This window comes from Cervus elaphus, chromosome 30 (assembly GCF_910594005.1).
Source record: "Cervus elaphus chromosome 30, mCerEla1.1, whole genome shotgun sequence".
NCBI lineage: Eukaryota > Metazoa > Chordata > Mammalia > Artiodactyla > Cervidae > Cervus > Cervus elaphus.
This window is the reverse complement of record NC_057844.1, coordinates 51180193-51238870: the sequence shown is the minus strand read 5'-3', so window position 1 is coordinate 51238870 and position 58678 is coordinate 51180193. Positions and strand designations below refer to the sequence as shown.

General features: G+C 41.7%; 3 protein-coding genes across 5 annotated transcripts; 2 read left to right on the top strand and 1 right to left on the bottom strand.

The window, feature by feature from the left end:
- The first annotated feature begins 3476 nt into the window (after nt 1-3476).
- FBXL3 (F-box and leucine rich repeat protein 3) lies at nt 3477-24040 on the top strand. Its single transcript, XM_043891679.1, has 5 exons — nt 3477-4202; nt 8569-8920; nt 11898-12020; nt 15338-15509; nt 21549-24040. The coding sequence occupies exons 2-5, from the start codon at nt 8570-8572 to the stop codon at nt 22190-22192; spliced, it is 1290 nt and encodes a 429-aa protein (XP_043747614.1). The 5' UTR covers nt 3477-4202; nt 8569; the 3' UTR covers nt 22193-24040.
- A 1297-nt stretch (nt 24041-25337) lies between these two features.
- CLN5 (CLN5 intracellular trafficking protein) lies at nt 25338-36320 on the bottom strand. Of its 3 annotated transcripts, none has more exons than XM_043891681.1 (4): nt 35734-36320; nt 31844-32009; nt 30706-30931; nt 25338-26575 (listed from the first exon to the last, which is right to left on the bottom strand). In XM_043891681.1, the coding sequence occupies exons 1-4, from the start codon at nt 35904-35906 to the stop codon at nt 26403-26405; spliced, it is 738 nt and encodes a 245-aa protein (XP_043747616.1). In that variant the 5' UTR covers nt 35907-36320; the 3' UTR covers nt 25338-26402. The 3 variants fall into 3 exon arrangements, with proteins under 3 accessions (XP_043747616.1, XP_043747615.1, XP_043747617.1); XM_043891680.1 differs by having other exon boundaries at nt 26380-28403; nt 35734-36044; XM_043891682.1 differs by lacking the exon at nt 25338-26575 and adding an exon at nt 28410-29641.
- A 156-nt stretch (nt 36321-36476) lies between these two features.
- On the top strand, nt 36477-57063 carry LOC122686491 (glutamine amidotransferase-like class 1 domain-containing protein 3A, mitochondrial). Its single transcript, XM_043891586.1, has 4 exons — nt 36477-37087; nt 45181-45438; nt 52036-52207; nt 55320-57063. The coding sequence occupies exons 2-4, from the start codon at nt 45202-45204 to the stop codon at nt 55391-55393; spliced, it is 483 nt and encodes a 160-aa protein (XP_043747521.1). The 5' UTR covers nt 36477-37087; nt 45181-45201; the 3' UTR covers nt 55394-57063.
- The last annotated feature ends 1615 nt before the right edge of the window (nt 57064-58678 follow it).

Below are 58678 nucleotides of genomic sequence, written 5' to 3'. Positions count from 1 at the left end.
AGAGAGTCCTTGAACTGCGCCCTCATGGTAGATTGAACCACTTTTATAGGGTATTTCTTCCTGGTTTCCTTTGGCCAGTCATTTTGATTTGCCAGGCTCACAGTCCATATTTAGTGTATCTCAGGATCCTCCCACATGTGTGCACGCATCTCTTAGCTAAACTAGATTCTACCAAAGAGGCTGTGGTAGCCTGGCATTAGTTAGCACCACTCCCCTTTGACCTCCAAGGAGTCTTTCTGTGCAAGTGTGGTTGGAGAGGTCTCCTGACTTTGGAAACAAAATGTCTGTGGTCTGAGCAGGGCCCAGCCTCCTCCCTTAATTGCCCTGCTATTCTTGTCTTGGAGTTTCAGTCCATAGAGAATGAATCTCCAATTGCTTTACCCTGGGGAGGCCCATCTGCCTCCTACCTCAGCCCCTGAAGCTTTGTTTTCTTCCAATTTGGTGACTAGTTCTTCTAGCACACTGACCAAAGAGTAAGCATTGACTGGGAGGTATTGATTTTGAAGACAGATTTGAGGCGATTAGAAAGGCTTCAGTACAGAAAAATAAAAATAAAATAGAGGGAAAGTTAGGGAATAAAGGGATATGAGAGGCAAACCTCCATGAAGAAAAATCCCAAATAATTTATGTAGATAGTCTCACCTCAGGAGATGGAGCATAACTTTCCAACCTTTTAGTGTGAAGTGAACTGAGAGACTTCCTCCCAGAAAGGACAGTCTGGAAAGGGAGAAAAAAAATAATAATTTACACTTCTTGACTTAAAAAGAAAAAAAGCACAATGTGAAATTTGCAAGTTAAGCTTCATTTGGGGCAAAATGAGGACTGCAGCCTAGGAGACAGCACCTCAGATAGCTCTAAGAAACTGCTCCAAAGAGGTACAGGAGAAGGTCAGTATGTATGTGATTTTGGTGAAGGGAGAGTACATGCAATCAAGCACATATTTTTTCCAGAAGGTTTCTGCTAGTCTGGTAAAGCTTTCTGCTAGACACAAGGAACAGCCATCACCATGAAAGATTTTAGCACTTTTCTAGAATGAGGGGGCTTCCCAGGTAATGCCAGTGATAAAGAATCTGCCTGCCAATGCAGAAGATATAGGAACTGTAGGTTCGATCCCTAGGTCAGGAAGATCCCCTGGAGAGGGCATGGCATCCCACTCCAGTATTCTTGCCTGGAGAATCCCATGGACAGAGGAGCCTGGCAGGCTACTATCCATAGGGTATCAAAGAGTCAGACAAGACTGAAGTGACTTCACACGCATGCACACTAGATATAAGGAGGTATAAGAATGGGGTTCATAAAATCAGTTCCTGAAAATATCTGAAGACCTGTTATGCCAGTTTTCCCCCAGAGCACAGACTGCCTCATTTCTGCTCTCCACCCTGAGCTCATTTCAGAGGGTCTTGAAAAGCAGCAGCTGCAGCAGCACATGATTTAATCCTTGTAGAGACAGATGGCAAGTGCTCATGGCAAGTGCCAGTTTGTAGTTGATACATCAGAGCATCTTGACCTCAAACTCTGACTCATGTTAGCGTCAACAGAGAGAAATCCTTTGACAGTATGTACCCTTGATATGATAACAGTGATACTTTATACATGTGTGTCCTTCCTCTGAAACACTAATAACCTCAGTCCAACCATGAATGAGAAAACAAGAGACAGACCCCAGTTGAGGAACATTCTACAAAATTCTGGAGCAGTGCTCCTAAAAACTGTGAAGGCCATCAAAACAAAGAATTACAAGATGGTATTGAAGGAACTACTCAACATAACCTAACCCATCCTGATCATCCCAGCAGATGTGATACATTATCTGTGGAGAATTTAAAAACAATAAATCTGACTCAACGTTGGTTTTTTTTTTTTTTTTTAATCACGTGTACCAACAATCCTAAACTGGGTTGGTAACAAAATATTCTTCCTTGCTGGACCAGATTACTCAACAGCCACCCTCTCCCTTCCCCAGACAGTGTCACCGATCTTGAAAAATACAAGCAAGATTTTCACTGATCTGAAAAATTTAAGCATTGACTGATTTTTTATTTATTTATGGCTGTGCTGGGTCTTCATTGTGCACAGGATTTTCTCTAGTAGTGGCAAGTGGGGGCTCCCCTCTAATTGTGGTGTGAGGGCCCCTTATTGTGGTGATTTCTTTTGTCGTGGAGCACAGGCTCTCGGGTGCACCCGGGTTTCAGAGACTAGAGCACAGGCTCAATAGCTGTGGCACCAGGGCTTAGCTGCTCTGCAGCACATGGGATCTTCCCAGAACAGGGCTCATATCTGTGTCTCCTGCACCAGTGGGCAGATTCTTCACCACTGAGCCAACAGGGAAGCCCTTGACCGGTTTTAAAATAAGCACAAGTTGCTTTTATCAAAAAGGGAAAATAAAATCTTTAAATAACAGTAACAAGAAAGGCATTAGATATTGGTAAAGTGTGCCAAGATCCCACGCTTGTCTTTAGGGAGAGAAGAGGCTGTCATGAGGTGTTAAAAGGGGACTATAACTGGAGCGTGAAAATTTTAATGAGATACAGTATTTACTAGTCATGTTGACTGACTAACTTGGTTTAATGTGTTTTGCTGATCGTTTATTCTATTAACATAAGTTTAAATAAATATGTCTATTTGCCTTGTGTTTCTTCTTGTAATTATTATCACTGCCCGTCTTCCTCTTGTCCTTCCTCATCCAGTCAAGGAGGAACCTAAAAAATGTTACAGTGCAGGTCCAGCCACATTATTTGTTGCTAGAGACTTTGTTCCCTTTGATTTTTGATCTGATAGCCAGGCCTTAACAAAAAACAGTGGCATTTTCCCACAATGACTTACTGTACCTTTACCCACGCTTTCCTAGCTCAATTTTGGGGGGAGTAGAAGAGTGCAGGGGTGACTGGGTTTTGCCTGGGTTTCACTGCCTTCCAGTCTCTTACACACCGGGCAGATCTTTGACAAGACATCTATGATGAAAAAGTATTTTTGAGGCGGGTGGGGATGGTGCATGATTCAAGTTAGATTTTGCACCTAAGGATAGTTTAAGAAAACCCAGGATCCCCAAATCCAAACTTTGAAAACAAGCTAACCAGGTAGCAGTTACACACAAGGATGCCTCTACTTACAAAAGCCGTCACCGGAGTTTTCTTTTATCAGTCATCTACTTCCTTACACTGTTCTCATTGTGTTTCAGAAAGCTATTTACAAATCTCAGAGTCTGTCTACGTTATAAAGACGATTTTTAAAATATAACTTGTCATCCCAGCGTTAACAGTGTCACCATTCTGGTTTAATTCCCCGCCGTGTAACAACTTATGTATACAGGATGCACATTATTATAGTATACCGATCACGGTCTATTTGGTGTGTATTGTTAAGAAGCTGTGTTTTACCCCCTCCCGTGACGCGGGAGGGCGTGGCCATCGGAGGCCCCGCCTCCCACGCGGAGGTGTGTCCGCTGCCGCAGCTACTGTTTATCTGTCAGCCCGAACCAGCTGCAGCCCGCTCCAGAGACTCTCCCTTCTTTCTTGGCTGCTCCGCCTCCCTAAACTTTCCACTTTCCACCGCAGAGTCTCTTAGGCATCTAACTGACTCCAGGCCTCCCACGTTCGGCTTCAAGACGAAAAGAAAACCCCTAAAAGCCGCAGTCACGTTTCGGGGAGGAAGGCTGCCGATACTCCCCGGGGAACCAGGAGACCGAGGCCCCCAGCCGCGCGGGACGGAGCGCGCTCCTGCGTGGGTGTGGCCCCTCCGGGTCCCCCGGCTCATCCTCCTGGAACTCGCCGCGGCGGACACGCGCCCGCCCCCCTAGGCGGGGACGCGCCGCCGGGGTAAGCGCGCGGCCGCGAGCCCGGGCGCCATTTTGGTTTCTGTCTCTGGGCCGCGGCGCAGAGAACCTACGCGGTGGCTGCAGCTCCCTGAAGCCGTCCCTTTCCCGGCGACGAAGGGACCCAGGAGAAGGACACGGACGGCGCGAGACTGAGGAGGGCGGGTTCTCTTCGGGCAGCCAGAACCGCAAAGGTGGAGCCGCGTTGGCGCCCCCCAGGCGACCAGCGCCTCGGATGCGGGCGGAGCGCGGGGGGCCGCGGCGGCGGGAGCCCGAGGCGCGGGGCCCGCGGGGCCTCATGTGAGAGCCGCGGGGCCTCATGTGAGAGCCGCGGGATCAACCGCCCCCGGAGTCCGGGGTGGAGCTTGGGGGAAGCCGCCCTCAGCAGCAGGTAACGGTGGAGGGTCGGGGCCGGAGCCTCGCGGCGGCGGCGGAACTGGGTAGGGTCGCGGAGGTGGGCGGGCCCCGGGCGGGGGGAGGGGGACACGGGGACCGAGAGTGCGCGGGCCACCCCTCGAGAGGGCGGGGCGCGACGAGGCGCCCGGGGCCGGTTTGGGGGCGTTGCCCCGCGAACCTGCTTCAAAACATGTCAACAAGGCGTGGTGCGTGCGCGGCGCCCGGCGGCAGCCTCCCCCGACGCCGCCGCAGCGCCAGAGGCTCGCAGCGCCAGAGGCTCGCCGCGCCTGTCGCCCGCATTTGTGACCCTGGGCGGGGGCTGGTGACCGACGCCCTAGCGCTCGCGCTCGGCCTGGCTTTGAGAAATGAGGGACATTAAGATGTCAAAACAGACTGCCCAGGATAGGGCGCCTGAGACGAGTCAGGGAAAGCCAATTCGAGGAGGTGGCGCGGGAGGACGGGAAACCTCGGCTGCGCGTAGCCAAGTGGAAAAGTTGATCAACTTGCGATGAGCAGCTTTGCCTCTGCTTTGAGCGAGAGTAGCTCTTTTAGGTGGAGTTGCAGACAGGGATCAGGAAAAGCCTATTAAGTGATTGGCCTGCATCGCCGTGCTTAGAGATAAGCAGTTATTTCGTTGCTGAACATGTCCAATATAATCTCTCAGATCTTTCAGAATCTTTTTTTCCCCCTTCTCCTGAAATCTGTATAAAAATGCCATCAACTCCCAGTATCTACAAATGATCGGTGAACCAGTTTTCGCCACCCCACTCTCTAATACCATCTAGTTCTGAGAGTCTGCTCGGACCGTTTTAGTCTTGTATTCCAGCCAAAGAATGCATGTCAATTTTGGTATTAGTCAAAGCAGAGCATAAATGGAAAGGAAATGTGATGCCAAAATAGGCTTTTTAGAGCTAAATACAATCGAGCTTTTAAAATTACTATGATCGCAGTGTGCTAAAAAAACAATGAAGGGCACATAGCCAAGTGTTCTCTTAGGCTCTTCATCTGAACAAAATGAGTGCTCCTTTCAGAGCATATGGAAATGTGAAGAGTTAATACCATAATTTTCTGTGATGCTTGATCAGGATGGAGTCTTTCGTCATTCGTTTGTTTTTTGATGCTCCATAGGAGTATCAGTCTCACCGAATGCTTTTAGTGGCCCAAGTTGCATCAGTTTTGGGGGGCCTGGAAAAGTCGCATTTTGAAGTAAACTGCCAGAGTCATGAAGCAGCCTAGTTTGGGTGCGCTGTGAAATCTAAGAGAGGTTGATCATCCATCCTCTCTGCAGTCAAGTTCTAGTGTGAAAGGGGGTTTTCACTTTGACTAAAAGTGAGAAGTCGTCCATTGACATAAATTCTTTGCAGACTGGTAGATGCTCTTAAGTTTAACTTTCTTTATAGCAGAGCTTCATGTGTAAATAGATTTAATAAAATACATTTGAAGGCAGTGTAAATTTTTGCATGAATTGTCTTGGGAAAGATTTGACATTAAAATGTTTTCACAGGTACCCAGTATGATCTGATGTTTTTACATGTAAATGAGGGTAATACAGAGACATTTGTAGTGGCATTTGATCTTAATTTTTTTGTTGTTGCTTAATATACTGTTATTCTGACATTTTACAGTAGTCAAATATGACAGTTTAAAGTCTTCAGTTCAGCTAGTTAGAGACTATTGTTATTTAGTCGCTAAGTCATGTCCTGCTGTTTGTGACCCATTGAACTGTAGTCTCTGTCATGGGATTTCCCAGGCAAGAATACTGGAGTGGGTTGCCATCTCCTCTACCAGGGTATCTTCCTGACCAGGGATTGAACCTACATCTTCTGCAGTGGTAGGTGGATTTTTTTTTACCTCTGAGACACCAGAGAAGCCCTCTTTTTAATATGTCAGCTTTTTTCTCTAATTCATTTGGAAAGATATTGAAATATACTTCTATTTAAAATAAGGCTGCAATAGACAAAAGGTATTTGTTGTTAGAATCAGCAATGTGTTAGCAAAGATAATTGTGTAAATAAGGTTGTTTTATTTTTGTTTATATATCCATATGAATCATTCCATCTTTAGATTAAATAATTCTGGTTTTAGAAGACTTTTCTCCAGAAATAGAAGATCAGCATTCTATAGTGAAAGGTAGAAATTATAAAGATAACTTCATTCTTTTTTGAATCTCAGTATCTCAAAATGCTGAGTAGTTTTAGGTAGTCAGAAGAGAAATTATAAACCCTGGGTAGCAAACTCTTTGTTCTTTGACCCAAATTTTGTATGCTAAAATTAAAGTAAGCCTTCAAGATAAGTTAAAGCAGAAAAATGGGTCATAATGACAGTGTTATCTCAACCTTTAGTAAGACATTATTCCTAGGAGAGTTTTTTTAAATACTAAAGGTGACATTATAGATTATACTGTCTTTTCTCTAAACATATTTGAAAAATGTATTCTTAGTTTCACATGTAAGTTTTAGTCTTCCATAAAACTAGCCTTTTGCTATCACCTCTCATTCTTTGTTTTCCCTTTCTTTCCCTCTGCACAGTAGGATATACATCATTTACTTCACTTAATGTATAGTTGGGAGTAGGAGTAATGAGGAATAGGCAGTTTATTGCACATGTCCTAAGACCTCCTGGACTGATCTTAATGGCATGAGAGCCAGGGTCCTCTGCGCCCTGTCCTCCTTCAGAGTTTTAGCTAGCTACTGGAAAGAAAGAGTCTGCAGAGATGTATTTGGTTGAGAGCCATGCACATGTATGTCCTACACAAGAATCAGAATTCTGACGTGGTGATGTGCCAGGAGAAGGGAGTTGGAGCTACAGGCCATCCTGTGTGAAAAAGCTGTGTCTCCAAATCCAAACTATACCTGCCAGAAACTGCTCTCTAGAGACAAAAGAATCGCAGGCTCTGAACTAAATAGAGGTACCAGTGAGTGGACTGCAGTTGCCCTCATTTAGTTAGAGCCTTCAGTACTTAAATATAAAACAAGATGTTTTATCTGATTGCAGTGTAATTCATTGATATTAACAGGCATGTGTAAAGTTTAACAAAGCGTATTGGCAAAAAAAATTCATTATGTAATCCCACCACAGTTGTTATCCCACAATTATGAATATAATATTATACAGTCTCACTATTACAGTTACTATGTTAATGTGGTAATCTATTTCCAATGTGTTTTTCTCATACATGAGCTTGTGTTCTCACACATTCTCATATACACTTCATGTTAAAATAAATTTAGGATCATTGTTTGCCTTCTGGCTGGAACCTCAGTTTCTACGTTAATGTTTTTAATACAAGACTACTTTCCTATACCTGAGTTCAGCAGTCATCGACGTCTCCTTTCAAAAGTCCTAGTACTGTTTAATTCCTCACAGGATCCCAGTGTGTTTCTGTTATCCCCCTTTTACAAACTGAAGCTCAGGAAGGTCAGGTAATTTGTTAATGGCCACATAAGCAGTGAGAGAGAGAGCCAGGGAGCTCAACTCCAGAACCCAGTCTCCTTACCCATACTACTAGTTTACGCCATTCCCTGGTGGCTAAGATGGTAAAAAATCTGTCTGCAATGCGGAAGACCTCGGTTTGATCCCTGGGTTGGGAAGATCCCCTGGAGAAGGAAATGGCAACCCACTCCAGTATTCTTGCCTGGAAATTCCATTCCTATTTTACAACAACACCAGAAACCAAGTAGAAGGCAGTACTAATACATAGAATAAACACTCACCTGTCATTCGGAAATACAACTTGAATAAAACATTGCAACAGCTAGTGAAGTGTTGGAAGAAGCAGCCGAGTTCCAGAGCAAACTATGCACAGAACAGGTGAGTTTGCTCATTTTAGGCAAAGATTGGGTCTGGCAGTAACACACATGACAGGCTACTCACTGTGGGAAGATCTGTCAGCAACTTCATTCAGATCCTCTCTGAATGTTCCTGTGGCTTTGTATTGCCATGAATTCAGAAACTCAGATATAGTAGGTATCCTTAGATGACTTTTAAGAAATCTTGAGGAAATGTCCCTGTAGGTTCTCTTTTGTATTTCTTAATAGTTGACTAAAACTTTGGAAATGTAAATGCTTGGTTTGGTTTCAAAGCTATAATAAACTTCTCCCCTACATAGTACAGTGCAAATACACATGCTTAAAAGCACCTGCCAAAGATACAAGGTTGTGAAATGACAGTTGGTCTTTACTGCCGTTTTTTTATTATATTTTGCTTTGACGTTCTTCTCCTTGAATGTCTGGTCCAGTTCTCCTGCATGTTTATGTTTGTATTTATAGGCATGTGTATACATCTCGTGACAGAAGAATGAATTTTGGATTAGTGTCTGTTGAAAAGTACAAAAAAAGAATGATGCATTTTTCTCTGAATAGGATGAAACGAGGAGGAGGAAGAGATAGTGGCCATGATTCATCAGAAGAAGGTACTGCCGAGAAATCCAAGAGACTGCGGACTACAAGTGAGCATTCTCAGACTTGTGATTGGGGTAATCTCCTTCAGGACATTGTTCTCCAAGTATTTAAGTATTTGCCTCTTCTTGACCGGGCTCATGCTTCACAAGTTTGCCGCAACTGGAACCAGGTATTTCACATGCCTGACTTGTGGAGATGTTTTGAATTTGAACTGAATCAGCCAGCTACATCTTATTTGAAAGCTACACATCCAGAGCTGATCAAACAGATTATTAAAAGACATTCAAATCATCTACAGTACGTCAGCTTCAAGGTAATACTTTAAATCATTCTTTTTAAAAATAAAGTGTATTTAGTGGCCTTTGTGGGGGCTTCCCAAGGTGGCACTAGTGGTAAAGAACCCACCTGGCAATGAAGGAGATAGACGCAGGTTCAGTCCCTGGGTTGGGAAGATCCCCTGGAGGAAGGCATGGCAACCCACGCCAGTATTCTTGCCTGGAGAATCCCCATGGACAGAGGAGCCTGGTGGGCTCTGGTCCACGGGGTATCAAAGAGTCAGACATGACTGAAGCGACTTAGTATGTACGCACTGCAGTGGCTTTTGTGTCCTAAACCGACACATTTTCCCATGTCTTTAAACTATTGCTTTTCTAGGGAAAGTGCTTAAAGATTTAGAATAATTGTGTACCTTAGAAGCTGTCACAAATAACTGTATTGAGCTAAATTATTCCATTTTATTGTAAATCTTAATAAATTATTTTCATAATTTCTTGAAAGCAGAAGCAGCCATTAAATAAACATAAATCATACAGTGAAACCGTCACATTGAGTTACTATGAACAGATTTGAGCCAAAAGAAATACATATTAAATGTAGAGGTTTTTATTAAAACTTCATTTTAATAAAATGAAGTCTGAGTTTTGTTTATTGATGGCTTTGTGATATGGAGTTCATTAAAGAGAAAGGAGATAGAGACACTTTGTGTAAAAAGTTTAGATGAATATATTTTAGAGAGAAATAGAAGAAGGTACATGAAAGATGCCAAAGAGAACTCTTTCTTTTCTTTGCCAGCAGGGACATACTGGAAGTTAGGGAGTAATGAGATAAATGAAGTGAGGTCTCTTTTTGAGAGGTTCAGAGTGGTTTAAAGAATCACAGTTGGTGTGTGTGAGCACAGAGGCTTGTCATGTTTTGTTCTGGGGATGAATAATGAAATGTGGATATGTTCACTAAATCCTTAACACATCCTATAATTACTGTTGAAGTAACACATGAATACCTGATTTGCCATATGCAGCTGATGTTAAACAGGTCAAGTTAAACCCAGATATTGCAGTAATTCTTAACCCAGAGATCCTTGCCAAAACTAAAGTCTGGTCTGCTCCCAAGACTGTCATTCTGTTTTAGATGGAGATTGTCTGTTTATTCTCTCATATGTGTCACAGGAGGAGAGACCTGGTGTTGGGAGTGGTTGGGTGTCTTATGGCTGTCTTTCCAGAAAACTGCACAGACACTTAGACCACCGAGTGAAGGATTGCTAGGTTTAGCAAATAAAAATGAGGGATGCCTAGTTAAGTTTGAATTTCAGATAATCTGTGGCTAATTGTTAGTGTAAATGTTCCTTGCATTATTTGTAAGTAAGTAAAGTCGCTTAGTCGGGTCCGACTCTTTGTGACCCCATGTACGGTAGCCTACCAGGCTCCTCTGTCCATGGGATTTTCCAGGTAAGAATATTGGAGTGGGTTGCCATTTCCTTCTTCTTGCATTATTTGGGACATATCTAATACTTAACTGGATGACTTAGATGTTATGTCTCAACCCTAGCTGAGGGTGAGGCTGGGGGAATGGTGGGAGGAAGAACAAACAAAAACCCAGGAACTCCTCATGTGTTGTCCCTCTTGACTGCCCATGAGGCAAACTGAGAGCCTTCTCCTCGGTGTCAGTCATCTTTGAGCTGTCTAAAAGTGTTCCTATGGTAACTCCTATAACAAGATGAGTATAATACATTAATCTCCTAGGTCTAAAGACCAATTCCATCCAGTGGGTTGGCTGTTTCAGTGTTAACCTGTGGCACAGCTCAGCTGTATCCAACTTGTATAACCAATCACAAAACCATTTCTCCTATAAGTGTTAAGCGTTTTTTTTTTAAGGGATTGTTTATTTTTCTGAGGAAATTTCTGTTTTGCAAAAGCACACCCCAAGATCCTTCTGAGCTCTCCTGATAATATTTGTGTTTAATTCATCACTGACTGTAGGCCAAAGAGTCTTGTAGTCAGAGTTATTAATGTGGAATCGTGGTTCTCACACATTATGTGCATCAGAAATGCCTGGAGTGCTGCTTAAGACAAAGGATTGCTGGGTTCCTCCCGAGTTCCCATCCCCGTTTCTAATTCAGGTAGTCTGGATTAGGCATGAGAGTGTGCATTTCTAACAGGTTCCCAGATGATGTTGTTGCTATTGGTTCAGGAACACAGCAGTTCTCAAAAGAACCACTGGTATAGAGAAACTTATAATAGCTCTGAAACTGTAATGTAAATCGGTGCATCAGTTTTACAGCAGAATCTTCAGAACATTTTTGGGTTAAGATAGCATACATCAATCTGGAAATTAAAGAAATAATGTTACTTTTAACTACTCTGTTTAAGACGCTTTATATCCTGGGGGACAACTTCCTTTTTGAAAGAAGAGCTCCTTGTTACATCACTAAGGAGTTTTTTGGTCATGTTTCCCTTCCCCCCAGGAAAGGTCTATGCAGAAGAGTGTATGGGTGCAGTGTATGTGCTCTTCTGGTTTGGTTCAGATTTTCATGCTTGACTAGTTGGAGGCCCTCATTTTATTTCACATCATGTTTCAGTTAATAACATTAATGGTGAATCCCAGGTTGTGATTTACCTGAATCTCTTGAGTAAATACTCATTCAGTTTGTTTTAAAGCATTTGTACCATTGGCACTGTATTTACATGTATGATATGATCCACTACCAACTATATAATTATTTTTCAAAGATTATAAATTTATGTTTATACTAGGTTTTATAGTGCATTTGGAATAAATCAACTTAATAGCTAAGTCCTTTTAACATTAACTAAGTATCTTATCACGGTCAAAGTTAAGTCTTGACAGTTGCCCTTATTGACATTGTATGTGAGGGTAGATGATTGAAAGGATAAATATTCATTCTGTAGGTTATAGTGCACTAAGCAATAATTGTATCTCTTGCTTTTGTGAAGTTGAAATGCATGCAGAGGAGTGTGACCATATTCACGTGTGAAGGACATTTCTTTCCCCAGGTGGACAGCAGCAAAGAGTCGGCTGAGGCAGCTTGTGACATATTATCACAGCTTGTGAACTGCTCTTTAAAAACACTCGGACTTATTTCAACTGCTCGGCCAAGCTTTATGGATTTACCAAAGGTATCTGCTGGTTTATTATTATTATTATTAGTTTTTACTGAGAAATCCAGGGAGACTTTACCCATTTTTTCCACTTATAATGGGAATATAAGAAAAGTGGTGTCTGTATATATTGAAAACCCAGTTACTATTTAGAATGTTAAGTCTTGTGAAGTAAGCCAGAAAGATAAAGAACATTACAGCATACTAACACATATATATGGAATTTAGAAAGATGGTAACGACAACCCTATATGCAAAACAGAAAAAGAGACACAGAAGTACAGAACAGACTTTTGAACTATGTGGGAGAAGGTGAGGGTGGGATGTTTTGAAAGAACAGCATGTATACTATCTATGGTGAAACAGATCACCAGCCCAGGTGGGATGCATGAGACAAGTGCTCGGGCCTGGTGCACTGGGAAGACCCAGAGGGATCGGGTGGAGAGGGAGGGGGGAGGGGGGATCGGGATGGGGAATACGTGTAAATCTATGGCTGATTCATATCAATGTATGACAAAACCCACTGGAAAAAAAATAAATAAAGGGGGAAAAAAAAATGTTCAGTCTTAAACAATTTTTTAGAATTTTTTGAATCACTTTCTGCTTCTTTTTGGGTAATGTTAAAGAGTGAATGAATTTGCAGAGGATTCTATATGAAATACTGAAAGAGACTAAGTAAAACTGAGATATAAGCATGTTAGAAGAAAAGAGACATATATCAATAGATGCCCTTTTTTGGACTTTCAGAGCAGATTGGTGAGATTATAATGAAAGAAAAGTAGTGCCAGTATGAAGCGCAGATAGAGCTCGCTTGGAAAATCTCCTGTTGACTGTGTAACGATCGCTTCTTGAACACAGTCAATGTTAGTACAGTTATTTATTGCAACACTACACAGATAATGTGTTTTTTACAGATTGAAGATTTGTGGCAGCCCTGTGTCAAACAAGTCTATTGATGTCATTTTTCCAACAGCATTTTCTCACTTCATGTTTCTGTCACATTTGGGTAATTCTTGCAGTATTTCAGACTTTTTCATTATTATTATACTTGTTATGGTAATCTATGATCAGTGATCTTTGACATTACTATTGCAAAAAGATTACAACTTGCTGAAGACTTAGGTGATAGTTAGCATATTGTAGCAATAAAGTATTTTTTAATTAACGAATATACATTGTTTTTTAAATGTAATGCTGTTCACACTTAATAGATTATAGCATAGGGTAAACATTACTTTTATATGAAGTAGGAAACTAAAAACTTGTGTGACTTGCTTTATTGTAATAGTTGCTTTGTGCTGGTGATCCAGAACCGATTCCTGCAATATCTGAGTTATGTCTGTCTTACTAGCTTGTTTTTTTTATATATATATATGTACACACACACACACACACACACACACACTGCATATACTTGATATATGTATATATACTATAATATAACTGGGTTATATTATAACCCAGGTTGTTAAATGGAATGTCAGTAACAGATGTATCACAGGTTGATTTCAAAGTCTCAATAAGGTACATTTGAGATAAATTATTTTCCTCATGTAAAATAAGGGAAATGGGCGAGAGTCTGGTTGTGTCAGCATTTTCAGATTCTGAGGACATGAGTTCAGTCATGTGGTTCTCAAACTGAATATGCATAACAGTCATCTTTGAAACTTCTAAACTTTGGATATTCCTAGTCCCAGATTTCTTTTTCTTAAGAGCAGTCCAGGTGGTTCTGATTACAGTGATTCAAGGCCCTCACTCTAGGAGGCCCCAAGTTACATGGTGCAGTAGTGCCTTGTTTCAGCTTCATATGGGAAATGAAGTCATCGGATTGATTTTTCTATTACATACTGTAGTTAGAAACCAAACATACAGTATATATAGGAAATATGGTATAAGGTATGTTGGATATAATTTCCTTTTTTTCTTATTACTCAGGATGATCATTATGCGTATATAGTACTAATACTGTATAAATCATAAGGTTTTATCAGAGTACACCACAAACTAAAATATAGACACCTCTTTAAACACCTAATCGTTTAATTTACTTTCATGTCATTTTGGTTTGGGGAACTAGGGGTGCATCTGGGACTGCTTGCTTCCTTAGTCAGTAAGCATAGGATGCTTATGCTCTTTTTCTTTCTTTTCCTGTTATGGCTTTTATAGAAGATTGAAATAGGCTGTTGATACATCTTGGAAATCCTGAAAGAACTGAAGAGAACATGAAAGAAGCGTATTTGACCAGGGCTAACTCTGAGGGAAGTGGGAAAAAGGAAGGCAGAGATGGAGTCATGCATATACTAATGTAGTGCGATTGTAGAAGATACAATTGAGTTTGATATAGAAATCAAATTAGGAGAAAGATGTTAACATTTAAGTTGTTGAACAGTTACTTAATCAAAATTTAAATAGTTATTTAACCACAATAGGAAAAAGTAAGAAATGTGACAAAGAAGATAATGTTTCTTGTACTTTCTTGACTACTAGCCTGCCCTTATCTCTTTGACTGGTGTAGTGAGTCCATTGGTTATGGCTTATTAGCTCTGATTCAGAGTCCCATACTTTGTGCTTTAATTCTGGTTTCCCTACAATGGTTCCTTCAGGTCAGATTTTGTGTCCAACAGGATATTATAATTATTACATAGAATATTATATAATAAAGGGTAGATTATTAATTGGTACATATGTGTTAAAAATACCTTAAAATACCTTTGAAAATAGTATAATTTAACATATTTAAAGGAGTTTTAAATTTGAAATTTTACTTAGTTATGATTTTTATTTTAGAATCAAATTTTATATGAGCTTCCATTTTATTCCATGGAATTCTAGCTTCCATTCATTCTGTTCCATTCTAAATAAGTCTTAGATAGCTTCTAAGTTCACTGGCTTTAATTTTTGATGGTTATGCTAATAGCTATTACTATTTTAGTGGTCGTTACTGTCACCAAGAAAGAATGCAGTTTGGTGTCATCATGCATGGGAGCAGGGTTCCCAGGGCAGGTGACATGAAGCGTCTGAGAGGCGCTCATGCAGGGCTCCACAGCTCCTCTGTTAACTGACCAGTGACTGTTGTGATTCAGAGACACCTGTCGTGAGGCTGGAAATTTTTTTTCCCCCAGATAAAAAGGCCCTTCACAAAGATGACAGGAGGTCACCTCTCTTTACCATATTCCTACCATATTCCCTCAACAGAGTGAGGGGCTGCTGCTACCCCAGAACAGTTATAAATGCATCATTAGGGTTCAGATGAACTGTTCATGTATTATGTGAAGACCCTTCAATTCTCTGTTTGTAAAAACTGAAGCAGCGTCTTAATTGTTTCTGTTTTGCAGTCTCACTTCATCTCTGCACTGACGGTTGTGTTTGTAAACTCCAAATCCTTGTCCTCGTTGAAGATAGATGACACGCCAGTAGATGATCCCTCCCTCAAAGTCCTAGTGGCCAACAACAGCGATACGCTCAAGCTGCTGAAAATGAGCAGCTGTCCTCATGTCTCTCCAGCAGGTGTGCTGTTGTTTTGCCAGATATTTTAGTAAAATGTATTGTTGTGTTTATCAAATTAAGGGGAATTAATGATTATTAACTTTGAAGGTGGGTTCATAGGATTTATTTCCTCTCTATTGCATAATATTTTTAATGTAAACAGTAGTATAAATTCTGTATCATTCCTAACCTAGACATTTACTTTCATCTTTTCTAATCTTATTTGGCAGTTTGTGTCCAACCTGTGCCAGAAAATGTATAAATTAAAAAAATAAAAGGAGGGGACAGTATGAGGTCGGCCTGAGATGGCCATTTTGGTGAAGTAGACTTTTCTTAAATCGTGGTTGAGCTAACAGGGTAGTTTTGAGTCAAAGCAATCTTGCAATTACTTTTTGTTTCATGATATAGAAAGAGAAGAGTTGTGCTGAAGTCATTACCTCACATTTTGCAAGATAACCTTTTCCAAAGTTGAGTTTTGGAGCTGAAAGCCCATCAAATGGAGGAGTAGCATTATTAAAGCTCTTTCCAGCTTTCCTTGCATAGGCTTAAGCATTATTACATTATTCAGTTTGAGAGCATTTAAATTCCAAATGGTTAGTATTGTAAAATGATTATAAACCTACACTTTGTCTTAGTCTCACGCTTCACTCCTGACTTGCCCTCCCACTGTTGACATCTCTCCCAACCCTTCAGCTGTGTTATTTGGGAAATCTGTTTTGACCTCTTAGCAGAATACTTCCCCCTCTTCTTGCTGTCACTGAAGCCTGGCCTTCCCCTAAGAAAATGATTCCTTGTCGGATGGACATTACTTCCTGTCCTTCCTTGTCTCCCACATGGAGGGTCTGGTGATGGGAATGGTGAGGTCTATCTATTGCGGTGTTTTCCTAGCTTTTTTTTTGCCACTTCTAGATTATCACTGATGGTGATGACCTAAGTTTAGAAGATTGGGCTTTGGGAGTTCCTTCTTATTGTGAACTTAGTCACATTTTACTGTCCATTGTATAGAGTATGGTCCATGCTTCATAGCTTCGTAGTGTACAAAGTTCTTTGTATCCTGACCTACAACTTGCTCTTGAATCTTGTTTGCTTTTTACTCACATGCAGCTTTTATTTGAGTCCTAGATAATGACAGTTCTCTGTACATGTGTTTGGTCAGTATACTGTATCTTGAGGAATACCTTAAAAAAAATCTTTTTTTTCATTCCTTCATCTGGTTAACTCCAGTCCAGCCTTCAAAATTAAGTTCATGTGTTCTGCTTTTTTCCTCCTGTCTGCTTTAGAACCCCCACCTACTGTTTCCAGAGCACTCTGAATGTAACTTGTAGTATTTAACCACACTAATGAGAGCCTTTGGGTCTCAGGTTTCTCTGTGAAACTTGAGTTTATTATTCTCTTTATCCTGGTACATCCCATGTTTGTTTATTTTTATTAAATATATATATATATCAATTCTCATAGTATAAGCTTGCTTGATCTTACCAAGCTTGAATGGCATTTGGATTAGTTGTTTGGGAAAGAGAGAGCACCTGTAATATTCTTTAAGAATATAAGCATAGAGGGTTTTAATTTAAAATTTAACACTTGTGTGTATTCTTTCTGTTCATATTTTGCATATTTAGATAGTTTCTTAAGTTGAAATTAAAGAACTGTTTCCTATGCTTTCTTCACTCAACAGTTTTTCAGTTCAATTTTTATCAAACAGTTTTTTCCATTTCATGTAATCCTTCCAATTGTCTATTGCTGGACCTCTAAGTACAATTTGACACCAGTGACTGTTCTTTTTGCTTATTTTAAAAATTTTAATTGGAGGATAATTGCCCTATAGTGCTGTGTTACTTTCTGCTGTGTAACAGCATGAATCAGGCGTAAGTATACATTCATCTACCCCCATCTGAGCCTCCCCGACCCCTTCCACCCCATCCTTCTGTAGTGACGGTTTGTGATTTTCCTCCTTCCTCTCTGATTGTTCCTACTCTGTTTCCTTTACTAGTTTCTCTTTTCCTTTCTTAAATTTTTGTGTCTCCCTGTGTTTTGTACTGGGCCCTTTATTATTTTACTCTGTAAACTCCAGGCTGTGTCATCTTCATCAGCGGCTTCAGTTATGTTCTATATGTTAACGCCTCCTACCTCAGTGTTTCTGGAACTCCAGAGCTGTGTGTTGAACTGCCAGTGACCCAGTGCCTCTAGACTGTCTCCGAGGTATGTCATACTAATGATCGTCTTTTCCCCTTTTTGAAATCTCTTACTTCTCCCTTTTTACCACCTCAGTGAATGGCGCTGCTTGTTTCGTTATCCGGGACCTAACAGACAGCCTTGAATTCTGGTACCCTTGCTTTTTACACCCCTGAGGTCCCTGCGGTCCGGTGACTCCATCACTGACAATAGGCTTTAAACCTCTGTGCTGTGGACTGAGTTTGTGGTGTTCTCACCTCCTGCCCCCGGTCACATGTTGGCGACCCACTCCCCAGTGGGATGGTGTCTGAAAGTGGGTTGGGAGTTATTTGGAGACATCTCTTTGGGATTAGTGCTTTTCTAAGAAAGAAGAAGAAAGATATATGGTCTGTCTTTCTGCCATGTGAAGACACAGCAAGAACATGGCCATCTGTAAGCCAGAAAGAGTTCTGGCCCTCGCAGAACCCAGCCTTGCTGGCTCCTTGATCTTCTTGATCTGGAAGCTGGACTTCCAGCTTCCAGAAATGGGAGAAATAAATGTTTATTGTTGAGCCACTCGGTCTGTGTATTCTGTTAAGCAGCTGAAATCAACACACTCTGCCTTCCTTCATCTCTCATCTAGCTCAGTGAGTACCCTTGTGAGTACCCTCTTAACTGATTTCCTAACTTGCAGCCTTGCTCTTTTCTAATTTGATTTCCATAGTAGCGCTGAGCGTAATCTTTCTAAAATAGAAATTTGATTTTTTTAAAATTTCCAGTTTCCTTCAAAACTTCTCACTATGCTTTACGTAAGATCCAAACTCCTTACTGAGGCTGACAAGGTGTCCCGTATGATCTGGTCCTTGTCTCTGTATTGGGTTTCAGTCTTTGACATACTCTATTTACATATTGCGTGTTATGTTCCCTTCATTTCATAGAATGCTTGTGTTTTCGTCCATGTCTGAGTGTTTGCACAGGAAATAAACATTAATTTTCCTTGTCTACTTGCCTTTTGCCTTTGCTTGATTCTTCTAATTCTGTAGGTCTGTGATAGTTCTGGAAATTCTTCCCTGATTTCCTTGTTAACATTCCCAGAGCGTTCTTGTTTAATTTTCTGCTGGCTTTGTTAGGATAAGGATGTTTTGTTACTGGTGACTCTCTACCATCCTAGCACCAGTTCTTAACATGTAAGGCACTCAGTAATTACCAGCTGAACTAATGAACATTTAGCTACTTAGTTTTCTTTCTTGTTGATAGGCCAACATTTGCCTCATAGTTCTTTTAAGGTTGAATATTTAACTTGTTTCCACTGTTTGCTTTGATTAAAAAAAATGAACTATTTTGAAAAATCCTTTACTTCTGTTAATTCCTTCCTGTGGTCAAATTAAATAAAGAAGTGGAAGAGCTAGGTCAAAGAGTTTAGATTTTTTTTTTTTTAATGTTTCCTGCTGTGTTTTTTTCCAAAATGAGTTGGATGAATTTATACACCACCACCAATGTAATAGCTTTATTGTGACATAATTCACATATGATACAGTTCACAGTGCATTCATCACTACAGTCAATTTTAGAACACTTTCACTATCCCCAAAAGGTCCTATGTCCCACTTAGCTGTCACCCTCCAAAACATTAGCCCAGCCAGTCCTAGGCAGTCCCTGATCTACTTTCTGTTTCTGTAGATGTGCCTATTATGGGCATTTCATGTAAATGGAATCCCACGTGGTCCTTTATGACTGGCTTTCTTTCACTTAGCCTTAGGTTTTCGAGGTTCATCCATATTGTTGCATGTATAATATTTCATTTCTTTTTATTGCCAAATGATATTCCACTATATGAATAACAACCATATTTTTCTCTTGATCAGTTGATGGATATTTGGGCTGTTTACACCTTTTGATTATTATGAATAATGTTGCTATTCAAATTTATGTAAAGGTTTTTGTATGGGCATACCATTTAGTTTCCCTTGGGTGTATAACAACGATTGGAACTGATCGTAACTCCATGTAGCCATTTGGGAAACTGATGGACTGTTTCCCAAAGCAGCTGTGTCCTTTTACATTTCTACTAGCAGTGTTTGAGGGCTCCAACTTTTTCACCCCTCATCAACATGTATTATTTGTCTTTGGTGATTGCTGTCCTGGTGAATGTAAACTGGTATCTTGCTGTGGTTTTGGTATGTATTTTCTTGAATTCTCAGATGTCTTTTCCTGTGCTTATCGACTATTTGTCCATCTTCCTTGGAGAGATGTCTATCTGGATTCTTTGCTTATGTTGTAATTAGGTTATTTGTATTATTGAATTGTAATAATGTACCAGTTTTATCTTTGTCACTGTTTTCTGTTAAACACTTTTAACTGTGTGTTAGTTTTCTGTTGTTGCATAATTAACAAATAGAAATTTAGCAGTTCTTCATTAGCACCTCAGTTCTCTAGGTAAGAGCTGGAGGCATGGCTTGAGCTTCCCTGTTTAGTCACAGAAGCTCTGAATCCGACTTCCTCTTCTGCAGCCAACCAGAGGAAACTGTTTATAGGGCTCATGTGATTAGGATCGCCTGGCTAATCTTATTTTACTGCTAACTGTGCTATTTATAACACTACATAATCATGGGAGTGCTCACCTTATCACATGAACAGTTTTCAGAGGTTATATGGCATGACATCTTGAGGACAACTTTTAGAATCATGCCTGTTAGAACTGTTTCAGTAGTTATTACGGGATACCTCAAAGTTTCTTTCATTTGCATCTCTGCTTACCATTACCCGTGTGTTTCTTTTTAGATGAGGCTTTATGTGATTGCAGAGAAGAGAGATGTATTCACATGAACTCGGGTGGTCAGGGTTTATTTCAGAGTATATACATATACCTTGTGGAGAACAGAGCTCGGCAGCTGGACAGTAAAGCACAGCGGTCTCTTACTCCCTCTCTGGTGACTCTTGCCCCGTGATGCACTTTATCACTGCACTGATTCCACTGCCTACATTCTCCTCCCACTGCCGTGTAAAAGCTTTGGCTTACTGGTGACCTCTGTCTTGTCACTTTCTAGGCAGTAAGTGAGCACACGCACTTAGGAGTCACCCAGTCTGTTTGAATTCCAGCTTTGCTATCGTTAGCTAGCTGACTCAACTTTAAAACAGAAAAGATACTTATTTTTTAGATTTTTTGGGGGGACTCGTGGGATAACATCTAGTGCCTAACATGTCATACTTGTACAATAAACAGTAGATCATAGGTTGTGTGTTTTGTTTCCTATCCTTGTTTCTAAACACAGGAAAGAAATGGCTTGAGTTTGTCATTTATCAAGTAGTATCAGGGTGTCTCTTTGGGGTAGAGTTCTTACAGTAGGCACTTCAGAGATCAGAAACCAACCTTTGTAAAACCTGCTCCTGCTCAGGGTTTTGGGTAGTTTTGAAGCATAGTGCCTGAAGTATAAGGAACCAGTTAAAGAATGGTTAAGAGATTTCTGAGAATGTTAGCACTTTAAAAATCATAATGTATATTTCCATTAATGTTAACTGAGCAGTTTTCTTTTCATTCATCTAGTGATATCTCAGTATTTTTTTTCATAGAAATTTGACAAGTTTGTATTAGTAGTTAAACTGCTCATTTGATGGAAATCTTTAAAAAAATTTTCTCAGATATTTCATATTGTTAATATAAATCATTATATCTGATTTTATTTTTTTTCATTAAGATTAGATTTTTGAATGTCAAAAAATGTCTTTTAGCCTCTTTTCAGTGATCAAATAAATGTGTGTGTATGACTTTCTGCAGGTTCAATCAGTGCACCTAAACTTTTATAAGTTGTATAGCAAATGTGAAATTTTATTGTAGGACATGTACTTAATTACATTTTTGAACACATGATGACAAAACTTTATAAATAATTGGGTCTTTTTCCTTCCAAGGTATCCTGTGTGTGGCTGATCAATGTCATGGCTTACGTGAACTGGCCCTGAATTACCACTTGTTAAGTGATGAATTACTGCTTGCTTTATCTTCTGAAAAACACGTCCGATTAGAACATTTGCGCATTGATGTAGTCAGTGAGAATCCGGGACAGACTCACTTCCATACCATTCAGAAGAGCAGCTGGGATGCTTTCATCAGACATTCACCCAAAGTGAACTTAGTGATGTATTTTTTTTTATATGAAGAGGAATTTGATCCATTCTTTCGGTATGAAATACCTGCCACCCATCTTTACTTTGGGAGATCAGTAAGCAAAGATGTGCTTGGCCGTGTGGGAATGACATGCCCTAGACTAGTTGAACTAGTAGTGTGTGCTAATGGATTACGGCCACTTGATGAAGAGTTAATTCGCATTGCAGAACGTTGTAAAAATTTGTCAGCTATTGGACTAGGGGAATGTGAAGTCTCATGTAGTGCCTTTGTTGAGTTTGTGAAGATGTGTGGTGGCCGCCTGTCACAATTATCCATTATGGAAGAAGTATTAATTCCTGACCAAAAGTATAGTTTGGAGCAGATTCACTGGGAAGTGTCTAAGCACCTTGGCAGAGTATGGTTTCCAGACATGATGCCCACTTGGTAAAGGCCAGATGACATAGGGCATGATGAACAGCACCTTAATTTTAACATACTGTATTATAATAAAAGTTTATTTACTGTAGGTCTGATACAGTTCTTCTATTTTGTGGCACAGAAATTTGATACCTTCATTGAGTATATAAGGATTGTATTTTGGAAGACCTGTGGACCAGTTTTGGTCAGAAAACTTAAATCTATTTCTCTAATAGCAATCAGATCTCAGATAATTAAAAAGTGATTCGGATCTGAAAGTAATAACCAGTAATAAAGATTAAAAATTTTATTACAGTCTGAAGGAAACAAATCCTATACATTGTAATATCTAATAAGTACTAATAAGTTTTCCAAAATGTTCTCTATGCATTTTTTTTAAAATGTAAACTTGACATTTTAGGGTCTTCAGTTATACATACACCTGTTATAAGGTGTTTAATATAGCTCAGGAAAGTGAGCATTTTGTGAGAAAAATGTAGGATATATTGAATCTCATGAAAAAGACTGGCTGAATGTTCTAAAATGTTGCAGAGTTGTTTAAAGAGGTATATGTAGTTAATTGGAACACTTAAGAAACTGATATCACACAGGGATTATTACAGAAAGATAATAAATAGAGCCAAGATGAAATTAAAGGAAAATAAGTGGACTAGAAGGGAGGCAGTGTTTAACTTTTAGGGTTGCTCTATAATCTGCTAAACTATATCAGTTCTTTTCTGTGATACATTACCATGTATGTGGCACTTGGGGCATCATATGTAAAGTAAGGAATGCTTTACCGGTTCTTCTTGGGTTTATCTTTGTTTAAACTAGTTTTGAAGCATTATACAATAATTGAAATGAGAAGCTTATGTATTTCAAAAAACCAAATTGAAATAAAGGTAGAACTTAAAAATGCTTATAAATTGTTTCCATGAAAGAATATTAGTCTCCAGTGAGTTTTAGTGATGGCTCATTTTTACATGTTCGAATTACATAGTTACGTTAAGTAGAATTTTCAAAAAATTACAAAAGGAGCACCAATGTACAGTTCAGCATAAACAGTAAATTTAAAAGAGCATATATTTAAGTTCATAATCATATTTTTGAGTAAATATTGCTCAGTGAACTGGAAAACTAATAGAAAAATGTCTGTTTTGTGATTGTTAATTTGGTTACACTGGTATTGTACATTATTTAAGTTAGGTAGCATTTTTACTACTTTCATATGAATAAGGTAATCCATACATTGTAGAAACTGTAAAAATACTAAGTTTGGGGCTATATTTAGTTTTTTAGGTATTATATAAACTTTGATTCTGAGCATTAGTGCTAGTAGACATTACCCTCCTGGGGGAATTAGAAGTGATTTACCCCCAGTGCAATAGATTAGTGCTTGAAACTTAGAAAGCACCTTGGTAGATATGGAAGCCAACAGTCTTATGGATCTATTTTCAAATAGATTACCTTCCTAAGAATAAAAGTGATTTTCTACATAATTTGTGCTTTCAAAAGTGATGGTATTCTGACCACATATAAAGGAGAAGAAAAAAGGTTGATCTAGATAGGGAAATTAAAAGCAATTAATATTCCTCCCTCTTACTAAACAGTAAAAAAGCTTGGATTGTACAAGAAATAACCTGTTAGTGGATAAGACTTTTTTCTTTGAACAACTTTGGAAAATGGATTTGACAGTATGTAATCAGTTCTACTAACCAAAGCTTTATTTGGAGATTTACTTTTTGTACAGATTGAATTATATAATGCTTGAAATACTTTTGTCACTTTATAAGCAAAATGCATAGCACTTAATTTGTTTATACTGTAAAGTATATGTTAAATGCTTTTATCAATTTGAGAATAAAGATAGTTACTAATGCTGTTGTTATTAGTTTTTTAAAACTTATTTGATTTTAAAACAAGTTAAACTTACAGATTTATGGTTTTAGTTTCAAATCCATATTTGATGGATATAATGTTAAATATTAAATAATGTATATGATAGGATGTTTTTTTTTAATTGAAGATAACAGGATTAGGCATTTAGAATAAGCATTTATAAAACAGACTGTTCAGAAATAGAATTCTTAGGATCCTTGAAACCAGCTAGCATTTTCAGAAATGTCTTTACATAAATGTGTACAATCAGAATATTTTCTAAACAATGTTATTTTCATCTCATGTCTTAATGACTTTCATAAAATAACTTCAGTTTACCTTGGTAATCTTAAATCTGGGCTACTAACAATATTATCAGGAAAAAATAGGCATGACTGAAGCTAAATCAATTTACTGCATTCAAAGAATTTTTTATATTTATGGAAAAGCTTAGGATAGAAGGGAAGGGTTGGTATGAAGAAGGCTCAGGCCTGGACCTAGGTCCTTTAATAAGCTATAAATAAGCTCTGGGCTTCCCAGGTGGCTTAGAAAGTAAAGAATCTGTCTGTAATGCAGGAGACCCTGGTTTGATCTGTGGGTCAGGAAGATCCCCTGCAGAAGGTAATGGCTACCTGTTGCAGTATTCTTGCTTGGAGAATTCCATGGACAGAGGAGCCTGATGGGCCCCAGTCCATGGGGTCGGAAAGAATCAGTGTGACTGACACTTTTTTCACAGGCTCCACTCTATCTTTCCATAGAGTCCAGCCCAGTTTATCTGTGAAGCCAGTTAAATGTTACCAAGCAGCCAGAAAAATTTTACCCACTTGCTGATACCCAACTTTCCTTTAAAAAAAAAAAAAAAGACATATCATATGATACATGAAAAAGAACACAAAACCTTTTACTCCAAAGTGAATTAAGAGCTTATCCTTAGAATAATTAGTCCAGTAAAAGAATATATGATTAACAGTGTCTTATTTTAAATAGAAAACACAGAAGGATCGAGGACCAGGATGCTACTTGGACAATAAAAGGGTAAATGTGAGGAAGATGCTGGAAACAAACTTTGGCCAACTCATTTGCTGTGAATAGGGAAAAGTATGTGTGAGGTTTGAGAATGCTGCTCTTTCTATAAGTCCCAAATATTTAAAGTGTTGAGTTATTTTCACCTTTTGACTATTCTCCTTTAGCTATAAATGATGACACTTTGTGGGTATTCTGACCTAATATGGAGCCAGAATTAATGAGGGAGGATATACTTATTCTAAAGCTGTAACATAACTCAAACTGCAACTAAATGGTTTTTCATAGACAAAATTTTATACATTTACAACTTGACAGAAAAACAGAAATCACATGTAAGTTACATAGTAGCTCAAATGACAGCAAAATTTAATTGGGAAATTCCTGCCTGGCTTGTGTTTTGGTTTCCCAATGATCATTTATTTTAAAAGCTTGTTCCTGAATCATCTCTACTTCAAAGCCTTCATCTTCTAAGTATGGTTGGCAGGTTTGATAAGTTCTTCAGCAGTACTCACATGAATGTTGTACACTGTTGCAGTCATCTCAGTCTATGTCACTTTCATAGCATTTCTTCACTTGGTATTCTTAGGAACAGAGAAAACTGTGAATGCTTTTTTTGTGTGTGTTGTTCAGTCGTGTCTGACTCTTTGAGACCCCATGGACTGTAATGCAGCCTGCCAGGCTTCCCTGTCCATGGAATTCTCCAGGCAAGAATACTGGAATGGGTTGCTATTTCCTTCTCCAGGGCATCTTCCCCAACCCAGGGGCTGAACCTGGGTCTCCTGCATTGCTGGCAGATCCTTTACCACCTGAGCCACCAGGGAAGCATATGACTGTTAGAATCTTGCATTCAGGTCCCAGGTATGGATGTGCTCATTTGTCTTTGCAGCAAAGTCCTGTGACTTACAGTTACCACAAACCTAGCACAGGAATTCTGCTTGTTACCCCAGTGCAGTTCTGGAGTCCAAAACAGTTTCCCAGAACAGTTGTCCTGAGATTGTAGGAGCTGACACTGCCTGCTTTTAGCCACTAGATGGTGATAGTGCAGAATCCAAGTTTTCTTATACTGTGAAGACATCCAGCAGGTTAGAAGCAAAAGTACTGAGGAACCTTTTACGCTATTCACATGAGTCGGCTGAAGGGAGGCAGTGAGCGCAGTTCTCTGTGTGCACGTGGGTAAGACGCCCTCTCTGCAGCAGGCATCAGCATGATGGTGCTACTTGTGCTAAAGGCCTGGGTTTTTGTTTTCAGACTGTGTTTCAGAGCTAGTTTTGAAGTTGACTTATGAATTTCTAGGCAAGTGAAAGAAAAGCAAAGTACAAGCCCCAGTTTTTTTTTTATTAAGATTCAACAGAAACAAAATTAGTCCAACAAGTTGCTTTCAGAGTACCTCCTCGCAGACCAGTAACATACGGGGCTAGGCACATTTGGTCCAGGCATTGGTCTGAGGACCACACTTTGAGTAGCGCTGAAAAACCTTGCTCGACAGTGCATCCCATCCGGTCAGCAGAACCTGATTCAAAATGAGGCTCCGTTACCACCAGCTGGGTAGCTGTGGAAAGGTCCGTTTCCTCATTTGAATCATGTAAACAGTACCTATGCTTAGGCTTTTTATAAAAACTCAATGTGCTAACCTCTTAGGAAGTACTCAAATGTGGGCAGAAACAGAATAGGATTGGTATATTTAAATATTAAATCCAGACTGTTTCCTCTGATCTCTGCATCATTTTACTGACTAGTATTTTTTCCCATGAATAGAAATAAGGTGTTCAGTTGATCATCAGACACTTGAAGGACCTTGACACCTTGTTTGAGGGCCCTAAGAGAAGCACAGCTACCTGGTGATCCCTGACAAAAACCTGCCCTCTCTCTGGGAAGTGTAACTCCTTCTACTGCTGCAGCTTTAGTGTGTGGCGGAAGGACTGTAAGGCAGTGAAGGAGTTAAGAGGGTGCCTGTTCACCCAGACATAACATGCAGTCAGGTGCTTCCACGACCTGTATGTTTGAAGAAGTGCAGAGCGTTAAGCTGCCAGTTCAAAGTCTGAGTGGTTATTACAAAATCAGGAGAGACTGGCATGTAAACCACATGAGACAAGATCAAGGATGGCAGTTTCTTTTTTGATTAGTCATTACAGTTAACCACTTATTGTGACCTCACTAGGCCAAACTACACATGGCTTCAGTCTTGACAATAGTCCTGACAGATGAATTGCTTTAGAGATGAGGAAACTGACGTTAGGAAATGTTAAGTTGCTTAAATCACAAATTGCTGGTTACTGGCTAGTTCTGAAATGTTAGCTGGAGATCTGTGCTCTTTACCACTGATTTTACTGCATCTGCACACAACCACTCCAGCTATGGTGTCCAAATTACGCTTTAAGGTTAAGTGAATACAACAAAATCAAACTGCAAGACCTGGTTCCTGAAGTTTAAAAGGCTATATAAAGTCCATTAAATGAGAAAGTGCGTAACCATCATACCTTGAAAAGTAGCTCCCACCCTGAGAATGTCACCAAGGGTATTTTAATTTAAGCCTTGGCACACCATATCCACAATGTAACATTGAGTCCAAAGATCCTATTCTCCATATGAATGAAGGCTTGGAGATTGAAATCCAGATCACCTTAGGGGTTCACTTTGGCCAATATGGTAAAAGTTTACAGCTTTCCAAAAAATTTCCTGAGGTACCATTATGCAAGCAATGCTGCCCATGAGTATGTTAGCTTTCTGCCCCAAGGAAGAAAGGCCTAAGAAATCCCACATTTGTAAAACCACTCCCTGAAAAACTGATGTGCTGGTAGAAAGAAAAGCAGTAGATTTAAGGTTTTATAAACCAGAGAGTGTTCTGTTTTTTCTGTTAGGTAAAGGGATTTCTTCATATGTTATTTTAATAAAAGGGGATTTCATAGGTAAAAACCAATATTCAAAATTATAAAACAAATAGAACTCCCTGTGTATAACTACTGCATCAAAAATTTGCAAGAGACTCAACAGAAATTCTTTAGTTGACAAATGTGGTTTGAAAGGGTAATAAAATCTTTTTATGGCTAAAGCAAGAGTCTTGTTTCCTGTTGGCCCAAAAACAGATGTTTCATTTCCCAGATAAGTAGGTTCTCCACTGTAAAGAAATATCCTTGTATAGTTGGTTTCTATCTTCTTGAAGTCTGCTCCAAGTTCAGCCAATTTCTCATAGGTCCTTAACACAAATTTGGAACAATCGTAGGATTCAAACCATTTCTCCGCCCCCTTTTCTGGGCTGGCTTGGACAGTCCATGTCTCATAATAAATCCCTGTTTCATTGTCCTGTTTTACCCACTTTGCCATTTTGTTAAACATGTCTCCTAGTTAAAAACAAACAAAACAAAAATTATGTGAACATAATTAAAGCTGATGATGTTAGTTTTAAGTAAAATGTTCTAACCAGACTTAGGCCATAAATACTTGAATAAACTACAGTTTCTGAATTTCCAAACCTGCATCTTACAACAGAAATCCATGCTCAGCCAATTTTTTTGTTTCATTTTTCAAGGCACAAGATACTTCTGAACTATAAACATTAGACATAACAGGTGTATAAAAAAATACAAATTCTATAACCATTTAAGCTACAGTCAAAAGCTAAATTACATACATGCTGAAGCCCTCGTTTTCTGCTCGGCTCAACAAATCTTGGATTCAGAAGCAAAAGAGTAAAAGGAAGCAAGGGAAAAATTGTGGAAAAGGAATGAGTGAATGGGGCCAAGATAGTGTACGAAGAACTTAGGAGGCTGAAACATGAAGCTTTTTTATGCAAAACAAAGTATGCATAAGATATGAATTTGCTGTCCAAGGAACTGCTCCTTGAGAAGGAAGCCCATACCCCATCCACCTTGAATATCTAGTATCTCCCCTTTCTGCCTGTACATGCGACTACTGGGAGTCTGCTTACAAACTTTCTACCCACCACACAGATTCTTCCAGTGAATCAACTAAACTGGAAATAGTTTTGACCAAATTCAAGGATTATGTAGACTCCAGGATGGCTAACACTCTCTCCTACCACCTTGTACCAGACCAGAGGGATCTCTCCAAATGTTATCAAGATACTAAACTCTGCATGGTTACAACCTCATCTGAGACTAAAACAGCATGACCCCAACATTTTACTTTGTCACTGTTTGTGACTCTTTCTTAGGTTACTCCAGCTTGAGTCCATAAAATCAATACTATTCAAGTCCTATAGGATAAATAGAGTGGCTTTTATCAACTTTATGGAATTAAACTTGTAGAATAATATAAATCCTCTTTTCTTAGAACTGAGGATACCATTCTTAATGTTCTCCAACTCTGAAAAGCCACTGCTTGTGATGAAGAGATAAGAATGCTTCAAAACAGTCTTTGGTAACATGAAAACAGGTCAACGAACAGGATTAATCACAAGGCAGATGGATAACAAAAGATTTAAGTGCTAGCATACTACAGACTCTTTTACAGAATAAACAATGATCACTTGTCCATATGGTCATACTGTGATGTCAGAAGGAAGATTTTGCAGATAATGAGGTAGGTGGATATGGAGAAAGGAGAGATGTGAGCTGGCCTGGAATGAAAGAAGGGGAGTCATTTATCATACTGAGCACTGTTAAAAGAGAGATGGACTTTTATATGATTGGGGTGGTTTGGGGCACATCAATTAGAAAATAGGAAAAAAAGAAAACAGCACAATACATAATTAGAGAGTCCCAGACTACATTTAAAAGACACCAATTCTGCAAACCAGAACCACAATGAGATGTTACCTCTCACCTGTCAGAATCATTAAAAAAGACATCAAACCTCCAACTAAAAAAAAAAAAAAAAAATACATCAAACAACAAGTGTTGGTGAGGATGTGGAGAAAAGGAAAGCCTCATGCACTGTAGATGGGAATCTAAATTGGTGCAGCCTCTATGGAAAACAGTATAGAGGTTCCTCAAAAAATTAAAAACCACCACCCTATGATCCAGTAATTCCACTCCTGGGTACTTACCCAAATGAAGAGAAAACACTAACTTGAAAAGATATAAGCACCCCTAAATTTACTGCAGCATTATTTACAATAATCAACATAAGGAAATAATACAAGTTTCCATCAAGGGATGAATGATTAAGGAAAATGTGGCATATACATACAATGGAATATGATTCAGCCATTAAAAAAAATGAAATCTTGCCATTTGTGACAACATGGATGGACCAAGAGGATACTATGTTTATTGAGACAGAGAAAGGCAAGTTACCATATGACTTCATATGGTATGTAGAATCCAAACAATAAACAAACAAAACAAAACAGAAACAGACCCATAGATTCAGAGAACAAACTAGTGGTCACCTCTGAAACAGATTTAAGTCTATTATTTTTTGTTTAGAAAGTCCAATTTAACTGTACGAAGTTTCTTATCATTTATTTTTATGATGAAAATAGAGAAGATAATCTATAGATATGATAAGGTGAAGATCTGCATGAATAATAGTTTGGGTCAAAGGTTAGTAGTTCAGGAAGTGTATTTTATAAATTGACCTCTAAAGAGCAGAACATTACCGAGAGGCCTCAATGAAAGTCATTTCTGTCACTGGGACACTGATTCAATCATCTAATCCTGCCATATTTTGGAAACTTACCTGATATGGTTGCTACTAGAACTAACGTCCCATTTTCCTTCCAGTGGCTATCATCAATCCCTTCAAAAAAGCAGGCAGCTCCTTGATTACACCAGAAAGGGGCGTTCATTTCAGGTCGGAGATGGGGAAACGTGCAGTTTCCAAGTTGGAAGAGTTCATACCATTCCATTGTGTAGTTCTTCTCCATTAAAGTACTCCTGAATCCAATGGCATCGTGCATAATTTTCTGTGTAAAGGTCATATATGTATAAAAGCATTTGGGAAGTAACCACTGGTTCAGGAGCCAGAGAGGAGAAAATGCAATACCAGAAGTGCATACAGAGTAGAACAACTGTTTCCCTTCCCTATTGCTATTCTCACATCCACTTCATGGCTCCTAAACTCCCAGCCCTTATCCACTCTGGTTTTGGCCACTGTGGCTCATCTCAGGAAGGCTGCATGCTATGTGGCCGTGTTCAGAATCTCCTTACAGCTTAGAATGAGTAAGAGAAGTCTCCATGCCACAGGCTCAGGAACACTGTGCACCTCTCAGGTGACGAGAAGCTCAGATGGTGAGCTAACCCAGGAAAAGTGTGCACAACAGGGACTGAACAGGAAGTGGTTCCCACCTGCCCTGTCCCCTGCTCTGGGCCTCCTTCTTTCCTTCTTTCTAGGATCTGGGTACAGGAATTGGGTTTGGGTTCAGAATACCAAAAGGGATTAAAGTAACTGCACTGATTACTGTCAGCATCATAAAACCTGGTGTTTTCTGGATTGCTCATTTTACATTTGCAGAGGAACTTAGGCCACAGATGCGAAGAACTGACTCACTGGAAAAGACCCTGATGCTGGGAAAGATTGAAGGCAGGAGGAGAAGGGGACAACAGAGAATGAGATGGTTGGATGGCATCATCACCAAATGGATGGACATGAATTTGAGCAAGCTCCTGGAGTTGGTGATGAACAGGGAAGCCTAGCGTGCTGCAGCCCACAGGGTCAAAAAGTCGGACACGACTGAGTGAATGAACTATGAACTGAACTGAAGAGGAACACCAAGGAACATAATCTAAAACCAATCCTTTGAATAGTGATTATTCCCTCAAATCCACTTAATCAAATCACTTAATTAGCTAGTTACAAGGTCAAGATGCAGCCTTACCAAGTGTCCCAGAAGGTCTCCGTACTTAAATTCCCACACTGGGGCTTGTAATCGAAAGACTTCAATGACATCATCATCCTTCATCACAGGGATGGGGGAACCAGTGGGACAGAAAGTATATTTAGCTTGACAATAAGGATCTGGTTCCGGACGGAAGGAGAAGCGTCTAATGAAGAAAAAAAAAAAAAATCATCAACTTAAATTCCAAGAGGAATTTGGTTCTCACACATCTTAGAATCTAGATCTTAATTTCGCTGTAACATTTTTAGAAAAAATATCCAAAATTCTGCCCATAGTGTATAAATATACTTTTGTTATCCTATGAACAAACTCCAATGAGTCTTTAATAGCAAATGATACATTAAAAGCACTGATAATTGCCTGCTTCCCAGTTCCCTGCTTCCATTGTGAGAATTCTGAAGACAGGGACCATATCTGAAATGTTTATAGCTCTACATCTTATTTAGTAGACAGACATTTCTTGAGTAAAAGAGTAGTTTTCAATGATATTTAACTTCCCAAACATTCCATATGTTAACATTATTCAAAGATTATCATTATTAAATAGAACATATTTTCTATTAAGAATCTGCTACTAGGAATATATTATGGTAGGAAGGAGGGAAACAAATGCAAGAAATGCAGGTTCGATCCTTGGGTCAGGAAGACCCTCTGGAGGAGGAAATGGCAACCTGCTCTGATAGTCTTGCCTGGGAAATCTCATGTACAGAGGAGCCTGGTGGGCTACAGTCCATGGGGTTGCAAAGAGTTGGACACAACTGAACGCACACAGTCAGTGGGGGGGAATTCCTTCAATATTTATTGCGGATATACTGTTACGCTAGGAAGGAGGGAAACAAAACATAAAATGCTATTCCTCTACTCAAGGGGAGGTAGCAGCTGGCAAGACATTAAACAAGTGATGAAGGGCAGCAGGGTATGTGCTACTGGGTGTGTGATCAGTTGCATCCGACCCTGTGACCCCATGGACTGTAGCCTGCCAGGCTCCTCTGTCCATGGGATTCTCCAGGCAAGAATACTGGAGTAGGCTGCCATGCCCTCCTCCAGGGGAATCTTCCTGACCCAGGGATCAAACCCATGTCTCCTGTGGCTCCTGAGCGGCAGGCGGATTCTTTACGGCTGAGCCGCTGATTAGTTATGACTGGAATTCAAGATTCGAGGCAGGAGAAGTGAGTGCATGAGGAGGCAGGGACTGTCCTTCTGAGCTAATGCAGGTACACCTCGGAGATGGTGTGGGTTCGCTTCCAGACCACCATAGTACATTAAATAATGCTATGTCACTGGAATTTTTTAGTTTCCCAGCCCAGTGCATATAAAAATCATGTTTACATTATACTGTGGTCTATTAAGCATGTAACAGTTTTATGTCTACAAAAAACAACATACATACCTTAATTAAAAAATACATTATTGCTAAAAAAAAGAAATCTGACAACACAATGTTGTCACAAATCTTCAGTTTGTAGAAAACACAGTATCTGAGAAGTGTAATTCAACTAGGTATGCCTGGACACTGAACACCCCCCCTGCAGAGCCACACAACTGGGGAGGGCTGAGCCCAGGTAGGGGCTTAAAGGATCTGAAGTAGCAGGTGTGATAAAACTGAATTTGCTCCAAAATAAACCTCATTTTATGAATTAGAAGAGGGTGGGGAGGGAAGACAAATTAATGCTGAGGTTAGTGAGGAAGTCAGGGCAGTAATGCATCAAGAAGGGGCCCGAGAAGGCCATGGCAGTAGCAGCGGGAGTGAGATCAGTGAATTGAGATCAGCAGGTGCTCACTACACACCTTTCGTATCTAGCACCAGAGAGAGAGAGGAAAGGGAGAAACAAGCTGCTATCTGCCCTTTATGGGCTTCCCCGATAGCCCAGTTGGTAAAGAATCCGCCTGCAATGCAGGAGACCCTGGTTTGAATCCTGTGTCAGGATGATCCACTGGAGAAGGGATAGGCTACCCACTCCAGTATTCTTGGGCTTCCGTTGTGGCTCAGCTGGTAAAGAATCCACCTGCAATGCGGGAGACCTAGGTTCAATCCCTGGGTTGGGAAGATCCCCTGGAGAAGGGAACAGCTACCCACTCCAGTATTCTTGCTTGAGAATTCCATGGACTGTATAGTCCATGGGGTCGCAAAGAGTCAGACACGACTGAGCTACTTTCACTTCACTTCATCTGTCCTTTAAGAATCCTAGATCTATGAGGCCCTAGCCAGACCTACTGTGTTTTGTTTTTTAAGATTTTTTTTTTTTGATGTGGATCATTTATTTTTTTAAGTGTATTGAATTTGTTACAATATTGCTTCAGTTTTATGTTTTGTTTGCTGGCTGTGAGGCATGCGGGATCTTAGCTCCCTGACCAGGGATCGAACCCGCACCCCTGCCTCGGAAGGTGAAGTCTTAGCCACTGGACTGCCAGGGAAGTCCCCAGATCTATTACTTCACAATCCTAACACATCAACAAAAATGTCTAATTTAAAAAGCTTAAATCTTGATTTAGACAAAAATATTAACTCACCTAAAATTTTATCTGTTTTATAGGTGCTTACCTGATTTAAAAATGAATAGTTAACCATACATAGGTTTCAAAACCTGCCTACAGCAAAATCAAATTTAGGTCAATGGTAATTTCAAAAGTATAATTTAAGTGTGAACATAATAAAGTTAAAATTTTATTAAGAGGGTTAGATGAAGGCATGTGCTTAACATTTCAAACTCTTAAAGCAATGTAAATCAAGTAGTTTTGGACTTCAATCTCTTCTTTGTTTTACTGAATATTAAATTTTTACTTTTTTGGGAACATTTTGTTGTTAATAATATTCTCAAGAAAACCAGCTTCAAACTTCTCTCTTCATGTATATCAAGCAAAACAAGAAGGCCCAGGAAGCCATTCAGCGAGCAGAATACACTAATATTGTATCCAGTCTGAAATGCTGGTTGGCCTTTACTAGATGTAACCACCACAGTAAAACCTGAAGTAACTACTATTCCTACTGACTCAGGATATGTGGGCACAGAGATACTGAGCGACTTTCCCAAGATCACACAGCTAGTGATGATGGGGCCTGACTCGATCTGCTGCGGTCAGAGCCTAGAACTCGCTCGCGACCAGGAGGTTATCCTGCCTGCCAACTCGCTATTTTGTCATCCGAAAGAGGTGTGCATTTTCGAAAGCTGCTGGTTTTTCCCCTGCCTGATGTTGACACTTTATCTTCCTTTTCTCTGCTTAGCCACCTCTGATAATTAGGCTACGTAAATATTGTTCTAGTTCAAAGGCTCAAACACGCTTTCTTCATCTCCGCATCCACAGCATAAGACAAGCGTTCTACCTTTTGGCTGAAGACTGTGGACAGATGAGGCCACTCACCCAGGAGGCGGGGGGACGGGACGTGGCGAGGGGATTCCCTAGACACCCAACTTTTGAGTGCTAAAAACGGAAGTCCCAAGAGAGCTAGGTTAACTGATAACTGGGCGTGCAAATGTTACGCACTCAAGATAACTAATGATTGGACCTGACACGGTAGAAAATACATTATTAAGTCTCAAACTATTCAAATTGTCAGCGATTTGTATCCGAAAATGACGCGACGAAATAACATTAGTCCCTCCCCCCCCCCCCCACGATTCGGGACAGTCACTTTGGAACTGGCTCAAGGGTCCCGGGAGGAAGAAAGACCCCAGGGCATCGTGCAACAAACAGCCGCGCCCCCGGAGCTCTCCACTACGCTCCTCGCTGCGCCTTCAGGTCTCCGGGAGCCTCCCCCACACGATCTCGCGACCAGGGCACAACTTCCCAGCCCAGCCGCACACGCACTTTGGACGGAGAACCTCGGCCGCGCGCGCGCCCGCCCAGCCCCACTGAGCCCGCGCACTCACTTGTAGGGCACCGGCCACTGGCGCCGGGAGGCGTCGCCCGCCACCGCCGCCGTCGCCGCCGCCAGCCAGAGCAGCGCGGGGGCCCAGCGCCAAGGCGCGCGCTCCGGGCCCGCACCTGCGCCCGCGCCCCGCCGTCCCCAGGCCCCCGGACCGGCGCTCCCCGCCTGCGCCATGTGACGGCTGCCGCTGCGGGCGGCGCCTCCCCAGCCCCGAAACCTAGGAGAGCCGGCGAGCGGAGCATGCGCAGAACCCGAGACCCGGGCGGCAGTCCACCCGCGGCCCCGCCCCCTGCCCGGCGCGCCGGGGCTGAGGGCTCGGTCCACTTGGCTCCCGCCGCCTCCTCGAGCGCCGGGGAACAAAGCGCAGGGTGTCGGAGCCGCCGAGGCTCTGCTCCTGCCTGGCGCCCTGCGCGGGGGCGGCTTCCGGACTTGAGCGACCCGGAAGGCACTCCGGTCCAGCTCCCCCGAGCAGGCCAAACAGGAACCCTTTTTCTCTGACTGACTCGTAATGCCGAGTTCTGCTGGCCTCACGGCTGCGCTCCTTTGGAGCGTCTGCTCCCAGCAACCACCACGAAAAGCAAAAGCACAGAAAAGCCAGCTTTGGGCTCCTTTGGGTTTTGTGTGTGTGTGTGACTGACTCTTTTTGACCTCATGGACCGTAGTCCGCCTGGCTCCTCTGTCCGTGGGATTCTCCAGGCAAGAATACTGGAGTGGGTTGCCATTCCGTTCACCAGGGGATCTTCCCAACCCAGGCATCGAACTCTTGTGTCTCCTGCATTGGCCGGTGGGTTCTTTACCACTGCCACCCGGGAGCGCCGCACTTTTGCCTCATCCCTCAGGGCCCAGACTCGGTGACAACAGACATCTGAGTGAAGGAGAGTATGTGGGGGAGGTGAGTGCAGTGAGGAAGCCGGCGATGGCGCGGTGACTGGTCCTCACCCGGCCGAACCCGTGATGCCAGTGGCCACCCTGACAACACACAACCGGGGCTATCGCCGCCGCTAAGCGCTGTGACACAGTCCAGCCCCACCCAGCTCCCAGGCGGGTTCCTCCTGGGTAGCTCTACCACTTCGGTTGGAGAGAAGAGTCCACATTACTGTGTCTTCCTTGACCCTTCAGCCACCTCAGGAAAGCAGTGGGATCAACTCCCCTTCTGGCGATCAACTGCCTTTCCTCTGCCCTCATGCATGGCCGGCCCTGTTCTCATACACAGAGGTTGGCTTATGTTTATTAATAGGACATTAAAGACATGGCACTTAGAGTCACATTTTACAAGAGGGTGGCCTGCAGAACTGAGACCGGGCTTTCCAGCGCCTTCCCTTCCCCTACAACAGGAGTGATCCATCATAGTGTTTGTAAGTTATGTGGGAACTGTAATGGTCTGAGTGACCACCGTGACTCATGGGGTGGGGAGTGGGGTCACTGGTTTCCCCACGCCTCCCAGGACTCGTGGGGGCTGATGAGAATTGTTGACCCCTTCTCTCGCGCTCTCTCTCTTTCTCTTTCTCTCTCTCTCTCTGTCACACACACACACACACACACACACACACACACACACACACACACACACACACGTGCGCACGCCTTTGCCCACTTGCTGCAGCAGGTTGGGGGCTCTGGGGAGGTTGAGGCAGGGCTTCATTTTAACACTCACCTATGCTCTCCTGGTGGCTCAGACAGTGAAGAATCTGCCTGCAAGGCGGGAGTCCCTGGTTGGATCCCTGGGTCAGGAGGATCCCCTGGAGAAGGGAATGGCTTCCCACTCCTGTATTCTTGCTTGGAGAATTCCGGGGACAAAGAATCCTGGCTGGCTAACAGTCTATGGGGTTCCAAAGAGTGGAACACAACCGAGTGGCTAACACTTTCACAAGCATTTAGGTAGCCAAAGCTAACCTCCCTCCAATTACCACTGCCCAGTTCAAAAATCATCAAGGCTAAACTGGGTACTCCTGACCAAGATGAGAGGGAATTCATCCAAGCCCTGCAAGCAGATGTGTACTGTTGGATTTGAAGGGCACTTGTAGAATTCTGCGTGGGCCTTCACTTGAGCTTAAAGCTAAAAGAAGCAGTTCTCGGAAGTAACATTATAGCGTTAGAGACCAGACACCAGAGGGCCACCATGGAACTTGCCATCCTGCTCAGGATTTCCCAGGGCTGCAATGAACAAGCTTCAGGTTGACCTTGGTAGGTGGTGGGGAATCTCCCTTCTTGGAGGTGCAGTCTCTTCATTCCAAGGTCAGGGAGCTCTAGTGATGAGAAAGCATTTCCCCCTATCAACCTTAACTCAGCCTCTTGGTAGCTCCCATCTGCTCTGCTCTGGTTCTGCCTTCTGTTCTTTTTAGCTATGACTCCAATACCCTGGGAGGCTTCAAGGATACTTCCAGATTGTTGTAGCCTCATCCAGCATCATACTGGTTACTTCTCTCTAGTTCAAGGTTTTTAAACTTTGAGAATCCAAAAGATAGACTGAATTTTAATTCAACTGGTTTTCCTTTGGGTTTCCTGTTAGCATAAGACCAAAATAATGGAACAGTACTGTAGTCTAGTAAAATCAGATATATTAATCTTTGCATTGTGGGAGATTGTGCATAGAGGAACTTCATGGCATCTCCCCAAACAAAGGAAATACAGAGTTATAGGATTCTGGGGGTAGTGTGGCCTTTAGGTGAATTCTAAGTGAGCAGTATTTTGGTAGGCTCAAAGCAAGGCTGTGTGTCAACAGAGAGTCAATGTGCAGTCTAGACAACTAAGTGGACCCAAGGTCCTATTTCCTTGGAAACTGTGAAGTTAAAATAGGGATGGAATTTTTGTGTCTAGAAGCCCCTGATTGGGAGCTCTACACCTGGGTTATAAAGATTGTAAATAGAAGCTGCTTCTCTGTGTCAAGGGACTGAGAAACTTCAGACAAAGGTGGGATGTTTCATTCTTACTGATATAATTTCAACAGCCAAAACTCTCTAAGTCTTTAATTTTAGAGAACAAATTTTCTCAGTGAATCAGAAAGCAGGAGGTGGTGACGACACTTTACAGCTCTACTATGTCTGGGGAGAAATATTGTATTATGTTCTGGGCTTCCCAAGTGGCTCAGTGGTAAAGAATCCACTTGCCAATGTAAGATACACAAGAGTTTGATTCCTGGGTGGGGAAGATCCTCTGAAGGAGGAAATGGCAACCCACTCCAGTAGTCTTGCCTGGAAAATTCCATGGACAGAGGAGCCTGGCGGGCTACAGTCTATGGAGTCACAAAGAGTTGGACACCGCTGAGTATGCACACACATTGTTCTATGTTAATTTTGCAACTGGTTTTACCAGCCTTTTGTTCCAGGCTACTGAATGGCAGAGTAGATTTTTACAGTCCGAGGTAATTTTCCTTTCTCACTTATGATGAAATAAAAATTCATAGTTTTAAGGCAAGACAAGAATAACTTGAACATAAATTTTTTCTCTGCCCATTTAGGCCTCCTCCCTTCCCGACCAGTGTGTACTGTACAACCACATTATGTGTTAATGAGACCTTCCCAGTGGCAGAAATCCCAGCTTAACCACAAAGATCAGTTTTTCTTCTGGCATCAGGCATGCTGTAACTCCTTAGAGAGTGTCATTCCTTTCTCAGTCCTGTAAGGGGGTCACAAGACCCACCACTGGCCTCGTCCATGCAGGTATCTTTAGTGAATTTCATGTACAAGACCACTGTTTGTCTTAAAGATAGGTATTAGTGCAGAACAGACAGCTCAGAGGACTGGGGGAGATTCTAAGTCAAACCTACTGGAAGTTCTTAGCTTAAATACTTATGTAAGACTTCGTGATGTTACTAGCTATGTTACTCTTCTGCCGCTTTTACAAGATTATTGTTTCTGGCATTACCAAAAGTGTGACTGAGGCTCAGATGAAATGAATGCATATGTGACTTGAAATGACTGACCAAATATACAGTTCTATAAGATGAATGATGATAATAGTGTAACTCAAGATATGGGAAGAAGCAGCCAAGAGGGCACCATGTCCCCGACCAGGACACTCTGATAGAACAGTCAGTTCAGAAGCTTTTGGCTAAGGTTGCGCTGTGCTGTGTTTAGTTGCTCAGTCATGTCTGACTCTTTGCAACCCCATGGACTGTAGCCTGCCAGGCTCCTCTGTACAAGGGGATTCTCCAGGCAAGAATGTTGGAGTGGGTAGCCTATCCCTTCTCCAGGGGAGCTTCCTGACCCAGGAATCGAATGGGGGACACTTGCATTGCAGGCGAATTTTCTACCAGCTGAACCACCCAGAAAGCCCCACGGGCCTTGTTCAGTAATAGAGCACTGAGTGGGCTATTAAAGAAATCCTCTCCTGAACTGGGGATGAGCATTCCTAGCACCTGGGGACAAGCTGGTCCTGAAATGCCTCTCAACCTTGGTTGAAATGAAGACTGAAAGGGAAGGGACTGGAAAATAATGTTGCCCACCATCCAGTTCTACAAGAATCATTTTATTAGCCACTGCAGTTGCTGACCTATGATACACCCTAAAAGGAATTCAGGGTGAAGATCAGGACAAGGCACTTTGTGCTCTGGGAAAACTGATAGAACTGGCCCTCAGAGAGTTAGATAGTTTCATGAGAAAGACTTTTATGAACCTGGATCCTTACCTCTTCCCATACTTAGAAAAGCATAAAACCATTAACTAAGGTATCTGTTCCTCCTGACTAGCATCAACCTTCTGCTAAGCTGTGTGGTTGACTGCACACACCCACTTTGTCAGAACCACATAGATACTGATCTCCCCCCTTCTTAATTCTTTGGAACAGTTCTTAGAGCTCTCTGAGAGACTGTCTCCTGGGTGATAATCCTCAGTTTGGCTTGAATAGGATTCTCCATTCCTTCCTTAGATAGACTGTTGATTAGTTTTCTCATTGACATTTATAATCCAGTGTGAATATTGTAAATCCAGTGTTACTGTTATTTTAGATACTAAAACACGTTCATCTGAGAAGGGGTTTAACCAGGCTACTAAAGAGGTCCATGGAACATAAAGGATAAGATCCTTTGCCCTGGACACACTCATTTTCTGCACCAATTTTATTGCAAGGGGTTCATAATATCTTGATGCTAATCAAATCATGTACAGTCCCTCCTCAAAGCTTATGAAAGGGGTATATGGTACATATCTTCAGTTCAGTTCAGTTCAGTCACTCAGTCATGTCCGACTCTTTGTGACCCCATGGACTGCAGCATACCAGGTTACCCTGTCCATCACCAACTCCCAACATGAATTTACTCAAACTCTGTCCATTGAGTCAGTGATGCCATCCAACCATCTCATCCACTGTCGTCCCCTTCTCCTCCTACCTTCAATCTTTCCCGGTATCAGGGTCTTTTCAAATGAGTCAGCTCTTTGCATCAGGTGGCCAAAGTATTGGCGTTTCAGCTTCAACATCAGTCCTTCCAATGAACACCCAGGACTGATCTCCTTTAGGATGGACTGGTTGGATCTCCTTGCAGCCCAAGGGACTCTCAAGAGTCTTCTCCAACACCACAGTTCAAAAGCATCAATTCTTCGGCGCTCAGCTTTCTTTACAGTCCAACTCTCACATCTATACGTGGTTACTGGAAAAACCATAGCCTTGACTAGACAGACCTTGGTTGGCAAAGTAATGTCTCTGCTTTTTTTTTTAATTATTATTATTTACCTACTTTTTTTTTTTATGGTAGTGGTTTTTGCCATACATTGACATGAATCAGCCATGGATCTACATGTGTTACCCATCCCGATCCCCCCTCCCCACTCCCTCCCCATCCCATCCCTCTGGGTCTTCCCAGTGCACCAACCCTGAGCACTTGTCTCATGCATCCAACCTGGGATGGTGATCTGTTTCACCATAGATAGTATACTTGTTTCAATGCTGTTCTCTCTGAACATCCCACCCTCACCTTCTCCCACAGAGTCCAAAAGTCTGTTCTGTACATCTGTGTCTCTTTTTCTGTTTTGCATATAGGGTTATTGTTACCGTCTTTTAAAATTCCATATATATGTGTTACTATACTGTATTGGTCTTTATCTTTCTGGCTTATTTCACTCTGTATAATGGGCTTCAGTTTCATCCATCTCATTAGAACTGGTTCATATGAATTCTTTTTAATGGCTGAGTAATATTCCATGGTGTATATGTACCACATCTTCCTTATCCATTCGTCTGCTGATGGGCATCTAGGTTGCTTCCATGTCCTGGCTATTATAAACAGTGCTGCGATGAACATTGGGGTGCACGTGTCTCTTTCAGATCTGGTTTCCTCAGTGTGTATGCCCTGAAGTGGGATTGCTGGGTCATATGGCAGTTCTATTTCCAGTTTTTTAAGAAATCTCCACACTGTTCTCCATAGTGGCTGTACTAGTTTGCATTCCCACCAACAGTGTGAGAGGGTTCCCTTTTCTCCACACCCTCTCCAGCATTTATTGCTTGTAGACTTTTGGCTAGCAGCCATTATGACTGGCGTGTAATGGTACCTCAATATCTCTGCTTTTTAATATACTACCTAGGTTGGTCATAACTTTTCTTCCAAGGAGCAAACATCTTTTAATTTCATGGCTGTAGTCACCATCTGCAGTGATTTTGGAGCCTAAAAAATAAAGTCTGACACTGTTTCCACTCTTTCTCCATCTATTTGCCATGAAGTGATGGGACTGGATGCCCATCTTTGTCTTCTGAATGTTGAGCTTTAAGCCAACTTTTCACTCTCCTCTTTCACTTTTATCAAGAGGCTCTTTAGTTCTTAACTTTCTGCCATAAGGGTGGTGTTATCTGCATATCTGAGGCTGTTGATATTTCTTCTGGTAATCTTGATTCCAGCTTGTGCTTCATCCAGTCTAGAATTTCTCATGATGTACTCTGCATATAATTAAATAAGCAGGGTGACAATATGCAGCCTTGATGACTCCTCTTTCAGTTTGGAACCAGTCTGTTGTTCCATGTCCAGTTCTAACTGTTGCTTGCTGACCTGCATACAGATTTCTCAAGAGGCAGGTCAGGTGGTCTGTTATTCCCAACTCTTTCAGGATTTTCCAGAGTTTATTGTGATCCACACAGTCAAAGGCTTTGGCATAGTCAATAAAGCAGAAGTAGATGTTTTTCTGGAACTCTTTTGCTTTTTCATGTCTTATAGGTGCTTATAGGTACATGTCTTATAGGTGCTTAACTGGCTCAAACAAATACAATCAACTTTATATATATATATATATATATATATATATATATATATATATATATAATATAGATATCAACTAGATATAGATTGATAAGTCCTGTTTTCAGAATTTTATCAACAGTTTCAGTTATAGTATAATTTATTTCAGTGAAAGATAATTTAACAGTATACTGTGAATTTAATAACATTACAAATTATATTCACTTGAAGGAGTTAGTGTTATATACTTAATATGGAATACTTTAAAACAAATACCTATGGAGCTAGAGTTAACATTCTGAAAGTGAAAAAGTGAAAGTGTTAGTGCTCAGGCATGTCTAACTCTTTGCAACCCCATGGACTACAACCCTCCAGTTTCCTCTGTCCATGGAATTCTCCACACAAGAATACTGGAGTGGTTTGCCATTTCCTTCTCCAGGGAATCTTTCCAACCCAGGGATTGAACCCAGGTCTCCTACATTGCAGGAGGGTTCTTTACTGTCTGAGCCCTAAATCTAATAATTTTGAATTTTCACTCTTGTTACATTAAATCTTTTAAACAATTATTTATAATCTTGTAGTTGTTCACTTAATTTTTTGTTTTACTTCTGTTGTGGACAAAAACCAGCTTCAGAACAAAAGCTTCTCTTTTCTTTCATGCATATCAAGCCAAAGGAAGCAACGCCTACCACTCAGTGAGCTGAAATACATGATCATTAAGGTTTTGACACAGCTGACATTTACTATATTTAATCCTCCCAACAGCTCTATGAAAAAGGTGCTACTTCCCTCTTTCATCTTTCAAACTGAGGAAATGCAGAGGCAGAGACTGTAGTAACCTTCCAAATAGCACTCAAGGTAGATACCTAGCAGGCAGACCTGAAACCTGCACCCAACCACCAGGTTATCTTGCTTCTCAAGTTGACTAATAACTCTCCTCCTCCTTCTCCTGTTCCCCTTAACCTCAGAGATGTGGGCAGATACATAGGTGTTTTCATAGGCAGCTGATTTTTCCCCTGCTTGATGTTGGTACCATGTAGACTTCCTCTTTCTGAATTTAGGCATCACTGATATGCTATGAAAATGTCCTTCTGGGTCAAGAGTTAGAATCAGTCTCAAGGGTTTGTAGTCTTCTATCCATGACTTAGGACCAGCAGCTACCTCTAGGCTAAGAAATGTTGGTTTTTTTTTTTTTTTTAATTAGATGCAATGCTTTAATTTGCACATGGCGCATAATGAGGGCTTAGTAAGTTTTTGTTAGAGGAAGACAGGGTTAATAATTTAAAGATCTAATAGGGGAAGTGGAGGTGTAATTGTTAGAGCTTATAGATTTCATCCTTTAATAAGGACTAAACTTCTTTCAAATTTCTGGTCAGTGTATAAAATCATACAAAAGAAAGTCAGGGAGCATTTTTTCTAAACAAGGCAAGCACATTCTTCACTATTTCTTTCCTAAGATCATAGAAGAAAACTAGGTTACATATGTGGATGTTGGATTTTCTAAAAACTTGCTACATTTGTGAAACACAAAATATCAGTAGGAATGATGAATCCTAGCCGAGACTGCCTCCTTTCTCTGCTCTTGATTACGGTCCACACTGTATCTGGTCATCAGCCTTTTCATTTTAAGTGTCCTAAGAAATTATTTGTCCTTCAGCTTTGATGCAGATGAAAGAGTGCAGTGGCACTTCTCATCCAGTTTTTTTTTTCTGTCAAAAATACCATTTTGACTTCCAGCCTTGGAGCCGAGTACTTAAAAAATCTATTGTATATGATTAAAAAATGTTTAATTGGAGTATAGTTGATTTATAGTATTGTGTTAGTTTCTGCTCTACGGCAAAGTGATTCAGTTACACATATATAAAAATATTTTTCAGATTACTTTCCATTATAATTTAGTACAAGATGTTGAATATAGTTCCCTGTGTTATGCAATAAATCCTCATTGTTGGTCTATATTATTATAGTGGTTTGTGTCTTGTTAAGCCCATACTCCTAATTTATCCCTCTCCTCCCTTCCCACCTTTGGTAACCATAAGCTTGTTTTCCATGTCTGTGAGTGTGTTTCTGTTTTGAATACAGATTCACTTGTATTATTGAAATTTTTAAATTAAAAGTTATTGGATATAAATATTGATGTTCTCTTTTGGAATAAGTTGCATGGAAGTTACTTCAGTCCCGCTAAAGGTAGAATTTCATTTTTTTTCAGCTTTAAGATAATTTTGAAATGAGCTTCTGGTTAATAAAATCTGGGTTGCAGCTCCCTGGCACACTTTTCTTCTTTCCTAGCCCAAAGCACAGAATAACTGGATGTGCAGTTTCAGCAGGCGCGCGTCTCCCCCACCCGACTGTGTCCCAGGGCCACACTCCCTCCATCTGGTTGTGCTCAGTCCAATCCGCCGCCAGGGGGCGCTTGAGTGCAGCCCGCTCCGGCCTTCCGGCAGCAAGGCTCAGCTGCGCGCCCTCCTCCTGGCTGATGCGACGTTTCTATGGCAGCCACGGGCATCAAACTTTGGCTGGCCAGTGCACCTGAGGCACCAGGGCAAGGTCAGGACTACCTGCGGACGGGGCGCCGGGGGTGGAGGTGCGGATGGGGGCTGGGTGCGTATTTTCACTTTGTAGCCTGTGGAGCTGTGGGCCAGACGCATCCGAAAACTTTTTCCTTTCCGGCGGTTTACTTCTTTCTAATTTTTATCTGTATCACGCGCTCTTCTTTTTTCTCCCTCCATTAGGTCACCAGCTGCTGAACTGCACTTTAGCAGAAGAAAAAAAGCAGGGCCCCTGGCAATGTTCACCATCCTAGTGAGAAAGCAGAGCTTGGGCCTAAGAGGCCCACCCTTCACTGCAGCTGCGTGAGAGGCTCAAAGGGCTGCCTGTGGCCAAAAGCATGTTTCTGGTTTGGTTTGGGTTTCCTTGTTGTGTGCGTGTGTGTGTGTGTGTGTGTGTGTGTGTGTTGAGAAGCTTGCATGTTTCTGGTTTGGTTTGGGTTTTCTTGTAGTGTGTGTGTGTGTGTACGCGTGATTGGTCACTCAGTCACATCTGACTTTACCACTCCACGGATTGTAGCCCACCAGGCTCTTCTGCCCATGGGGTTTCCCAGGCAAGAATACTGGAGTGGGTTGCCATTTCCTACTCCAGGGAATCTTCCAGGCCCAGGGATCAAACCCTCCAGGCTCCTGCATCTCCTGCATTGCAAGAGGGTTCTTTACTGCTGATCCAAATATACATAACAAATTTTATCATCTTGAGCATTTTTATGTGTACAGTTTAGTGGCAGTAAGTAATCACAATACTGTGTAATCATACCACAATTATTTCCAGAACCTTTTCACCACCCTCCAAACTGAAACTTGGTACTAATTTGTGATACTGTGATTTATTATAAATGTGTATATTTGGATGTCCTCCGGTTTTCGGCTTAGAGCTCCTAAAACCCAAGGAATTTCCTAAGCGAACCTTGAAACTGTTCTTTGTGTTAATAAGATAGCTTTTGGTTGCACCTAAATTGGAGGGGAGCTGGTTGCCTGGGGAACAGGTTGATTAGAGCATTGGCACTTTCAGTCTTCCCCTCCCCCTCCATATTCAGGTTAGGGAAAAAGGGCTGGAAGTTGACTCAGTCACCAATGGCCAATGATTTAATCCATCATGCCTATAAATGACACCTCTTTAAATACTGGAAAGGACAGGGTTGGGAGAGCTTCTGGGCTGGTGATCACGTGGTGTTATGGGAAGACTAGATGGTTTAGAGAGGCCTTGGAAGCTCTCCACTCTTGCCCATGCCTTGCCCTGTGCATCTCTTCCATCTGGCTGTTCCTCAGTTATACCTTTTTGTAATAAACTGGCCATCTAGTAAGTAGAATGTTTCTCTGAGTTCTGTGAGCTGGTCTGGAAAATTAATTGAACCCAAGGAAGGGGCGGATCACTGGAATCTCTGTTCAATAACTGGTCAGTCAGAAGCACAGGTGACAACCTGGACTTGTGACTGGTGTCTGAAGCAGGGCCAGTCTTGAAGGATGGGTCCTTGCCTAATGGGATCTGACATCTCCCTGTGTTAATAGATGTTATCAGAACTGAGTTGAATTGTAGGGCACCCAGCAGGTGAGAATTGAGAATTGAGAAATGAGAATTGCTTGTTGGTTCAGTGGGGAAAGCCTGGACAGGCTGGAATTGGATGTAGAATCTTGCCATTGAATAGTAATTCTCCATTCTACCCCCCCCCGGCCCCCAACTCGCAGCCTCTGGTAACCTCTACTTTCTGCCTTCATGAATTTAACTATTCTAGGTGCCTCATGTAAATGGAGTCATATAATATTTACTCTTTTGTGACTGGCTTATTTCACTTAGCATAATGTCTTCATAGAAAAGGAAGTGGCAACCCACTCCAGTATTCTTGCCTGGAGAATTCCATAGACAGAGGAGCCTGGCGGGCTACAGTCCATGGGGTCACAAAGGGTCAGACTCCCAAAGAGTCTAAGTGACTAATGCTAATGCTAATGTCTTCAGGGTTCATCTAGGCTGTACTGTGTATCAGAATTTCATTCCTTTTTAATGTTGAATAATATTCCATTTTGTGTTGATACCACATCAATGGATCTGTTCATCCATATAAAGCATTTGGGTTGGTTTTTTTCTTTTGCTACAGTGAATAATGGGCTTCCCTGATAACTCAGTTGGTAAAGAATCCAGCTACAATGCAGGAGACCCCAGTTCGATTCCTGGGTCAGGAAGATCCACTGGAGAAGGGATAGGCTACCCACTCCAGTATTCTTGGGCTTCCCTTGTGACTCAGCTGGTAAAGAATCTGCTCGCAATGCAGGAGACCTGGGTTTGATCCCTGGCTTTGGAAGATCCCCTGGAGGAAGGGAAAGACTACCCACTCCAGTATTCTGGCCTGGAGAATTCCATGGCCTGTATAGTCCATGGGGTCACAAAGAGTTGGACATGACTGAACGACTTTCACTTATAGTGAATAACGCTGCTATGAACACTGGTGTACAAGTATCTGATGAATCCCTGCCTTTAATTACTTTGGGTACATAACTAGAAGTGGAATTGTTGGATCATAGGGTAATCCCATATTTAGCTTTTTGTGTAACTGCCATACTGATTTCCACAGTGATATTGTGGAAAACTCTGAAAGAGATGGGAATACCAGACCACCTGACCTGCCTCTTGAGAAACCTATATGCAGGTCAGGAAGCAACAGTTAGAACTGGACATGGAACCACAGACTGGTTCTAAATAAGAAAAGGAGTATGTCAAGGCTGTATATTGTCACCCTGCTTATTTAACTTATATGCAGAGTACATCATGAGAAATGCTGGGCTGGAGGAAGCACAAGCTGGAATCAAGATTGCCGGGAGAAATATCAATAACCTCAGATATGCAGATGACACCACCCTTATGGCAGAAAGTGAAGAAGAACTAAAGAGCCTCTTGATGAAAGTGAAAGAGAAGAGTGAAAAGTTGGCTTAAAGCTTAACATTCAGAAAACTAAGATCATGGCATCTGGTCCCATCACTTCATGGAAAATAGATGGGGAAACAGTGTCAGACTTTATTTTTTTGGGCTCCAAAATCACTGCAGATGGTGATTGCAGCCATGAAATTAAAAGACGCTTATTCCTTGGAAGGAAAGTTATGACCAACCTAGATAGCATATTAAAAAGCAGAGACGTTACTTTGCCAACAAAGGTCCATCTGGTCAAGGCTATGGTTTTTCCAGTGGTCATGTATGGATGTGAGAGTTGGACTATGAAGAAAGCTGAGTGCAGAAGAATTGATGCTTTTGAACTATGGTGTTGGAGAATACTCTTGAGAGTCCCTTGGACTGCAAGGAGATCCAACCAGTCCCTCCTAAAGAAGATCAGTCCTGGGTGTTCATTGGAAGGACTGATGCTGAAGCTGAAACTCCAATACTTTGGCCACCTGATGTGAAGAGCTGACTCATTTGAAAAGACCCTGATGCTGGGAAAGATTGAGGGCAGGAGGAGAAGGGGACAGCAGAGGATGAGATGGTTGGAGGGCATCACAGACTCAATGGACATGAGTTTGGGTAAACTCTGGGAGTTGGTAATGGACAGGGAGGCCTGGTGTGCTGCGATTCATGGGGTCGCAAAGAGTCGGATACGACTGAAGGACTGAACTGAACACCATTCTTTTAAATAATAATTTAAGATATGCTACTCGTTTATTTTTTGATGGTAGGACTTGAAGTTTAAGTTAGAAGACATGTCTATTCATGAGGAACTCACTGAGATGTTACAGAAAAGCCTGAATGAACTTTTCGGCCAGCCCAATAAAATTAGGAAAAATAAACGATTTAAATCTCGCACCTGTTTACCTTGAAGGATATTCAAATTTATGTGGCTGTTATTCATTCATTTGCTCAACAGGGAGTTATTGACTTTCTGGAGGGTGGAGAGCAGTGTCCTACCTGCTCTGGGTTGTTGTTTTTTAATGAACCCAGGTGTCTGTCCTTGAGGTGAAGTCCCTCAGAAGTAGAGGGATTTCCTTACTCTTTTTTTATATTGAAGTATAGTTGATTTACAATGTTGTGTTAATTACTGTTGTACAGCAAAATTATTTGGTATATATGTGTGTGTGTATATATATATTTACAGAAAGTGTGTCTCTTACATCTCCTACATTGGCATGTGGGTTCTTTACCACTAACGCCTCCTGGGAAGCCCAAGCATATATATTCTTTTTTTTAAATATTCTTTTTCCATTCTGGTTTATCATAGGGTATTGTACATAGTTCTTTGTGCTCCACAGTAGAACCTTGTTGATGTTCAATTCTGTATATTGTAACATATCTGCAAATGCCAACTTCCCACTCCATCCCTCCCCCAACCCCTTCCCCCTTGGCAAGTACCAGTCTGTCCTCTATGTCTGTGATTCTGTCTCTGTTTCATAAATAGGCTAATTTGTGTCATATTTTAGATCCCACATATATGTAATACAATATGGTATTTGTCTTTTTCTGACTTACTTCACTTAGTATGACAATCTCTGTAGTTATAGCCGTGTTGCTGCAAATGGCATTATGTCATTATTTTTATGGCTGAGTAGTGTCCATTGTGTGTATGCATCACATGTTCTTTACCCGCTCATCCGTTGATGAACACTTAGGTTGTCTCCGTGTCTTGGCTGTTGTGAGTAATGCTGCACGTATCCTTTTGAACTGTACTTTTGTCCAGGTATATGCCCGGGAGTGGGATTGCTGGATCATAGGTAATTCTATTTTTAGTTTCCTGAGAAACCTCCATACTGTTTGCCATAGTGGCTATACCAATTTACACCCCCAATTACAGTGTAGGAGGGTTTCCTTTTCTCCACATCCTCTCCAGCATTTATTATTCATAGACTTTTAAGTGATGGCCATTCTGACCAGTGTGAGGGGTTACCTCATTGTCTTTTTGATTTGCATTTCTCTAATAATTAGCGATATTGAGCATTTTTTCATGTGCCTATTGGCCTTCTTATTTCTTCTTTGGAGAAATGTCTGTTTAGGTCTTCTGCTTATTTTTCCATTGCTCTGTTTGGTTTTGGGGACTCATTTGCTCTTGATTACAATACAGCACTTTGTTAAAGGGTCCAAGGGACACCCTAGTGTTGGAAGTATGTTTTTGATCGTCACCTCCACCTTGGGCAGGTGGATCCAATTAACTCCATGAAGCAACTGCAGGCCAATCTGTTTCTAAAATTATTGGTTTAAAAATCAGTCCATGTTTGTTTACATCTGTCTTTGCCTTCAGAATTTTCTATGTCTTCTCACAAATAATGGGATATACATGTGCTTAGGATCTCTCTCACGTATATCACAGATAGGAAATATTCCTCAATTCCTCAAAACCATGGGGCAGAGAGCATGTTTAGAATACTGATATATATTTTAATTAAATACAGAGTTTAGTAATAGGAGGCTGAGACTCTTGACCTGATGCTTTCTAGCCCTAATGGTGCCTCTCAGAGTCAGGGGACCTTTGACTCAGGCCAGCCCTGTCCATCTCCAAGAGAAGTGGACTTTACGCTTAGGGGTTGAGAAGGAGGCGTGAAGAAGGTGTGACTCAGAGGCCGCCCCCCAGTATCCAGGAAGGTGTATGGATCCACTTGTGCTTAGTTGAATTGCTTCCTGTCGGTCCTACTACTTGTAGCTTTCTTTTCTCTTACTAATTGCTTGGAAGTGGTGCAAATGAGAGCTTCCAAATCTGCTCTGAGCTCTTGGTAATAAAAGCCCTGAGATTTTAACTCAGAGCCCTGAGGTTGTGAGTTTTGTATCTCATTTGCTTTAGCTCATCTGCTGTCAATCTGACAAATGGTGGGATCACCTGGGGAGGTTTTAAGCCACGCCAGTGCTCAGGCTAGTGCTTGACTCCCAAAGGTTTCCCTGTAAATAGTCTGCTTGGGCCTCAGACACCCCAGGGGATTCTAATATGCAGCCAGAGCTAAGAATCACTGCTTTCGAAAGATTTCAAGGGCTGATTTCATCCATTCTCCCATGTTTTGGAGCCCTATACATTTCCTCTCTGTAAAATTGGATCCTTTCTTCCACCTCTTTAAAAAGTATATGTATATATGCAGGCATGCTAAGTCACTTTTGTTGTGTCTGACTCCTTGTGACCCTATGGACCATGGCCTGCTAGGCTTCTCTCTCCGTGGGATTCCTTAGGCAAGAATACTGGAGTGTGTTGCCATGCCCTCCTCCAGGGGATCTTCCCAACCCAGGGATCAAACCCTCTTCTCTTATGTCTCCTGCATTAGCAAGCGGGTTCCTTACCACTAGTGCCACCTGGGAAGCCCTTAAATACATACATATATGTGTGTGTGTGTGTGTGTGTGTGTGTATACACACACATGCTTTAAATCCACACACACACTCACACATACAGCAATCAACCTCTTTCAGTTCTGCTTTCTTTATGGAAGCTAATTTATAGCTCTAGTCTTTTTCCCTCTAGGAGTCCCCTGAAATTTCTCCCTTGCGGTTGAGCTATAATATTTTTCAGTTGGTGTTGGTCCTGAAGGCACACGGAATTACTTAGTGGTTTTCTGACTTTTCTTTCTGATTTAGGCTCCGAGATTGACTTGCTCGTCTTCATAGAGGAAATGACATCATTTGCTTTTATTTCTATTTTTGAAGGTGAAGATATTTGCTCCTAATGCTGAGCAGATGCACATCATTAATCACTTGAAAGAGAGCCCAGCAGAAGAGAGGAGAAATGTGCTGGAGGAAAGTGCCAGGAGGGCCAGTGAGGATGCACTAGACTTGGCAGACCTGAAGTTCAGTGAGCTCGGTGCTGTCAGCGTGACTGGTGAGTGAGCTGAAAGCTGTGAGGCCAACTGTTCATTTTAATTAATGCTCACTGACTTCCAAACCCTCTTCCCGAAACAGTGGTGCAGACTCAGCTACCATTTTGAACTCCTGTTCCAGGCTCTGAGTCTGTGGCACATGAAACACACTTGAAGAGTTTTTAAAACCTCCCAGTGCCAAAATCACTGCAAATGGTGACTGCAGCCATGAAAGTAAAAGACACTTACTCCTTGGGAGAAAAGTTATGACCAACCTATACGGCGTATTAAAAAGCAGAGACGTATTTGCCAACAAAGGTCCGACTAGACAAGGCTATGGTTTTTCCAGTAGTCACATATGGATGTGACCATAAAGAAGGCTGAGCATCGAAGAATTGATGCTTTTGAACTGTGGTGTTGGAGAAGACTCTCGAGAGTCCTTGGACTCCTAGGCAAGGAGATCCAACCAGTCCGTCCTAAAGGAGATCAGTCCTGAATATTCATTGGAAGGACTGATGTTGAAGCCGAAACTGCAATACTTTGGCCACCTGATGCGAAAAGCTGACTTATTTGAAAAGACCCTGATGCTGGGAAAGATTGAAGGCTGGAGGAGAAGGGGATGACAGAGGATGAGATAGTTGAATGGCATCACCGACTCAATGAGTTTGAGTAAACTCATGTTGGGAGTTGGTGATGGACAGGGAAGCCTGGCGTCCTGTAGTCCATGGAGTTGCAAGAGTCGGACACGACTGAGTGACTGAACTTAACTGAATGCACAGGTTGGGCTTCACTGGTGGCTCAGATGGTAAAGAATCTGCCTGCAATGCAGGAGACCTGGGTTCAATCCCTGGGTCGGGAATATCCCCTGGAGAAGGGAATAGTTACCCATTCTAGTATTCTTGCCTGGAGAATTCCATGGACAGAGGAACCTCGTGACCTTGGGGTCGCAAAGAGTCGGACGTGACTGAGCAACTAACATACACACACACACACAAAGCCCAGGTCATACCTGGGACCAGTTACATTGGACTCTGAGGGTGGAAACAAAATTTAGTGGGTTTTTTTGATGTTCTCCAGATGATTCTACTGTGCAGCCAAGTTTGAGAACCAAGTGCTCTACTAGAATGACCAGTGGCTGCACCTGGAATCCACTGGTGAGCTTCAAAGCCATCGATGCCCATGTCCTTATGGCCTGAATACTGGAATTAACATTCCCAGATGATTTTCATATGCAGACAAGTTTGGGAACCCTCAGCCTAAACCAGTGTGTCTCTAACTTCAAAGAGTATATGAGTCACCAAAAGATGTTACATTGCAGATTCAGATTTGGCTCCTAGGTGACAGGTGGCATTTGGAATACAGTCCCCATTCTGGTTTAGGAAATCACAGCAGAGGACTACCTGTTCCTGGGCCTTTTCTGTGCAGGAATCACTTACACGTAGGTGACTCCATCTCTTCAAAGACAGATTTACATGTACAACTGTCTTAGATATCTTTGACTTCTTTTCATCTAGTTCCCTTCGGAAGGAGCTATATGTTATGTATTTCTTTTTCAAACTAAAATCAGTTTTAAGATTATTTTAAGTGTTCACAATATTCTGATGTATTGGGAGGCAATTTGGAAATGTCCCACAGTGAGAAATGGGGTCCTTATTTTCTTAATAGATTAGGAGTGTGTTGCTCCTAATCCTAGTATGTGGATACTTATATTGGGTTGGCCAAAAAGCCCATTGGGGTTTTTCCATAAAATGTTACATGTTTGTTTCCAAATGTTGCATTTCCATAAAACGCAAACTTTTGGCCAACTCAGTATCTCTTTCTAAATAGGTTGCTTAGTGCTCCTTTGTATATACCGTATTCCGGATATCTATTGCTGTGTAACAAATACCACCAAACCTTAGTGGCTTAAACAATAATCTGTTACCACTCCTACATCTGAAGGTTGACTGAGCTTAGCTGGATTTGCTTAAGATCACTCATGCTGTTCAGTCAGAGTGGCTGGGGCTACGAACCTCTGAAGGTTTCGCTGGGCTGGGTAGCACCACAGTGGTGTTGTCACTCCCAAGTCTGGTGCCTGAGCCGAGATTGGCTGGAACAGTTGAGGGCTGGCTATGCAGCAGTCTTTGGCTTCCTTAGAACCCGTAGACCTCAGGTGCTCAAGTTGTTCATATGAGAGCTAGTGTTGTTCAGAACAAGGATTCCAAGAAAACCAGGCTTCTCTCTTACGATTTAGCTGAGAAGTTTCTCAGCATCACTTCTGCTACATTCTGTTGATCAACAGTGAGACCCGATTCAAGGTGAGGAATAAAAGGGCATGAGTATTGAGATGCATGGGTACTCGAACACCATCTTTGGAGACTTGCTATATATTATATATACACAAAGTTTATCATGTAAACAAATTGAAATGTCTACTTACAAAACCCCATGGAGAGTGAGGGAAATTGATTATATTTGAGTTACTGGTGTTTTGAGAATTTATTCTTTTCTTCCATTATGAATAGGTTTGCCCTGAGACAACTTTAGAAAGATTATTGCCCATCAGATGCTAAAATTAGTGTCTTCACATCTAACATAGTATTACTTTCAAAATCAATAAAAAGTCAATGGTATTAAAAACTTTTATTCTAACACATAAAAAAGAGATTTTTTATTTTAAGAGAAATAAAATTATCTCAAAAACTGTATACTTCTACTTTGTACCAAACTTGAAATATTTAGCAAAAATTAGCGTCCTGATAGGTATTCTAGCCTGTGACAGAATTTCATACTGTTGATGTAGAATATTTGTTATCTTTATTATTATTAGCTTAATATAAACCCTTTATGTCTGTCTATAATGTCCACTCTCTCCAAGGGTTACACTGAAGCCATAATGATTAGGTCTGTGTTCTAGCATTTGGCACCAGTTTTTACAAAAACATCTCTGAGTCACTTTGACAAATATAGATTGCTATCCTGACTTTAATGAATTAAAGTCTTATCAACTCCACAAGACTTTAAAGGAATGCTATTTTTCCATCTGATTCACATGTTATTGCTCTTACATGCCTTAATTCTTTGCTTAAGAGTTAATTGTTCATAGGTTTATTTTGTCAGCTGCCTCAAATAATCCCAGATCCCCTGTCTTTGCAGGCAGTTTTGGGGTGGCCCAGAACTGCACTGTCAACAGTTCTGTGAAGGACACTTCACGCCTTCCACTGTGCTAAGAAGCCCACGAGCTGGTGCTGCATTGCCCTGCGCAGGCAGCTGAAACCTTCCTGCTTGTGAAGTCACAGTGGGTCAGGATAATATTGGGGATGGAGGGGGAGAAAAGGATGAAAAGCTTCCTGTCGGGTAAGCACTTTCCTATTTCCCTTCCTCCGGATGAGTATAAATGTAGCTGCTTTTCTGATAGCTTAATGAATTATCTTTCCTTACCGGTCTGCGGTATTTGGTGATTGGCATTAATGTGGGGGTGGACATAGCAAGGGACTGTAGTTTAAAGTGATAAGACCAGGTGGCGTTGAATCACGGAGAAGATGTATTCTTACAAAATGCTCTGGCTTAGTCTATAAGAAGAAAATTTCAGGATAGCAACTCTCTTGTATGATATCATCCAGCTGCATGGCTCCAGTTGCGCTTACTTGAATTGTTTCCTCTTGGTCCTAGTACATAAAGCCTTCCTTTCTCTTACTAACTGGCTAGTTCATTGAAGCCTCACGTTGGAACGGATTCCTTATGTGAACAGTGCCTGTGAGCTTTTGTTCTGGATACTGCTGTGTTTGAGAGGTCATTGCGAGCTATAATTTTAACTCTCTTCACAGCCATGCTATCAGGTGCCTAAGAAACATTTCTCCCACTTGGTTAGATCTCCTCTTCTAATAGGTTTGCTGATGCAGACCCAGCAGAAGCCTGGATGCAAGCACAGCTGTTGGGATGTGAGAGGATCCTTCAGGATACAGCCAACAAAATGGCTCAGACGTGCGCCTAGGTGGCGTGGCCCCTCGCATGAAAACTGTGATGGAATAGGACAAATGAGGGGGCTGTTTTATCATGTGTTTGAACAGTGATACCTCTCTAGTATTTAGAAGAACTTGTTCAAGGAGAACTATTTTTAGCTCCAAACAGTTGCATCACACGCTTTACTAATTGATTATAGGCACTTTCAATGTGATCTTGACTCAAAAGATGAAATAGCTGTCATTGAATTATCCAGCTATCCTTGGTTTTTTGACAAGCATGTTGTCATTTTTTTTTTTTCATTTGTTAAAGTTGGAAGCAGTGTTTTCCTGCCATGTTTTATGAGGATGGGCATCGGACTGGTCCACAGGCTTTATTCTGAACCTCCAGGTTGGCGTCTGGGAACTTGGCACTTGACCCCTTCCCTAACTGATAAAGATGATTCACTTTGCCTAGACTGTGCAAACAATGTGATTATGCTGAACACCTGCTTTCCTTCTTGGAGTTTGGAATTGTGGTTGTTATTGGGCAGAGGATACTTTCATGACCTTATCAGAACCTTGGGTGGTAAGTCCCTGCCCAGGGAAGACATGTGAAACACACTTTACCGCCCTCTTCTCTGCTGGAGAAAGAGGCACATTCATGCAGCTCCTCACTGGAGAGAAGGAACCTTGAAATCCTGTGCAGGGGATTCTCCAGACTCTGCCTGTGTCTTTGTCTCTTGTCGATCTTATCATGTATCCTTTCACGATAGTAAACCTTAGCCATGAGCACAGCCTTGTGCCGGGCCCATGAGTTCTTTCGGTGCGCACTTGAATGTACTTCAAGTGAAAGTGTTAGTCGCTCAGTCGTGTCCGACTCTTTGTGAACCTGTGGACTGTAGCCCGCCAGGCTCCTCTGTCCATGGAGTTCTCCAGGCAAGAATAGTGGAGTGGGGTGCCAGTCCCTTCTCCAGGAGATCTTTCCTACTCAGGGATCAAACCCGGATCTCCCACATTCCAGGCAGATTCTTTACCATCTGAGTCACCTGGGAAACCCATGTATGATCTTTAGGAAGCAGCACAAGCTGGAATCAAGATTGCTGGGAGAAATATCAATAACCTCAGATATGCAGATGACACCACCCTTATGGCAGAAAGTGAAGAGGAACTAAAAAGCCTCTTGATGAAAGTGAAAGAGGAGAGTGAAAAAGTTGGCTTAAAGCTTAAACATTCAGAAAACTAAGATCATGGCATCTGGTCCCATCACCTCATGGGAAATAGATGGGGAGACAGTGGAGACAGTGTCAGACTTTATTTTTTGGGGCTCCAAAATCACTGCAGATGGTGACTGCGGCCATGAAATTATAGACGCTTACTCCTTGGAAGGAAAGTTATGACCAACCTAGATAGCATATTAAAAAGCAGAGACATTACTTTGCCAACAAAGGTCTGTCTGGTCAAGGCTATGGTTTTTCCCATGGTCATGTATAGATGTGAGAGTTGGACTGTGAAGAAAGCTGAGTGTTGAAGAATTGATGCTTTTGAACTGTGGTGTTGGAAAAGATTCTTGAGAGTCCCTTGGACTGCAAGGAGATCCAACCAGTCCCTCCTAAAGGAGATCAGTCCTGGGTGTTCATTGGAAGGACTGATGTTGAAGCTGAAACTCCAATACCTTGGCCACCTCATGCGAAAAGTTGACTCACTGGAAAAGACCCTGATGCTGGGAGGGGTTGGGGGCAGGAGGAGAAGGGGACAACAGAGGATGAGATGGCTGGATGGCATCAGTGACTCGATGGACATGAGTTTGAGCAGACTCCAGGAGTTGGTGATAGACAGGGAGGCCTGGCGTGCTGCGATTCATGGGGTTGCAGAGTCGGACATGACTGAGCGACTGAACTGAACTGAACTGAATATATACCAGCCCTCGAGCTCCCCAGAGCTGGCAAAGCTGTGTCTGGTGACCGAGGTCCCTTGGCTCAAGATCATGGACCTGTGCTGAGGATGCAGACATACAGAGAAGGAGCTGGAATATAAACCTCTCCTGTGAGCTGGAGCTTTTGTCCCGGTCTCACGGTGGGTTTTCTCTCTGGCTGTCTGGCCTATCACACTAACAGTGGGCTGAAGGAGACAAGAGGGAGGAAGCAAGCATTTGCCACGATGCTTAGATGTCAGATCAGAGCTGCCCAAGCCCTGTCTTGGGCTTTCTCAAGATGGAGGAGCTCACAGGGCTGTCCCTGCTCTGCAGCCTCATGAAAGGAGGAGACATGGGCTCCCCTTTAACTCTCTCAGTCCATCCAAAGTCTCCACCAGCACTATGGCTCTAAAATGCCCTAGCTTTTTAAAAGGAATCAGCTAGAAAAGAATGTGGGGAGCCAGTTTCCCTCCTCCTCTCCCTCCTCTGTCTTTTTGGTATGTGGTAAGGTGAGGGTGGATGGTGTACAGGGCTGTCAGTGAAGAGGACCATTAAGCTCTCTCTGTAGACCCATGTTCCCTGATATTTTCTCCTGCCTTCAGCTAACTCAGTGGGTATAACAGCCAGTGTCAAGGTCACCTTGAGTGCTGTTGTCCCCC

Excerpts from the sequence above, each read along its gene's own strand:
- LOC122686491 (XM_043891586.1), top strand. The coding sequence starts at position 45,202 with ATGTGCAGTTTCAGCAGGCGCGCGTCTCCCCCACCCGACTGTGTCCCA. Across the intron at positions 45,439-52,035 it reads ACCTGAGGCACCAGGGCAAG|GTGAAGATATTTGCTCCTAA; the intron begins GTCAGGACTACC and ends CTATTTTTGAAG. Across the intron at positions 52,208-55,319 it reads CGGTGCTGTCAGCGTGACTG|GCAGTTTTGGGGTGGCCCAG; the intron begins GTGAGTGAGCTG and ends CTGTCTTTGCAG.
- FBXL3 (XM_043891679.1), top strand. The coding sequence starts at position 8,570 with ATGAAACGAGGAGGAGGAAGAGATAGTGGCCATGATTCATCAGAAGAA. Across the intron at positions 8,921-11,897 it reads TACAGTACGTCAGCTTCAAG|GTGGACAGCAGCAAAGAGTC; the intron begins GTAATACTTTAA and ends TTCTTTCCCCAG. Across the intron at positions 12,021-15,337 it reads GCTTTATGGATTTACCAAAG|TCTCACTTCATCTCTGCACT; the intron begins GTATCTGCTGGT and ends TCTGTTTTGCAG.
- CLN5 (XM_043891680.1), bottom strand. The coding sequence starts at position 35,906 with ATGGCGCAGGCGGGGAGCGCCGGTCCGGGGGCCTGGGGACGGCGGGGC. Across the intron at positions 32,010-35,733 it reads CAGTGGCCGGTGCCCTACAA|ACGCTTCTCCTTCCGTCCGG; the intron begins GTGAGTGCGCGG and ends TTTCTTCATTAG. Across the intron at positions 28,404-30,705 it reads TCTAGTAGCAACCATATCAG|GAGACATGTTTAACAAAATG; the intron begins GTAAGTTTCCAA and ends GTTTTTAACTAG.